General features: G+C 44.9%; 3 protein-coding genes and 1 non-coding gene across 4 annotated transcripts in view; 2 read left to right on the top strand and 2 right to left on the bottom strand.

Annotated features, from left to right (window-relative positions):
* Window positions 1-17,601, top strand: part of LOC144483982 (uncharacterized) — a 22,237-nt gene extending 4,636 nt beyond the window's left edge. Inside the window, exon 2 of the mRNA XM_078202558.1 lies at window positions 16,432-17,601. Within this exon, the coding sequence (XP_078058684.1) occupies window positions 16,432-17,601 (1,170 nt within the window). The remainder of the gene's footprint in view (window positions 1-16,431) is intronic.
* A 14,257-nt stretch (window positions 17,602-31,858) lies between these two features.
* LOC144483945 (uncharacterized) lies at window positions 31,859-35,539 on the bottom strand. The gene is made up of 2 exons (XM_078202503.1): window positions 35,513-35,539; window positions 31,859-33,448 (listed from the first exon to the last, which is right to left on the bottom strand). Exon 2 carries the CDS (start codon window positions 33,120-33,122, stop codon window positions 32,532-32,534), a length of 591 nt encoding a protein of 196 aa, XP_078058629.1. The 5' UTR covers window positions 33,123-33,448; window positions 35,513-35,539; the 3' UTR covers window positions 31,859-32,531.
* Window positions 35,540-38,692: 3,153 nt separating this feature from the next.
* On the bottom strand, window positions 38,693-45,671 carry LOC144483953 (uncharacterized). Its single transcript, XM_078202518.1, has 3 exons — window positions 45,560-45,671; window positions 45,201-45,353; window positions 38,693-40,121 (listed from the first exon to the last, which is right to left on the bottom strand). The coding sequence occupies exon 3, from the start codon at window positions 40,011-40,013 to the stop codon at window positions 38,817-38,819; it is 1,197 nt and encodes a 398-aa protein (XP_078058644.1). The 5' UTR covers window positions 40,014-40,121; window positions 45,201-45,353; window positions 45,560-45,671; the 3' UTR covers window positions 38,693-38,816.
* A 10,859-nt stretch (window positions 45,672-56,530) lies between these two features.
* Window positions 56,531-56,603, top strand: trnar-acg (transfer RNA arginine (anticodon ACG)). The gene has a single exon. It is a non-coding gene; the product is annotated as a tRNA-Arg (tRNA).
* The last annotated feature ends 12,092 nt before the right edge of the window (window positions 56,604-68,695 follow it).

The raw sequence follows: 68,695 nt of genomic DNA, 5'->3' as shown, positions 1-68,695 counted from the left end.
ACTTCTATCACCTGCCCTTCCTTATTTCCCAAGAGGAGGTCACGTTTTGCCCCTCTCTAATTGGGCCATCCACATACTGAATGAGAAATTCCTACTGAATACACTCAACAAATTTCTCTCCATCCAACCCTCTAATACTGCAGCTGTCCCAGTCAATGTTGGAAAGTTAAAATCTCCGACTATTACCACCCAATTTTTCTTGGAACTATCTGTAATCTCCTTACATATTTGCTCCTCAATTTCCCGCCGACTATTTGGGGGCCTATAGTACAACCCTATCAAAGTGATTTCCCCCTTCTTATATCGACTCAGTGGGCGAACCCTCGGATATATCCCCTCTCAGTACTGCCGTGATGTTTTCCTGAATCAAAAGTGCAACTCCCCCTCTTTTCTTTTCTCCTGTTCTGTCTTTCCTCTGGCATCTTGTTTTTAAATTGTTTTTAAATCGCCCGGAAACTCGTGTCTATTTTAGTTTCTAATTGTGGATTTATTGGAGCCAATTAAATGTGGAAATTTTAAGCGTAGCCTGGAAGAATTTGGAATAACTGAGAATTTTATTGTGTTGTCACCTCAACCCAAGATAAAGAACAAAGATTTTGCAAATGGTAACGTTTGGGATTTTAAATCAACAAAGACGAGATGTTGCCTGTAAAGTCAGGCTTTGGAAGTTGGCTTAAAAAAAGTTAAGTTATAATGAAGGAGAATGAAGGATCTTGTATCTTATTTTAATCAAGGAGTTGTGAGCTTGTAGTGCTCTGTCACTTTAAGAAGCTATCGCTGCGAGAGAGAATGCTGAGGATTCATTGTTTGAAATTTACTAGCTGTGAGAATCTGTGTGTTTCGTTTGTTTTATGTGGATGTTTGTAGATGTGTTTTATTATTGTTTTGGGCTACATTTGTTAAGTTTTATCTTTCTGGGGAATTAACCTTACCTTGAGTCTTTGATTAAAGGCATTTTTGGAAGTTTAAAAACAGGATCACAAGAACGCTTAAGTAATTAATTTTGGTTATTGTTGTTGTAAAGCACATGCTAAGTTTCTCTGTTTGTGTATGGATGATATTTGTGGGTTGAATGCTTCAGGCTTTGAGTTTTTCTGTCTGTGATTTAAATCAAACCTTTAAAAAAGGAAGTGTAATTAATAAAATGTTTTTTTTCAAAAGTTATGAACTTGGAGCCATATTTACTGGACAGAGACATGTTTCCAGGATATTTTACTAAACATGCAGAAATTTTAATCCGGATAAAACTCACATGTGAGAATGAGAGTTTTAATTTGTAATGGTTATTTAAAATTTGGTACATATGAAACGACTCTGACCAATCCTGTGTTGGATTGATCTTGGGTTAAACTTCCTGTCAGGTCCAAAGATTTATTCCTGACACAATTAACACAATGAAAAGGAAAATTCTGGAATTGGATACTGAAGAACAGAGTTTAAAAGGAGAGATTATTAAATAGAAATGTTCCCAGACCGTGTGGTCATTAGATTGAAACAAAGGAAGCGTGCTGACATCCATTTGAGAACTTTTAATCCACCCCTTTTCAAACTGAGTCTAGGTACAAAGAAAACGCCAAGGATGGTAGATAAGGGGGTCTGGAAAACATCATGATGGGGGCACCTATCTGTTCATGAGATGATCACAAAGCCCCATGATGCCCAGATACTAATTTGATTGCACCTATATGTAATGTATGTAATCTATCACCATAGAACATAGAACATAGAACATTACAGCGCAGAACAGGCCCTTCGGCCCACGATGTTGCACCGACCAGTTACAAAAAAAAAACCTAAACCAATTTCTTTTCGTCCAGGAATCTATCTACGGCTCTCTTAAACGCCCCCAAACTATGCGCATTTACAACTGATGCTGGTAGGGCATTCCAATCCCTCACCACTCTCTGGGTAAAGAACCTACCCCTGACATCGGTCCTATAACTACCCCCCCTCAATTTAAAGCCATGCCCCCTCGTGCTGGATTTCTCCATCAGAGGAAAAAGGCTATCACTATCCACCCTATCTAAACCTCTAATCATCTTATATGTTTCAATAAGATCCCCTCTTAGCCGCCGCCTTTCCAGCGAAAACAATCCCAAGTCCCTCAGCCTCTCCTCATAGGATCTCCCCTCCATACCAGGCAACATCCTGGTAAACCTCCTCTGCACCCTCTCCAAAGCCTCCACATCCTTCCTGTAATGTGGGGACCAGAACTGCACACAGTACTCCAAGTGCGGCCGCACCAGAGTTGTGTACAGTTGCAACATAACGCTACGACTCCTAAATTCAATCCCCCTACCAATAAACGCCAAGACACCATATGCCTTCTTAACAACCTTATCTACTTGATTCCCAACTTTCAGGGATCTATGTACACATACACCTAGATCCCTCTGCTCCTCCACACTATTCAAAGTCCTCCCGTTAGCCCTATACTCAACACATCTGTTATTCCTACCAAAGTGAATCACCTCACACTTCTCCGCATTAAACTCCATCCGCCACCTCTCGGCCCAACATTGCAACCTGTCTAAGTCTTCCTGCAAACTACGACACCCTTCCTCACTGTCTACCACACCACCGACTTTGGTGTCATCAGCAAATTTGCTAATCCACCCAACTATACCCTCATCCAGGTCATTAATAAATATTACAAACAGCAGTGGCCCCAAAACAGATCCCTGAGGTACACCACTTGTAACCGCACTCCATGATGAATATTTACTATCAACCACCACCCTCTGTTTCCTATCCGCTAGCCAATTCCTGATCCAATTTCCTAGATCACCCCCAATCCCATACATCTGCATTTTCTGCAGAAGCCTACCATGGTGAACCTTATCAAACGCCTTACTAAAATCCATATATACCACGTCCACTGCCTTGCCCCCATCCACCTCCTTGGTCACTTTCTCAAAAAACTCAATAAGGTTAGTAAGGCACGACCTACCTGCCACAAAACCATGCTGACTATCACCTATCAATTCATTACTCTCCAAATAACTATAAATCCTATCCCTTATAATTTTTTCCAACATCTTGCCGACAACAGAAGTGAGACTCACCGGTCTATAATTCCCGGGGAAGTCTCTGTTCCCCTTCTTAAACAATGGGACAACATTCGCTAACCTCCAATCTTCTGGTACTATACCGGAGGCCAACGACGACCTGAAGATCAGAGCCAGAGGCTCTGCAATCACTTCTCTTGCCTCCCAGAGAATCCTTGGATAAATCCCATCCGGACCAGGGGATTTATCTATTTTCAGACCCTCCAGAATATCCTGCACATCCTCCTTATCCACTGTAATACTGTCAATTCTACTCCCCTGCAACCCAGTGTCCTCCTCAGCTATATTCATGTCCCCTTGCGTGAACACCGAAGAGAAATATTGGTTCAATGCTTCACCAATCTCCTCCGGTTCCACACATAACTTCCCTCTACCATCTATAACTGGCCCTAAACTTGCCCTAACCAACCTTCTGTTTTTGACATACCTATAGAACGCCTTAGGATTCTCTTTAACCCTATCCGCCAAAGTCTTCTCATGTCCCCTTTTAGCCCTTCTAAGCTCGCTCTTCAACTCCCTCCTAGCCAATCTAAAGCTTTCTAGTGCACTACCCGAGTGCTCACGTCTCATCCGAACATAAGCCTCCTTTTTCTTTTTAACCAACAAAGAAACTTTTTTGGTGCACCACGGTTCCCTAGCCCTACCAATTCTTCCTTGTCTGACAGGGACATACCTATCACAGACTCGCAGTAGCTGCTCCTTGAAAAAACTCCACATGTCGGACGTTCCCAGTCCCTGTATTCTCCTAGTCCAACCTATGTTTCCTAATTCTCTCCTAATAGCCTCATAATTACCCTTCCCCCAGCTAAAACCACTGGCCCGAGGTTCATGCCTATCCCTTTCCATCACTAAGGTGAACGTAACCGAATTGTGGTCACTATCACCAAAATGCACACCAACTTCCAAGTCTAGCACCTGGTCTGGTTCATTTCCCAGCACCAGATCCAATATAGCCTCACCTCTAGTTGGCCTGTCTACATACTGAGTCAAAAAAACCTTCCTGCACGCTTTGAACAAAAACTGACCCCTCTAACGAGCTAGAGCTATAACAATTCCAGTCAATATTAGTAAAGTTAAAATCCCCCATAACAATTGCCCTATTACTTTCACTCCTAAGCAGGATTGACTCCGCAATCCTTTCCTCAACCTCTCTAGAACTTTTAGGAGGTCTATAAAAGACTCCCAACAGGGTGACCTCTCCTCTCCTATTTCTAATCTCCGCCCATACTACCTCAACAGATAAGTCCTCATCAAACCTCCTCTCTGACACTGTGATACAATCTCTGACCAATAATGCTACCCCTCCCCCTCTTCTACCTCCTTCCCTACTTCGACTAAAACATTTGAACCCCGGGACCTGCAGCATCCATTCCTGCCCCTGCTCTATCCATGTCTCTGAAATAGCCACAACATCGAAGTCCCAGGTACTGATCCACGCTGCAAGTTCACCCACTTTATTGCGAATACTCCATTCTGATTGGATTGTGTCCAGCCGGGATGGACTGAGTAACTGGATAAGAATTGATGATATTCTTTGTTGGGTGGAGTTGCACATGGTCAGCCCCTGTGGCTTCTCCCCGCTGGCCCAGCTCAATAAACTGTTTGTCGATTGAATCAGGTTTGAGTGTTGAATGATTCTTCTGAGTTCATTCCCCCCAAAACACTGGGGACATTACCACTTCATCCTCGGGAGTGGCCTAATAGGCCGTGGTCCAGACTACATGTGGCCCTTGGGGGGCCTTTCATGAATCACATGTGTTTGCTTATTGTAGATGCACATTCAAAATGCTTGGAAGCACAGATCATGAGTAATATTACAGGGCAATTAGGACTAGTTTAGTGGTAAAAACTGGGCGGCATGGACAAGTTGGGCCGAAAGGCCTGTTTCCATGCTGTAAACCTCTATGACTCTAACTACCTTTTTTGTGCCCTGAAGTTCCCACAATTGGAAAGCAGCCAGATTAGTTAAATAGACAGCCTTAATTGTGAGACAATTAAATAATAAATGATTCATTAATACATATGTTATAAAGGCTGGAAATGTAAATTTGAACACAAGTTTATAACTTAGAATTATAAACACATTAAGAATGGTTAAAATGCTGTGGGAATTATCAGATGCTCCCTTCCATGCTGACAGAATAAAGAAAGATGAAAGGACTTGTTAACCTTGACTGGAGGGAATAAATCGGCTCCTGTTCAAGATGTCTCAACATTGAATGACTGATGTGAACCAATTATCGGTTGACCCAATTATCAGGCTACCCCAAGCTAAGAGATATCGTTTGAGAGAAAGATATGTCTTCAAATTAAGACAATATGTGCAATTAGCTAAAAACCAAATCAATTTCATTATTGACAAGTTATAGACCAATTCACTAATTCCTAACAATTAGCTGAGGATGGCTTTCTACATTTTTAAAGTATAAAAAAGGGGATTCGAGAAACCAATTCAGTAAAAGTGTTTAAAAGTTAACTTTTTTTATAGTTTGTTTATTAGTGTCACACATAGACTTACATTAACATTGCAATGAAGTTACTCTGAAAATCCCCCAGTCACCACACTCTGGCGCCTGTTCGGGTAAACTGAGGGAGAATTTAGCATGGCCAATGTACCCAACCAGCACGTCTTTCGGACTGTGGGAGGAAACTGGAGCACCCGGAGGAAACCTGCACAGACACGGGGAGAATGGGCGAACTCCGCACAACCAGTGACCCAAGCCGGGACTCGAACCCTCTGCTGTGAGGCAGCAGTGCCTCACACTGTGCCCTACAGAGAGACGTTGAGAGCTGTTAGTTTTTCAAGTTATCCACGTTTTCAGAGCCATCACTTCATGTCCTGGTTTGAGAAGGATGGAGAAGTTAAAGTTCAGCTTTCCTCCTTTTGCTGTTGATCCATACTTTGCTTTTTTATCTTTCTGTCTTGTTACATTTTTAATGGTTAATAAACTTTCTGAATTCACCATTTAAAATATCCTTTCTTGCCATATGGTTAAGTCACTGGAACCTGGTGTGATTTACGATTAGGGAGGTTATTGTAAACAAGAGAACCCCCATAAATCTTAGTTCAAACAAATCAAAGTTTTTATAAATGGAATGTTATCCTTTATTCTGAGAGAAATTGAACATAGAAGTAAAGATGTTATGCTTCAGTTGTGCAGGGCGTTGCTGAGATTGCAGCTTGAACACAGGGTACAATTTTGTCTCCTATTAAACAAAGGACATAAATGCATTGGAAGCAGTTCAGAGGAGGTTCACAAGATTGATTCCCAATCCAGTCGTGTGAAACATTAACACTGTTTCTCTCTCCACAGATGCTGCAAGACGTGTTGTGTTTTTCCAGCTCTTTGTGTATTTATTTTAGATCAACCTGTCGTGGTAGGAAAAACACTATTTACTATCCAGGATAAAATAAATGTCCTTTCAGTGGAAATGTGCTCTCCCAGGCTCAAAGAGCATCAGCGAACTCGAAGTAAAGTCGTGAGAACAGCCAGTCCAACAGAAAGAAACCCTCCGACCCTCCCACTTCACCAACTGTCAGAATGAACATGGTTCAGTCCTGGATGAGATTAACAGCAGCAAGAACAGCAGAATCCAACCCCTGTCATCACTTGTGAGCTCGCTGGTGTCTCCGCAGGCTGGATGACTGAGTGAATCCTTTCCCACACGCACAGCAGGTGAACGGTCTCTCCCCAGTGTGAACTCGCTGGTGTTCCCGCAGGCTGGATGACTGAGTGAATCCTTTCCCACACACGGAGCAGGGGAATGGTCTCTCCCCAGTGTGAACTCGCTGGTGTCTCCGCAGGCTGGATGACTGAGTGAATCCTTTCCCACACACAGCAGGTGAACGGTCTCTCCCCAGTGTGAACTCGCTGGTGTTCCCGCAGGTGGGATGACGTTCTAAATCTCTTTGTGCAGTGAGAGCAGCTGAATGGTCTCTCCTCAGTGTGAATGCACTGGTGGATCATCACATCCCGAGAACTTTTGAAACCACTTCCACAATCCGAGCATTTAAAGGGGGTCTCATTGGTGTGAGTGAGATTATGGTTCTGCAGGCTGGATGAATGAGTGAATTCCTTCCCACACACATCAGGTGAACGGTTTCTCCCTGGTGTGAACTCACGGTGTGATCACACGGGTTGGATTCTGCTGTTATTGTTTCTGCTCTCAATTACATCCAGGATTGCATTTTGTTCATTCTCACAGTTGGTCAATGGGGAGGGTCGGAGGGTTTCTTTCTGCTGGACTGGCCGGTCTCACAAAGTTTGCCTCCAGTGGGCTGATGCTCTTTGAGACTTGTTGTGAATACCTGGTTTCAGATTTCTCAAGGATCACAGAGTGACAGGGAAGGTAAGAGATCTTTAGTCAGCATTTCTGTCTAAAACCCCTCAAATGCCCATCCACTTTCCTTTGTAATTGTTTATTGTCTCCACTTCCTCCGCCCTCGGAGGCAGCGAGTTCCAGGTCATTACCATTCGCTGCATCAAAATATTCTTCCCACATCACCCCCTGCATCTCTGACCCAAAACCTTAAATCAATGTCCCCCTCGTCCTTGTCCCATCAGCTAATGGGAACAGCTTTTCTTTGTCCACCTTATCTAAACCTGTCAGAATCTTGTCCACCTCTATCAAATCTCCCCTCAACCTCCTTTGCTCCAAGGGGAACAACCCCAGCCTGACATCGACAATAAAGAACAAACTAACAGAATATGTTAATACCTGAAATCAAATGGGAATGTTTAATTTCTGTTTTAAAGATATTGTGAATATATTGTCCTGGACAATAAAGGAATTGGAATAACTCACCTTGGGTGTGGTTGAATGGAATATATCAATCTGGTATCCACCTACAGTGAGTGAAAGGCTGGAATGTGTAGCTGGGATGAATAAATTGATCACTTTCTCTGGGAGATATTTACATTTTTGTCCATGAACTTTGTTTTTTAAAAATCCACATTTGAAAGCCCGGCCACTACATGAAATATCAGCACCATAACGGGGGAGATAAGAAAGACAGACACTCACTTTGATCTTTTCATCCGCGCCTCTGAGAGTTAAGAATGTGTGACATGATGTTGGGATACCGGAGTGTGTGTGCAGATGTGATTTGTTACATGTGAAAAATAACAAGCATAAATTCATGGTGAGATGGAGTGAAGAGCGGGTCCCAAACACACACAGCTACTTGAGACACAGCAGGAGATGAAATGGTTAATGTGGCCAGGGGATTGTGACAACATTGTGACATCATCAAGGCACTGACACACACTCCAGAGAGAAACTGAGTTCAAAACAATCAGGATCCAATTAAACACACTGCACATGCTCACAAAGTGAGGAAAATTACAGTAAAATGGATAATCTATTCATCGAGAAGGAAAGAAGCTGGTGCAGAATGTAGTGTTACAGTCAGAGCGAGGGTGCAGAAAAAGATCAACTGAATGCGAGGTAGGTCCATTCAAAAGTCTGATGGCAGCAGGGAGGAAGCTGCTCTTGAGTCAGTTGGTACGTGTCCTGATTTTTGTGTCTTTTTCCTGACAGAAGAAGGTGGAAGAGAGAATGTCTGGGGTGGGTGGGGTCCTTAATTATGCTGGCTGCTTTGTGGGGGCAGCGGGAAGTGTAGACATAGTCAATGGATGGGAGGCCAGTTTGCGTGATGGATTGGGTTTTGTTCATGACCTTTGTAGTTTATTGTGGTCTTGGACAGAGCAGGAGCCATACCAAGCTGTGATACAACCGGAGAGAATGCTTTCTCTGGTGAATCTGTAGAAGTTGGTGAGAGTCATAGCTGATGTGCCAAATTTCCTTAGTGTTCTGAGAAAGTAGAGGCGTTGGTGGGCTTAACTATAGTGTCAGCATGGCGGGGACCAGGACAGGTTGTTGGTGATTGGGACACCGAAAAACATGAAGCTCTCGACCCTTTCTGTATCGTCCCTATTGAAGTAGACAGTGGCATGTTCTCCTTTACGCTTCCGGAAACCGATGTCAGTCTCCTTCATTTTGTTGGCATTGAGGGAGAGATTATTGCCGCCGCACCAGTTCACCAGATTCTCTATCTCATTCCTGTACTCCGTCTCATCAGTTCCCGAGAGCTTTTGAAGCTGCACCCACATTCGGAGAATTTAAAGGATCTCTGCAGAGTGTGAGTGACGTTCTGTCTCTGCAGTCTGGATAACCGAGTAAATCCTTTCACACTCACACAGCAGGTGAATGGTCTCTCCCCAGTATGAACTCGCTGGTGTGTCTGCAGGTGGGATGACCGATTGAGTCCCTTCCCACACACAGAGCAGGTGAACAGTCCCTCTGCAGTGTGAAAGCGTTTGTGGGACATCAGTTCACCAGAGCTTTTGAAGCCTCTCCCACAGTCAGAGCATTTAAAGGGTCTCTCCTGGGTGTGAGTGACTTTGTGTTTCAGCAGACTGGATAATTGAGTGAATCCCTTTCCACACACACAGCAGGGGAATGGTTTCTCCCCGGTGTGAACTCGCTGGTGTATCCGCAGTGTGGATAACCTTTTAAATCTCTTTGTGCAGTGAGAGCAGGTGAACGGTCTCTCCTCAGTGTGAACTCGCTGGTGAATCAACAGTTCATGAGAGCTTTCAAAACCAGTCCCACAGTCAGTGCATTGAAAGGGTCTCTCCTGGGTGTGAGTGCTTTTGTGCTTCAGCAGGCTGGACAACTGAGTGAATCCTTTCCCACACACAGAGCAGGGGAATGGTTTCTCCCCAGTGTGAACTCGCTGGTGTTTCCGCAGATTGGATGAACTTTTAAATCTCTTTGTGCAGCGAGAGCAGCTGAAGGGTCTCTCCTCAGTATGAATGCGCTGGTGGATCATCAGATCCGCAGCACTTTTGAAGCCACGCCCACAGTCAGAGCATTTAAAAGGTCTCTCATTGCTGTGAGTGACTTTGTGTGTTGTCAGACCAGATGACTGAGTGAATCCCTTCCCACACACACAGCAAGTGAATGGCCTCTTCCCAGTGTGAACTCGCTGGTGTACCCGCAGATTGGATGAGATTTTGAACCTCTTTGAGCAGTGAGAGCAGCTGAACGGTCTCTCCTCGGTGTGAATGCGCTGGTGGATATTCAGATCCGCAGCACTTTTGAAGCCGCTCCCACAGTCAGAGCATTTAAAGGATCTCTCATTGCTGTGAGTGACTTTGTGATTCTGTAAGTGGGATGACTGAGTGAATCCCTTCCCACACACACAGCAGGTGAATGGTCTCTCCCCAGTGTGAACTCGCTGGTGTGTCTGCAGGTGGGATGACCGATTGAATCCCTTCCCACACACAGAGCAGGTGAACAGTCCCTCTGCAGTGTGAAAACGTTTGTGGGACATCAGTTCACCAGAGCTTTTGAAGCCTCTCCCACAGTCAGAGCATTTAAAGGGTCTCTCCTGGGAGTGAGTGACTTTGTGTTTCAGCAGGCTGGATAACTGACTGAATCCCTTCCCACACACACAGCAGGTGAATGGTCTCTCCCCGGTGTGAACTCGCTGGTGTTGCCGCAGGTTGGATGATGTTCTGAATGTCTTTGTGCAGTGAGAGCAGCTGAACGGTCTCTCCTCAGTGTGAATGCGCTCGTGGTCTCTCAGATCTGCAGCACGTTTGAAGTCGCTTCCACAGTCAGAGCATTTAAAGGGTCTCTCATTGCTGTGAGTGACTTTGTGTCTGAGCAGGTGGGATAACTGAATGTATCCCTTCCCACACACCGAGCAGGTGAATGGCCTCTCCCCGGTGTGACTGCGTCGATGGATTTCCAGGTCACAGGGGGCTCTGTATCTCTTCCCACAGTCCCCACATTTCCACCGTTTCTCCATGGTGCGGTTGTCCTTGTCACTCTCCAGGTTAAACAGTCAGTTAAATCTCACACAGAACACGGGTAGTCTCGCCGCGCTGTGAATGTCACCGGTTAAAGCTCTTTCCACACTCAGTGCACTGGAACACTCTCACTCAGGTGTGTGTGTGTCAGTGCTTTTCCAGTCACACTGATGTTTAAAGTCTTCTAAAGCAGGCAGAGCAGAGAAACATTTCTCCTTCGAGATTCAAAGGTCGATGATATTGAGGTCCCGATGAATTGAGTGACTCTGTCAGATGTTAACGTGACGTTTGTTTCAAAATTTCATTCTGTAAATCCTCACCTTCTGATAACCTGTAAATGAGTTTGAAAAAGTCATCAGTGTCAGTACAGGATAGAAATTCAGAACAGACAATTCAAGTTCCTATGGAACATTCTTTCCTCTCTCATTCCCCAAAAGCTGTAAATCTCCATCCCACACACTCTCCCTCCATTCTCACTCTGCTGTATCTAATATTCACCCTCCCAATTCTCCTGAAGGTGCTGATTGAGGCTGATTGACAGATTCATGCTCACTGCTTCCTTCCTGGACACAGTAAGAAGTCTCACAACACCAGGTTAAAGTCCAACAGGTTTATTTGGTAGCAAAAGCCACTAGCTTTCGGAGTGCTGCCCCTTCATCAGGTGACTGGGTGTTCAGTTCACAAACAGGGCATATAAAGACACAAACTCAATTTACAAAATAATGTTTGGAATGTGAGTCTTTACAGGTAATCAAGTCTTAAAGGTACAGACAAAGTGAGCAGAGAGAGGGTTAAGCACAGGTTGAAGAGATGTGTATTGTCTCCAGCCAGGACAGTTAGTGAGATTTTGCAAGCCCAGGCAAGTCGTGGGGTTACAGACAGTGTGACATGAATCCAAGATCCCGGTTGAGGCCGTCCTCATGTGTGCGGAACTTGGCTATCAGTCTCTGCTTAGCGACTCTGCGCTGTCGTGTGTCGTGAAGGCCTCCATGCAGAATGCCAGCCTAACAGAAATATCACTATATTCCTCAACTAAAAATGTTTTAAATGGATTGTTTCAGTGAGTGAAGATACAGGGGGTTGTGACTGATGATGATATTGAACTTGCTGCCAACGTGGGTGATCATAGAGTTCTACAGCATGGAAAGAGGCCCTTCGGCCCATCATGTTTGTGCCGGCCATCAAGCACCATTCTATTCTCATCCCTTTCCACACTTGGTGCGTAACCTTGTATGCTATGGAATTTCAAGAGCTTATCTAAATTCTTCTTAAATGTTGTGAAGGTTCCCACCTCTACCACCCTTTCAGGCAGTGAGTTCCAGATTCCCACCACCCTCTGGGTGAAAACATTTTCCCTCACATCTCCTGTAAACCTCCTGCCCCTGAGCTTTAATCCAGGCCCCTGGTTATTGACCCCTCGACTGAAGAGAAAAGTTCCTTCCTATCCCCCTATCTTTGCCCCTCAGAATTTTATACACCTCAATGAGGTCCCCTTCATCCTTCTCTGCTCCAAGAAAAACAATGCCAGCTTATCCAGTCTCTCTTGATAACTGAAACACTCCAGCCCAGCCAACACCCTGGGGAGGTTCCTCTGCACCCTCTCCAGTGCAATTACATCCTTCTTATAGTGTGGCGACCAGAACTGCACACAGTACTCCAGCTGTGGCCTCACAAGCATTTTATACAGCTCCATCATAACATCCCTGCTCTTATATTCAATGCCTCGGTAATAAAGGCAAGTATCCCATGTGCCTTCTGAACCACATTGTGTCCCTGTCCTGCTGTCTTCAGGGATCTATGACATGCACACCAAGGTCCCTCTGAACTTCTGTACTTCCTCGGATCTGACCATTTATTGTGCATTACATTACCTTGTTAGTCTTCCCAAAATGCATTACCTCAAACTTTTCAGGTCTGAATTCATTTTGCCACTGTTCTGCCCATCGAATTAAAGTTTTAAAGTTCATTTATTAGTGTCACAAGTAGGCTAACATGAACACTGCAATGAAGTCACTGTGAAAATTTGTTCGGATACACTGAGGGAGAATTTAGCATGGCCAATGCACCTAACCTAAAGCACGTCTTTTGGATTGTGGGAGGAAACCGGAGAATCCAGAGGAAACCAAGCAGACACGGGAAGAAAGAGAGAGAGTGACACAAACCGGGAATCAAACCCAGGTCTCTGGTTGTGTGATGCAGCAGTGCCACCGTGCCGCCTCGTCGATATCAAACACAGGTCTCTGGTTGTGTGATGCAGCAGTGCTGCCCCGCCGATATCATCCTGTAATCTAAGGCTTTGCTCTTTGATATTTACCACATCACCAATTTTGTCCCATCTGTAAACCTACTGATCATACCTCCTACATTCACATCCAGATCATTAACTTACACTAAAAACAAGGGACCCAGCGCTAATCGTGCGGAACACCACTGGACACAGACAGCTCATCAGAAAAACAGCATTCGACCATCCCCCTCTGACTCCTGCCACTTTTGGATCCAGTTTAGCAAATTACCCTGGATCCCATGGGACCTTCTTCATCAGCCTCCCATGCGGGACCTTGTCAAAAGCCTTACTGAAGTTCATGTAGACTACATCAACTGCACTCCCCTCATCTACACACCTCCTCGAAAAGTTCAACCAAATTTGTAAGACATGATCTTCCTTTGCCAAAATCATGCTGACTATCCTTGATTAATCCTTACTCCCCAAGTGGAAAGTAATCTCTCCCTCAGAATTTTTTGCAATACTTTCCCTCTTGCTGAAGTTGGACTCACTGGCCTGTAGTTTGCTGTTTTTTCCCCGACTTCCCTTCTTGACTAATGGTACCATATCAGCTGTCCTCCATTCCCCTGGCACCTCTCCTGTTGTGGAGATGCCGGCATTGGACTGGGGTAAACACAGTAAGGAGTCTAACAACACCAGGTTAAAGTCAGAGATCTCCCACTCACCCGACGAAGGAGGAGCGCTCCAAAAGCTAGTGGCGTTTGCTACCAAATAAACCTGCAGGACTTTAACCTGGTGTTAGACTCCTTACTGTACCTCTCCTGTGGCCAGAGAAGATTTGAAAATTATTGTCAGAGTCGCTGCAATCTCCTCCCTTGCCTCCCACAGCAGCCTAGGATATATCTCATCTGGAGCTGGGGATTTATACAATTTTAGGCCCCGTTGAAACTGTTAATACCTCCCTCTCAATGTTAAGTTGTTGAAGCCTCTCTCTGCTTTCTATATGACTCACCTGATGAAGGTGCAGCGCTCCAAAAGCTCATGATTCCAAATAAACCTGTTGGACTTTACCCTGGTGTTGTGAGACTTCTTACTGTGCTTTCTATACCAACATCACCCTCCCCCATAGTGAATACAGATGCAAAGTATTCATTTAAAACCTCACCAATGTCTCCCAGCTCCTCATACAAATTACCACATTGCTCCCTAATGGACCCTATTCTTTCCCTGGTCACCTCCTACCCTTCACATGATGAAAGAACACCTTTGGATTTCCTCCCAGATGTTGCACAGAGAAGGAGGTTTTGGTCTGAAGCTCATCGGCCAACTTCCGTATTCACACAATGCAGGACATGTGATTGGCTGGAGGACCAGAGTTCTTCCGGTCCTCCCCTCTTCCCATTGGTCAACACGTCAGCATGCCGGTAAGGGGATGGGCTTCACCGCACATGCGCAGCGTCCCCTCTCCCTTGGACATGCGCAATCCCGGGCCGGGGGGGGGAAGGGGGACGGGGAGATCACCGAGCGGCTTCTCGCTCTGGCCGGAGCCATCAGCCGGTTGCCTGGAAACCTTGGCTCGAGGAGGTGTAGGGGGAGGGGGAACAATGGGTGGGGGCGGGGCTCCCGTGTCCGCGCGGCGGAGATCCCACCCCCTGACCGTCACGCTAAGGTAATGGCCAATGGGAAGAGTTGGAGGACCGGAACGACGCTGGTCTTCCAGCCAATCAGAGCGCGGACTTTGTGTTAATAAAGATTGAGCTTCAGACAGACTGAAACTTCCTCCTGTCGGCACCATCTGTGAGTAAAACACTTTCTCTTCTCCCCCTTTCCATTTCTTTTCTCATTCTGGGGGAAATTGGGGACTTGCAGCAACTGAAGGGAAAGGAAGTGAATCCAGGGAGGCTGCAGACTCTAGACAGGTTGGCCCAGGTCTCTCTCTCTTAAAGACATTGACATCCTTTGCTCCCTCAGCTTGAGACATTTATTTGTCTGGCTAAAAGGATGGTCTCTTTCCTAATGTTCACAATTAAAGGGTTTGTTTCCCAGGAGATGGCTGACATTACGAAGGAGCAGCGCTCCGAAAGCTTGTGTGGCTTTTGCTGCCAAATAAACCTGTTGGACTTTAACCTGGTGTTGTGAGACTTCTTACTGACATTTAAGAGGACAGTAAATTAATATAGGAAAGAGACATGTCGAGTGTTGTTATATGATATAGATTAGATATATTATTTATGACTCTGAAATAATATACATTTATTATTATTTATAGTCTTGTACTATAGAAACGTAGCTACGTTATATATTTCCAGTCATCTCCTCAGGCAATTGTTATTCTTGAATTTCCTTTCCACAGGGATCATTGCAGGCTAAGAATCATTAAATATCTTCCAGGATGAGTTAGACTGATTTTTGACTGACAAGACTGTCAAGGCTTATGGGGAACATATGGGGAAATGGAGAGAAAGCTAAGATGACGAGGGATTTCCTCATTCAAGTATGTGGTGAAGCTTTGGAATTCTCTACCCTGGCGGCCTGTGGAGCCTCAGTCATCAAGAATTTTCAGGAGAGAGAGAGAGAGAGAGCGATTGGTTTCTAGATATTGAAGAAATCAAGGGAGATGGGTTTAGTGATGGGAGAATGATGCTGAGGTAGATGAGCCAATGATCTCACGGACTGGTTTAAAAGGCTCGATAGACCAATTGGCCAATCGCAGTTCCAATTTGTTATTATTTCTGTGCTGGACAGGAAGTAGTGAGCATGGATCTGCCAATCAACTTCAATCAGCACCTTCAGGAGAATTGGGAGGGTGAATATTAGATACAGCAGAGTGAGAATGGAGGGAGAGTGTGTGGGATGGAGATTTAGAGCTTTTGGGGAATGAGAGAGGAAAGAATGTTCCATAGAAACTAGAACTGTCTGTTCTGAATTTCTATCCTGTACTGACAGTGATGACGTTTGCAAACTTGTTTTACAGGATATTGAAAGAGGAATCACATGCAGAAATCTCAATCGTCACATCTAGATCTGACAGAGTCATATTCCTTGGGACCTGAATATCATCAGCTTTTGAATCCAGAAGGACAAATGATTGTCTGGTCTGTCGATTTGAAAGGATTTTAAATGTCAGTTTGACTGGAAAAGGACCAACACACTGCCACAATCAAATGAGAGTGTTCAAGTGCATTGACTAAAGAGCTGAATACAGATCGCACCATTAACAGTGGGGAGAGACTGCACTCGTGTTGTGTGTGTGTTAACGAGGCTTCAACTGATTGTCCACCAAAGAGAGAGGCAAGGACACTGCACCATGGAGAAACCATGGAAATGTGGGGACTGTGGGAAGAGATACAGATACCCATCAGAACTGGAAGTTCATTGGCGCAGTCACACTGGAGAGAGGCCATTCACCTGCTCTCAATGTGGCAAGGGATTCAGTGAAATATCCCACCTGCGGACACACCAGCGAGTTCACACTGGGGAGAGGCCGTTCGCCTGCTCTCAGTGTGGGAAGGGATTCAGTCAGTTATCCGAGCAGCGGACACACCAGCGAGTTCACACTGGGGACAGACCATTCACCTGCTCACAGTGTGGGAAGGGATTCACTAATTCATCCAACCTGTGGAAGCACCAGCGAGTTCACACTGGGGAGAGGCCGTTCACCTGCTCTCACTGTGGGAAGGGATTCAGTGATTCATCCAACCTGCGGGCACACCAGGGAGTTCACACTGGGGAGAGGCCGTTCACCTGCTCTCAGTGTGGGAAGGGATTCAGTGAATCTTCCCGCATGAGGAGACACCAGCGAGTTCACACTGGGGAGAGGCCGTTTACCTGCTCTCAGTGTGGCAAGGGATTCAATGAAACATCCCACCTGCGGAGACACCAGCGAGTTCACACTGGGGAGAGGCCGTTCACTTGCTCTCAGTGTGGGAAGGGATTCACTCAATTATCCCACCTGCAGACACACCAGCGAGTTCACACTGGGGAGAAGCCGTTCACCTGCTCTCAGTGTGGGAAGGGATTCAGTCAGTTGTCCAGCCTGCAGACACACCAGCGAGTTCACACTGGGGATAGGCCATTCACCTGCTCCCAGTGTGGGAAGGAATTCACTAATTTATCCAGCCTGCAGATACACCAGCGAGTTCACACTGGGGAGAGACCATTCACCTGCTCTCAGTGTGCGAAGGGATTCAGTCAGTTATCCAACCTGCGGAAACACCAGCGGGTTCACACTGGAGAGAGACCATTCACTTGCTCTCAGTGTGGGAAGGGATTCAGTCAGTTATCCACCCTGCAGACACACCAGCGAGTTCACACTGGGGAGAGACCATTCACCTGCTCTCAGTGTGGGAAGGGATTCACTCATTCATCCAACCTGCGGAAGCACCAGCGAGTTCACACTGGGGAGAAACCATTCACCTGCTCTCAGTGTGCGAAGGGATTCAGAGTTTCATCCCAGCTGCTGAGACACCAACAAGTTCATGAGTGATTCCAGGGTTGGATTCCGCTGTTATTGTTTCTGCTCTCAATTACATCCAGGACTGCATTTTGTTCATTCTCACAGTTGGTCAATGGGGAGGGTCGGAGGGTTTCTTTCTGCTGGACTGGCCGGTCTCACGACTTTGCCTCCAGTGGGCTGATGCTCTTTGAGTCTTGTTGCAAATACATGGTTTCAAATTTCACAAGGATCACAGAGTGACAGGGTGTTAGGAAGTTCAGAGATAATTGGTAAGGATTTCTGTTTGGAACCTCCCCAAATGCCCATCCAATTTCCTTTGTAATTGTTTATTGTCTCCACTTCCTCTACCCTCGTAGGCAGCAAGTTCCAGGTCATTACCATTCACTGCATCAAAATATTCTTCCTTACATCCCCCCCTGTATCTCTGATTCAAAACTTTAAATCTGTGCCCTCTTGTCCTTGTCCCATCAGCTAATGGGAACAGCTTTTCTTTGTCCACTTTATCTAAACCTATCAGAATCTTGTCAGGAATGTGTAGCTGGAAATCCCTCCCTAACAGCACTGTGGGTGTACTTACACCTCAGGCATTGTAGCAGTTCAGGAAGGCAGTGTTGGGGTTGACCATGGCCGAGGCAGCTACAGACAGCCACATATTCTGTTATAATTGAAGGACTGCAGATTGAATGTGAGGCATTATGGGACTGGACTATCTTGACCACATTCCTGTGACTGCTCAGTTTCTGCAATCACGGACCATTAAAGCTGCTTAGCAGGGCCCCAACAGAGGACCTGGTGAGAATATTTACTCAGAATGAGTTAGAATTAAACTGGGGAATTAAACTGGGGCGGCACGGTGGTACAGTGGTTAGCACTGCTGGCTCACAGCGCCAGGGACCCGGGTTCGATTCCTGGCTTGGGTCACTGTCTGTGTGGAGTCTGCACATTCTCCCCGTGTCCCAGTTTCCTCCGGGTGCCCCGGTTTCCTCCCAAAGTCCAAAGATGTGCGGGTTAGGTGGATTGGCCATGCTAAATTGCTCCTTAGTCTCAGGGGGACTAGCTAGGGTAAATGCATGGGGGATAGGGCCTGGGCGTGATTGTAGTCGGTGCAGTCTCGATGGGCCAAATGGCCTCATTCTGCACTGTAGGATTCTATGAATCTATGAATAACCAGCTGATATTCCGCGGCTGAGATATCCGAATCTGTAAAAAGGGGGTCTGATCAATCAACAAACGGTGGTAAGTAGATTAAGAAACGTTCTCAGGCATTGCTTAAATTATTTTATCATAGATTTGTGATAAGAACTGTGAGGAACTTGTGACCCGGTAGTCGGTGAAGTGACGGTACACTCCAAGTAGCACTGGACTGAAAAGTGGACCTCTAAGAGTGGATTCTAATCGTTATAATCTTACCCAAGCATGGCCAGTGAAAAATTCAGAGCTCGAGTAGGGACCGGACAGATTTCTTACCTGTCTTTTGGAAACTAAGAACAAGAAACCTATCGATAAAATGATTTGAGAATAGAGCCAACATTTTTAGTCTGGATGACACTTCATAGGAGCTCTCATGAAGGGTCATCCAGACTTGAAACGTTGGCTCTATTCTCTCCCTACAGATACTGTCAGATCTGCTGGGATTTTCCAGCATTTTCTGTTTTTGTTTTACTTTTATAATAAATGATTTGGTCTGATTGGAATCCCCACGATCCTCCCGCAAAACAGAGAGAAAGTGGTGGCAAAAGGAGAATAAGGATATGGATGATAGAGTCTGGGTTCTCATTCTCCGAGCCCATGTAGAATTAACAAAATGAGTGAACCAGTTTATAAAGAACAGAAATTACCCATCCCTAACAAAAAACGGATCAAATTAAAATAGGTTGAGGAATATAACAAAAAAATTAATAGATGAAATTTAAAATCAAGTTTCTTTTGTTGTTCGAGAGGGGATTTTTCACAGTAACTTCATTGCAGTGTTAATGTAAGCTTACTTGAGACTAATTATAAACTTTAAGTTTTTTAAAGTTATTTTGTTAGAAGGGTTCAGGATACCTTGAGATTAAAAACTAATAAAGGCTATTGAAACAGGGTGGACTGACTTAGACTAATGTAGAATAAGGACCACAACGTGCCTTATTTATATTATACAAAGGTACTGTCTGCATAGAGACACATATAACCACTGGTATCGAATTTAAACATGTATTTCAGATTTAAATATGGACTTTTTGTACTAAAATGTATACCTTGGCCAAACTGCAGACTGACCTAAAGCATAATGGGATAAAAGCTGAGTGAGACAGGCCACATTCTGTCAGAACAGTGAAGCCACAGAGCACAGTTTTTATCAGTATGAGTTATAAGGGATGGCTCAGCAGACAGTGGAAAGGAACTTTTGAACCCTATAAGCTATGTAATAGAAGTTGCTGAGAGTCAGTTAGGAAGCAACCTTTGAACCCTATGGACCTACGTAAGTGAAAGTTGCAAAGTAACAGTGGGCAGGAACTTTCAGATTCTACAGACCACTGAATTCCCATTCTTCCAGAAGATAGGATGTTATTGGCCAAGGTAAATATTGTGCACGAACATGATTGGAGCATCCAGTTAGGATGACAGAGTGGGCGGGTGAAATGAACTTTCAAAATAGTATAACTACACGGCCAATGTATTGTAACTTTAGAAAGGAGTTGGACTGCCCAGCTGCCTTTCTCCCAGCGCGTGTTGGTCAATAAAGAATGTCTTTAACCAGTATACTGTCTTTTGCAAATCTTTGTATTAACTGGGTTCAGCTCAATACTTCGCCCCCATCATATGTAAAGTGAAGTAATTGTGGGCCAAGTTTTTTCTGCTCACTCCCGACCCCTTTAGGTTCTGTAGAAAAGTTAACCCTTTCAGCAGACAGTCCATTTGTTTGTAAATCACCTGGAAACTCATGTGTCTATTTTAGTTTTTGATTGAGGATTTAAGGGAACCAGTTAAATGTGGAAATTTTATGTGGAGCCTGGAGGAATTTGGAAGAACTGTGAGGATTTTATCATGTTGTCACCACAACCCCAGATAAAGAACAAAGATTTTGCAGCTGGCAACATGTTTGGGATTTTAAATCAACAAAGACTAGATGTTTCCTATAAAATCAGGCTTTGGAAGTTGGCTAAAAAAAGTTTAAGTTATAATGAAGGGGAATTAAGGATCTTGTATCTTATTTTAATCAAGGAGTTGTGAGCTTAGACCATAAGACATAGGAGCAAAATTAGGCCACTCGGCCCATCGAGTCTTCTCCGCGATTCAATCATGGCTGATATTTTTCTCATCCCCATTCTCCTGCCTTTTCCCCATAACCCCTGATCCCCTTATTAATCAAGAACCTATCTATCTCTGTCTTACAGACACTCAATGAACTGACCTTCACAGCCTTCTGCGGCAAAGAGTTCCACAGATTCACCACTCTCTGGCTGAAGAAATTCCTCCTCATCTCTGTTTTAAAGGATCATCCCTTTAGCCTGAGGTTGTGCCCTCGAGTTCAAGTTTTTCCTACTAAGTTTCAATAAGATCCCCACTCATCCTTCTAAACTCCAATGAGTACAGACCCAGAGTCCTCAACCATTCTTCATACGACAAGCTCTTCATTCCAGAAATCATTCTTGTGAACCTCCTCCAGGCCCTTTCCAAGACCAGCATATCCTTCCTTAGATGTGGGGCTCAAAACTGCTCACAATACAATGGGGTCTGACCAGAGCCTTATACAGTCTCAGAAGTACATCGCTGCTGTTGTATTCTAGCCCTCTTGACATGAATGCTAACATTGCATTTGCCTTCCTAACTGCCAACTAAACCTGCCTTAAGAGAATCTTGAACAATGACTCCCAAGTCCCTTTGTGCTTCTGATTTCTGAAGCATTTCCCCATTTAGGAAATAGTCGATGCCTCCATTCCTCCTACCCAAGTGCATAATCTCACACTTTTCCACATTGTATTCCATCTGCCACTTCTTTGCCCACTCTCCTAGCCCATCAAAGTCCTTCTGCAGCCCCCCTGCTCCCTCAATACTACCTGTCCTTCCACATATCTTTGTATCATCTGCAAACTTAGCAACAGTGCCTTCAGTTCCATCTTCCAAATCATTAATGTATATTGTGAAACTTTTGTGATGTTCTGTCACTTTAAGAAGCTATAGCTGCGAGAGAGAATGCTGAGGATTCATTGTTTGAAATTTACGAGCTGTGAGAACCTGTGTGTTTCATTTGTTTTATGTGGATGTTTGTAGATGTGTTTTATTATTGTTTTGGGCTACATTTGTTAAGGTTTATCTTTCTGGGGAATTAACCTTACCTTGAGTCTTTAATTAAAGGCATTTCTCGAAGTTTAGAAACAGAACCACAAGAACGCTTCAGGAATTAATTTCAGTTATTGTTGTAAAGCACATGCTAAGTTTCTCTGCTTGTGTATGGATGATATTTGTGGGTTGAATGCTTCAAGCTTTCAGGTTTTCTGTCTGTGATTTAAATCAAACAGATTTAAATAAAGGACGTGTAATTAATAAAGCTTTTTTTCACAAAAGTTGTGAACCTGGAGCCACATTTACTGGCCAGAGACATGATTCCAGGATACTTTGCTAAACTTGTGGGAATTTTAATTCGGATTCAAACTCACACATGTGAGTATGAGAGAGTTTTAATTGTAATGGTGATTTAAAATTTGGGACATGTGAAATGATTCTGACCATTCCTGTGTTCATTGAATCATAGAGTCCCTCCAGTACAGAAGGGACCATTCGGACCATCGAGTCTGCAGCATCTCTCTAACAGAGCACCTTACCCAGGCCCTCTCCCCTGCCCTATCCCTGTAATCTCACACAGTTACCATGGCTAACCTATCTAACCCACACAGCTTGGGATACTAAGAGGGAATTCAATATTGCAAATCCACTGAACCTGGGCATCTTTGGTCTGTGGGTGGAAACTGGAGCACCCGGAGGAAGCCCACGCAGACACAGGGAAAACATGCAAATTCCAAACAGACACTCACCCAAGGCTGGAATTAAATGCCTGACGCTGTGAGGTAGCAGTGCTAACCACTGTGCCACCATGTCACCCGATAGTTGAGGCCAAAACATTGTCTGATTTCAAGAAGATATGAGATATACTCTTGGGGCTAAAGGGATCAAGGGATATGGAAGGAAGGGGCGAATCAGGAAATTGAATTCAATGATCAGCCATGATCAAGATGAATGGTGGAGCAGGCTCAAGGGGCCGAATGGCCTACTCCTGCTTCTAGTTTCTATGTTTCTCTCCACTGGGCCAGCATTCCATCCAGTGACACAGTGGTTCGCACTGCTGCCTCAAAAAAGCAAATACAACAATGGCTTTGGCATCTGCTACAATGTGACTGACAGTTTGACAATGGAGTCAAGGGCATCAGGAGCAAAAGATACCCTGGGAGGTGGAGAAGAATGTGACGGAGATTACGAGCGGGTCCTTGATAGGTTTTCTAAAGAGATTCAGAAAGGAAATAGTGAGTTGGAAAAAGTCCAGAATAAATTAATTTAGTTACATTGGAAACCTGTTGCCTCACAGCTGAGTACAAAATATAAAGAGTTGAGGGAATTGGTGGATAAGCTGCAGAATGGAGCTGATTGCTGGCAGGAGAGCACGTCTGACCTGGACAATCAGTTACATTGGGAACAGGGGGCAGATGATAGGGTGAGTGGAGCTCAGAAAAATCTCAGAGTTTGGCCAAACTTTGGAACAAGATATTGATTTACAGTCAGAAAATATCAGATCAAGTGAAGAGTTAGAAGATGCCATGGGGACTTTGAGGAAGTGAATTCAGCCACAAAGTGACACCTCCCTGAAGCAGACCACTCCCCGTGTTTAGCTAAAATCAAACAACCTGAGACACAAATCAGTCACCAGTGAGAAGATGTAGTTGTTTTCTCCAAAACCAAGGCCACTGAAAGCACTCCTCCCTCTCCTCTGCCTCTCCTGTGTGATAAGGGAATGCAGGTGTGTGAGGTTAGCCATGACTTCTGCACCATCATGATCCACAACCCTTACTCCAAGTTGGTTTGCCCAGTTGAAGGAATTCTTAAAGCAGCGTGTTTTTTGCAAGTATCATAGATTCGAAGACTTAGTTTGGAAAGGGAGTAGCAATTAATATAATTTGAAATGCCGTGTGTTTCTGTTTGAAATAAACTCAGACTGTACTAAAATGTGAAAGGAATGTATTTGGGTTTGAAATTAAGTTGTTCAAGGTTAGAATTGTGAAGGCCAATTTGCTCCCAAAACACAAAGATAAGGCTGCAGTTTGGCAGCAAACCAGTTCCAACTTTCCAAAACATTTGAGTTAAAATTGTTGAGATTCGGTTAACAACATATTTCACAAAGTATTTCTTTCAACTTCGATTAAGTAGCAAATATTGGAAATTGGCATTTACAAAAAAGACAGACAAAAGAGATGAAATTTGAGCAAAATTGAAGAAAATGACATGAGAGAAGTTTTTTAAACTATGTAAGTTGATGCAATTGCCAAGTTTCCTCTGCCCACTCCCCGCCTCTCTCGGTTCCACAGAGAAGTTAACCCTTTCAGCAGACAGTTGATTTTTATAAATCTCCAAACAGCCTTTGTTTTTTAATGTAACCTATGATTGGACATATTAACTCACTGGGATCTTGGCCAGAGCCAGATGGATTGTTTTTTTAAACAGGTGATGACGGTTTCACTCACAAACAATCCGAGTGGAGGCCGCAGTTTTGAGAATTAAAGCAGAGAATAAAAGACTTTACCTTTCAGAAAGCCAACAAGCCTGCTTTTGATATTGGAATTGATAAATATCTGACATGAGTTGCTATTTCAAGCATTTAAAATGGAAATTACCTGGTGTTTAAGGGAAAGAACAAAATTGATAATGCCTGGAATCAAACAGAAATGTTCGGTTTCTGTTAAAAGATATTATGAGAATACTTAATGATTTATTTGACTCCAAAGATTCTCCAGAACTCCTGAAAGTGTAGTTTAAAGCAATCCATACATTTGGGTGTTTATGAAGATTTGAGTGAAAGGGAAATCTAGATGAGATGAATGAGGTGACAGTTTTCTCTTGGAGATATTTGTTTCTTTGTCTATGAACTATTTGAGAGAACTGAATTTGATAATCTGGCCACCATCTGACACATTGGGACTGTACAGGGGGAAATAAGCAAAGACATTGAGATGAAGAACCCCTTTGACTCTGACTTTTGACTTTCTTCTGAAGATTCTGACAGAATTATTTAATGGTGCTTCTTTTGTAAGAAAGTGGAATCTAGGATGATGAAACTGATTGGTAAAAAACACAGCACAATCCCAAAAGACCTGATAAACCTTCCACAAAGGGGCGGCACGGTAGCACAGTGGTTGGGGCGGCACGGTAGCACAGTGGTTGGGGCGGCACGGTAGCACAGTGGTTGGGGCGGCACGGTAGCACAGTGGTTAGCACTGCTGCTTCACAGCTCCAGGGTCCTGGGTTCGATTCCCGGCTCGGGTCACTGTCTGTGTGGAGTTTGCATGTTCTCCTCGTGTCTGCGTGGGTTTCCTCCGGGTGCTCCTGTTTCCTCCCACAGTCCAAAGATGTGCGGGTTAGGTTGATTGGCCAGGTTAAAAATTGCCCCTTAGAGTCCTGAGATGCATAGGTTAGAGGGATTAGCGGGTAAATATGTGGGGGTAGGGCCTGGGTGGGAATGTGGTCGGTGCAGACTCGATGGGCCGAATGGCCTCCTTCTGCACTGTAGGGTTTCTATGACTTCTATGACTTCTATGACAAATGTAAAACAATGATTTGTTGGAGAGGGAAAAGAGATGCCAACAAGCATGACAAAAGTACACTGTCTGGTTAAAAATAAAATGAGAGGCAACGTTTAACAGGAAGGGACATGTGTGAAGATGGCTTATGAGCGTGAGACTCCAACAGAGGGTTAAAGAAGGAGTTGGAACACCGATGTGAGATTGCAGAGGTGGTTTGTAAATTGTGAAGGAACTGACATCCGACAGTACACAGTGGAACTGCACTGAAGAATATAAAGGTTGGCATGGTGGCACAGTTGTTAGCACTGCTGCCTCACAGCGCCAAGGACTCGGGTTCAATTCTGGCCTTGGGTGACTGTCTGTGTGGAGTTTGCACATTTTCCCCATGTCTATGTGGGTTTCATCCGGGTGCTCCAGTTTCTTCCCTCAGTCCAAGATTGGCAGGTTAGGTTGATTGGCCATAGTAAATTGTCCCTTCATGTCAGCGGAACGAGCAGGGTAAATAAGTGGTGTTATGGGGATAGGGCCTGATGGGATTGTGGTCTGGGGAAATGCTTAGGAAATCAGAAGCACAAAGGGACTTGTAAGTTCTGGTTCAGGACTCTCTGAAGGTTAACATGCAGGTTCAGTTGACAGTTTGGAAGGCAAATGCAATGTTAGCATTCATGTCGAGAGGGCGAGAATACAAGAGCAGGGATGTACTTCTGAGGCTGTCTAAGGCTCTGGTCAGACCCCATTTGGAGTATTGTGAGCAGTTTTGGGCCCCTTATCTAAGGAAGGATGTGCTGGCCTTGGAAGGGGTCCAGAGGAGGTTCACAAGAATGATCCCTGGAATGAAGAGCTTGTCGTATGAGGAACGGTTGAGGACTCTGGGTCTGTACTCATTGGAGTTTGGAAGGATGAGGGGGGGGGGGGGGATCTAATTGAAACTTACAGAATACTGAGAGGCCTGGAGAGAGTGGATGTGGAGAGGATGTTTCCACTAGTGGGAGAGTGTAGAACTCGAGGGCACAACTTCAGAGTGAAGGGATGATCCTTTAAAACAGATGAGGAGGAATTTCTTCAGCCAGAGTGGTGAATCTTTGGAAGGAGAGCTGTGGAGACCATGTCATTGAGTGTCTTTAAGAGAGAGATAGGCAGGTTCTTGATTAATAGCTGGATCAAGGGTTACGGGGAGAAGACAGGAGAATGGGGACAAGAATCAGATCAGCCATGATTGAATGGCAGAGCAGATTTGACGGGCCAAATGGCCTAATTCTGCTCCTATATCTTATGGTCTTATGATTACATTAGAACGGTCTGGGTATTCTGTATCTGAGACCATCAATATAATTTCTCCCATTGATCACTGGTTTTTAATGAAGTTTTACCTTTATACTGTGACATTGGTTTCCGGAGTATAATTGCCACCTTGTCGGAGAAACCACTAACAAATGGTGTGGAAGGGGTTCTGGGTTAATTAGCAGAACGACAGGCAGTCTGAGGTTTAGCAACAGCTGGGGAGGAAAGAGTTACAGGGATTCCCTGTACTGCCAGGGGTGGTGGTGGAGGCAGATACAATAGGGGCTTTTAGATAAGCACAGGAATTTGTAAGGAATAGAGGAATATGGACCAAGGGCAGGCAGAAGGGATTAGTTTAATTTGGCATCATGTTTAACGCAACATGGTGGGCTGAAGGGTCTGTTCCTGTGCTGTACTGTTCTACGTTCTATTTGTGATCTCCATTTAGAAAAAGGAAATAGAGGCACTGGAGAAGGGGCAAGAAAGATTCTCAAGAATAATCCCAGAACTGTAATCACTTGTGAACTCACTGGTGTTTCACCAAGTTTGCTGACTGAGTGAATCACAGTCAGAGCAGGTGACCAGCCTCTGCCCAGTGTGAACTCACTGAAGTCCCCATGGGTTGGATGACTCAGTGAATCCCTTCCCACACTGAGAGCAGCTCCCCAGTGTGAACTCGCTGGTGTTTCAGCAGTGCTGAAGATATTCTAAATCTCTTTGAGCAGTGAGAGCAGCTGAACGGTCTCTCCTCAGTGTGAATGCGCTGTTGGGACATCAGCTCGTCAGAGCTTTTGAAGCCACTTCCACAGTCAGAGCATTTGAAAGGTCTCAGATTGGTGTGAGTGACTTTGTGTCTGAGCAGGCTGGATGACTGAGTGAATCCCTTCCCACACAAAGAGCAGGTGAATGGTCTCTCCCCCTGTGTGAACTCGCTGGTGGGACACCAGTTCTCCAGAGCTTTTGAATCTGCTCCCACAGTCAGAGCATTTAAAGCAAATGGAATTTAACGCAGACAAGTGTGAGATATTGCACTTTGGAAGGACAAACCAAAGAAGAACGTACTCGGTAAATGGTAGGACTCTGAAGAGTGCAGTTGAACAGAGGGATCTGGGAATACAGGTACAGAATTCCCTAAAAGTGACGTCACAGGTGGATAGGGTCGTAAAGAGTGCCTTTGGTACATTGGCCTTTATAAATCGGAGTATCGAGTATAAAAGTTGGAGTGTTATGGTAAGGTTATATAAGGCATTGGTGAGGCCGAATTTGGAGTATTGTGTACAGTTTTGGTCACCTAGTTACAGGAAGGATGTAAATAAGTTTGAAAAAGTGCAGAGAAGGTTCACAAGGATGTTGCCGGGACTTGAGAAGCAGAGTTACAGACAGAGATTGAATAGGTTGGGACTTTATTCCCTGGAGCGTAGAAGATTGAGGGGAGATTTGATAGAGGTGTATAAGATTTTGACGGGTATAGATAGAGTGAATGCAAGCAGGCTTTTTCCGCTGAGGCTAGGGGAGAAAAAAACCAGAGGGCATGGGTTAAGGGTGAAATGAGAAAAGTTTAAAGGGAATATTAGGGGGGGCTTCTTCACGCAGAGAGTGGTGGGAGTGTGGAATGAGCTGCCGGATAAAGTGGTAAATGCTTTTAACATTTAAGAAAAACTTGGACGGGTTCATGGATGAGAGGGGTGTGGAGGGATATGGTCCAAGTGCAGGTCAGTGGGACTCGGCATAAAATGGTTCGGCACAGACAAGAAGGGCCAAAAGGCCTGTTGCTGAGCTGTAATTTTCTATGGTTCTATCTCTCATTGGTGTGAGATTATGACTCAGCAGGTGGGATAACTGAGTGAATCCCTTCCCACAGTCAGAACAGGTGAATGGTCTCTCCCCAGTGTGAACTCGCTGGTGTCTCTGCAGATTGGGTGAGCTTTTAAACCTCTTTCTGCAGTGAGAGCAGCTGAACGGTCTCTCCTCAGTGTGACACCTGGTGGGACACTGGTTCTCCAGAGGTTTTGAAGCCAATGCTACAGTCAGAGCATTTAAAGGATCCCTCATTGGTGTGGGTGAGATTGTGTTTCTGCAGGCTGGAGAACTGAGTGAATCCCTTCCCGCACACAGAGCAGGTGAATGGCCGCTCCTCAGTGTGAATGTGTCGATGAGATTCCAGCCGTGATGGGACCCTGAATCGCCTCCCACAGTCCCCACATTTCCACGGTTTCCCCCTGGTGCGGGTGTTCTTGTGACTCTCCAGGTTAAACAATCAGTTAAATCTCACACAGAACACGGGTACAGTCTCTCCCCTCTGTGAATGCTGCGGTGTATTTTCAGGCTGTGTAACTGGTTAAATCTCTTCCCACACAGTACACTGGAACACACTCACTCGGGTGTATCTGTGTCTCAGTGATTTTTCAGTTACATTTATGTTAAAAAAAATTCTGAAGCAGACAGAACAGAAAAAGATTTCTCCTTTTAGATTCAAAGGCCAATGATATTCAGGTCCTGATCAAATGAATAACTCTGTCAGGTCTTGATGTGTTGTTTGATTTGAGATTTCTGCCTGTAAATCCTCACCTTCTGCAAATCTATCCTGCAAAAGGAGTTTAAAAGATTCATCAGTGTTAGTACAGGATAGAAATTCAGAACAGACAATTCTAGTTTCTATGGAACATTCTTTCCTCTCTCATTCCCCAAAAGCTGTAAATCTCCATCCCACACACTCTCCCTCCATTCTCACTCTGCTGTATCTAATATTCACCCTACCAATTCTTCAAAAGGTGCTGATTCAGGCTGATTGACAGATCCATGCTCACTGCTTCCTGTCCTGGGTGTGGAGATGTCGGCGTTGGACTGGGGTAGACACAGTAAGAAGTTTCACAACACCAGGTTAAAGTCCAACAGGTTTATTAGTAGCAGGAGCTTTCGGAGCACTGCTCCTTCATCAGCTGTGTGCAGGATTTGGTTCGCAAACAGGGCATATATAGACACAAACTCCATTATACGATAATGGTTGGAATGCAAGTCTTAACAGGTAATCAAGTCTTTCCAGGTACAATGTGAGTGGAGAGAGGGTTAAGCACAGGTTAAAGAGGTGTGAATTGTCTCAATGTTGTCTCAATTGTCTCACGTTGTTTGTATCTTAAAGACTTGATTAGCTGTAAGTATTTGCATTCCAACCATTATTCATGTAAATTGAGTCTGTGTCTTTATATGCCCTGTTTGTGAACAGAATTCCCACTCACCTGAAGAAGGGGCTTGGAGCTCCGAAAGCTTGTGTGGCTTTTGCGACCAAATAAACCTGTTGGACTTTAACCTGGTGTTGTTAAACTTCTTACTGAATTGTCTCAAGCCAGGAGAGTTAGTGAGATTTTGCAAGCCCAGCAAGTTGTGGTGGTTACAGATAGTGTGACATGAACCCAAGATCCTGGTTGAGACCGTCCTCGTGTGTGCGGAACTTGGCTATCAGTTTCTGCTCAGCGATTCTGCACTGTCGTGAGTCTTGAAGGCCGCCTTGGAGAACATTTACCCGAAGATCAAGGGCATTCAGCCTCTGATCTTCGGGTAAGTGTTCGCCAAGGCGGTTTATAGTTTAGTTTTGATTGTTTATTAATTAGTGTCACAAGGAGGCTTACATTAACACTGCAATGAAGTCACTTGAAAATCATGAAAAAAGTGCAAAAAAACTATGAAGTTACTGTGAGAGTCGGCATGGACTCGAGTTGTCCAATGGACTCCTTCTGTGCTGTAATGACTCTATAACTGGAAATATATAATGCAGCTACAGTACAATATGACAAGATTGGAATGATAAATGCATTTATTGCAGGACCAGGAATAAACCTGTCTGATACAACAACACTGGACATATCTCTGTCCTATATTAATTTACTGTCCCCTTAAATGTCAGCCATCTCCTGGGGAAAGCAGCCCTTCAATTGTGAACATTAGGAAAGAGACCATCCTTTTAGCCAGACAAATAGATGTGTCAAGCTGAGGGAGCAAAGGATGTCAATGTCTTTAAGAGAGAGAGACCTGGGCCAACCTTTCCGGAGTCTGCACCCTCCCTGGATTCACTTCCTTCCTTCAGTTGCTGCAAGTCCCCAATTTCCCCCAGAATGAGAAAAGAAATGGAAAGGGGGAGAAAAGAAAGTGTTTTACTCTCAGATGTTGGAGACAGGAGGAAGTTTCAGTCTGTCTGAAGCGCAATCTTCATTCACGCAAAGCCGGCGCTCTGATGAGCTGGAGAACCAGAGTCCTTTCGGTCCTCCAACTCTTCCTATTAGTGAACACCTCAGAAGGGCAGGGGATGGACTCTCCCCTGGACATGCGCTTCTCCCTTGGACAGCCGCCGTCCTTGGCCGGGGGGAGGGGGAGATCACTGAGCGGCTTCTCGCTCTGGCCGGAGCCGCCAGCCGGTTACCTGGAAACCTTGGCTCGATGTGGTGTAGGGGGAGGGGAACAATGGGTGGGGGCGGGGCTCCCGGGTCCGCGCGGCCGGGCCTGCGCACTGGAACCCGGAGACGTCACCGCGGAGCAGAGTGATTCCTATTGGCTAATTCAAGGATGGCTCCACTGTGATGTCACAAAGGGGAAATTGGCCAATGATGATGTAATTTAAACAATGCCTGAGATCACTTCACTTCTTGGTCAGACCCCCTTTTCAGTCCAGTGCTACTTGGTGTTTACCGTCAATTCAACAACTATTGGGTTACAAGTCCCTCACAGTTCTAATCACAAATTTATGATAAAATAATTTAAACAATGCATGAGAACGCTTCTGAACTACCTACCACTGTTTGTTGATTGGTCAGACCCCCTTTTTACAGATTCAGGAATCTCAGCCACTGAACACCAGCCGGTCCTGGAATAAGTTTAATTCTAACTCATTCTGAGTAAATATTCTCACCAGGTCCTCTGTCGGGGCCCTGCTAAGCAGCTTTAATGGTCCGTGATTGCAGAAACTGAGCAGTCACAGGAATGTGGTCAAGATAGTCCAGTCCCATAATGCCTCACATTCAATCTGCTGTCCTTCAATTATAACAGAATATGTGGCTGTATGTAGCTGCCTCGGCCACGATCAGCGCCAACACTGCCTTCCTGAACTGCTATAATGCCTGAGGTGTAAGTACACCCACAGTGCTGTTAGGGAGGGATTTCCAGCTACACATTCCACACTTCCTCTAGACTGTGGGTGGATACGAGATTGATACAATTCATTCAACTGCACCCAAGCTGAGTTATTCAAATCCTTTTATTGTACGTGACAATATATTCATTATTTCTTTAAAACAGAAATTAAACATTCCCATTTGATTTCAGGTATTAACATATTCTGTTAGTTTGATCTTTATTGTCGATGTCAGGCTAGGGTTGTTCCTCTTGGAGCAAAGGAGGTTGAGGGGAGATTTGATAGAGGTGAACGAGATTCTGACAGGTTTAGATAAGGTGGACAAAGAAAAGCTGTTCCCATTAGCTGATGGGACAAGGATGAGGGGGACACAGATTTATGGTTTTGGGTCAGAGAGGAAGGGGGGATGTGAGGAAGAATATTTTGATGGAGTGAATGGTAATGACCTGGAACTCGCTGCCGAGGAGGATGGAGGAAATGGAGACAATAAACAATTACAAAGGAAATTGGATGGGCATTGGGAGGTTTCAAACAGAAATGCTGACTAAATATCTCTGAACTTCCTAACACCCTGTCACTCTGTGATCCTTGCGAAATCTGATACCAGATATTCACAACAAGACTCAAAGAGCATCAGCCCACTGGAGGCAAAGTCATGAGACCGGCCAGTCCAGCAGAAAGAAACCCTCCGACCCTCCCCATTGACCAACTGTGAGAATGAACAAAATGCAGTCCTGGATGTAATTGAGAGCAGAAACAATAACAGCAGAATCCAACCTCTGGAATCACTCGTGAGCGTTTTGGTGTCTCAGCAGGTGGGATGAAGCTCTGAACCCCTTCCCACACTGAGAGCAGGTGAACGGCCTCTCCCCAGTGTGAAGTCGCTGGTGCGTCTGCAGGCTGGATAACTGAGTGAATCCCTTCCCACACTGAGAGCAGGTGAATGGTCTCTCCCCAGTGTGAATTCGCTGGTGTTTCTGCAGGTGAGCTAATTGACTGAACCCCTTCTCACACTGAGAGCAGGTGAATGGCCTCTCCCCAGTGTGAAGTCGCTGGTGCGTCTGCAGGCTGCATAACTGAGTGAATCCCTTCCCACACTGAGAGCAGGTGAATGGTCTCTCCCCAGTGTGAACTCGCTGGTGTTTCTGCAGGTTAGCTAATTGACTGAACCCCTTCTCACACTGAGAGCAGGTGAATGGTCTCTCCCCAGTGTGAACTCGCTGGTGTGTCCGCAGGGTGGATAAATCAGTGAATCCCTTCTCACACTGAGAGCAGGTGAATGGTCTCTCCCCAGTGTGGCTGCGCCGATGAACTTCCAGCTGAGATGGGGCTCTGCATCCCTTCCCACAGTCCCCACATTTCCATGGTTTCTCCATGGTGCAGGTGTCTTTTCCTCTCTCTTCAGTTGAAGACTCGTCCACACACAGAACAGTCCCCCCACCCCCGCTGTGAATGGTGTGATATTTATTCAGGCTGTGTAACTGGTTCAAGCTCAGTGCACTGGAACACACTCACTCCAGTGTGGCAGCGTGTTGGCGCTTTTCCAGTCACATTAATGTTTGAAATCTTTTCAAGTCATCAGACCGGACAACCATTTCTCCTCGATTCAAAGGCCGATGATATTCAGGTCCTAAGGAATATGACTCTGTCAGATCTAGACACAACGTCTGAGATTTCGGTCTGTGATTCCTCTTTCAGTATCCTGTAAAACAAGTTTACAGAGGTCATCAGTGTCAGTGCAGGATAGAAATTCAGAACAGACAATTCTAGTTTCTATGGAACATTCTTTCCTCTCTCCAGACTCGAAACATTGGCTCTATTCTCTCTCTATCTGGGGGATAACGTGGGAAATGATGCTGCGGTAGATCAGCCAATTCTCAATGAATGGTTGAGGCAGTTCGATGGGCTGAATGGCCAACTGCAGCTCCTGTTTCTTATGATTTGTGTGTGGTGGACAGGAAGCAGTGAGCATGGATCTGTCAATCAGCCTCAATCAGCACCTTCAGGAGAATTGGGAGGGTGAATATTAGATACAGCAGAGTGAGAATGGAGGGAGAGTGAGTGGGATGGAGATTTACAGCTTTTGGGGAATGAGAGAGGAAAGAATGTTCATTAGAATCATAGAATTCCTACATCCTATCAACCATCCCTGAGCTTTCACAATGAATCGCTCTTCTCAGGACACTCTTATCTCTGACTTGTCTGTGCTGCTCGCAGTCTCACAAAGCAGCTGCCTGTGTGCTGATACAAGGGGCCCTGCGCGGCAAGTTTAATGCTCCATGACTGTGTCTTTAATGACTGAATAACTATAGGAATATGGTCAAGTCAGCTAAATCACATGATGCTTTATATTTCGGTTAGTAACTGTCCATTTTGTTAACATAGCACATTTGGATATATAAATACATATAAAGGCAAAATATTGCGGATGCTGGAAAAAACAGAAACAGAAAATGCTGGAAAATGTCAGCAGGTCTGACAGCATCTGTGGAGAGAGAGTAGAGCCAACATTTAAAGTCTGGATGACCCTTGTTCTGACAAAGGGTCATCCAGACTCAAAATGTTAGTCTATTCTCTCTCTATAAATATACATACGACAGCTGCCTCAGGCTTGGCCCACTCTAACTCCCTGCAAAAGGAGATTACAAGAGTCATGTGTCAATTGTGGCTTGAAATTAAGAAATACACATTTTTTGGGGGGTTTGAGATTGCTGTCAAAATCCTCTTCTTCTAACCATCTGTAAAAGGAAATTCCAAAATCACAGAATCTCTGCAGTGCAGAAGGAGGCCTTTTAGCCCATCGAGTCTGCACCAAGTTTCTAACAGAGCACCTTTACTCAGGCCCTATCCCTGTAACCTGATGTACGTACATCACTAATCCTTTCCTTCCCCCTCATCTTGGGACACAAAGGGACACTTTAGCACGGTCGATCAACCCACTCTTTGGAGTGTGGGAGGAAACCAGAGCAACCAGAGGAAACCCACACAGAGGGAGAATGGGCAAACTCCATACAGACAATCACCCGAGGCTGGAATTGAACCGGGTCTCTGGCGCTTTGAGACAGAAGTGCTAACCACTGTGTCACCCCCAACAGTCATTTGTCAGACCTGAATATAAATCCATAACATTCTCCCCTCCTGTTTTCTAGCATAAGATTACTTAAGATGGAATATACTTACATTGGAAGCAATTCAGACAAGGTTCACTCGCTGATTTTGGGCATGAAGGGGTCTGTTTTTTGAGGAAAGGTTAGGCAGGGTGCATCTATGCTCATTGGATTTTAGATAAATGAGATGAGTGTTGGAGTGAAACTAAGACTGCGACCTTTGAAAGTTAATGCGTACGGGACTGGCTGTGCCCAGCACTTATCCTGTGGTTAACAAAGATCATTCTGTTGCTGACTAAATAACGAACTAACCTTTGAGCTACATCCTGTTATTGTATAAAAAGTACGGAACAGACAAAAAAACCAGATCGCGAGGTCCAGATGGTCGGCTGAGCTTAAGATAAAGGGGAACTGAAACAATAAGTTGTGGGTTTTTGTTCACGGTTGTTTTTGAAGGAATGTGATTGGAGGTCAATTGTTGCTAGGGGAGCCCAATTGGCTAAGTACATGTCACCACCCAAAGCTAATGACGAAGTAACCGCTAATGTCTGTATGATTAAAGTGTATAAAAGACGGCGAGCCGCCGCTCCAAATTGAGAAGGTGAAAGGCAGCATCCATTAACCCGGCCTGTCAGTCAATGACTCAAACATTGTCTCACCTGGTCACCCAAATCCTGAAGCTCCGCCCACCGGCCGCGCATGCGCTCTGCTCCCCGCTAAACAAAGATGGCGGCCGCGGCACTGGGCCTGATCCCGGATAAAATCCACGGAGCTGCAAACCCGGGACCGGAAGGCTCTTATTCAGACCTTGCGGCCTACAGCAGATGTTTATGAAGCCTCTGTTCCCTCCCCACCCCGACACCCGGCTCCATTCCTCCCTCCGCCGCACCGATTCTCACCCCTTGAAACAAGTGTCTCCCGGACTCGCGGGCTCCGAGCAAAGTGACACTGCGCATGCCCCAGATACAGCGCTGCGCCTGCGTACTGGGCTCCTGTGGAGTGAATAGGGCACTTTCACACCCGCAGCGAATGCTGGGCAATGACCGCCATTGAAACTTCATATAGTTAGTTCAAAATAACATTGTTAGCATTTAGAACATAGAACAGTACAGCACAGAACAGGCCCTTCGGCCCACGATGTTGTGCCGAGCTTTATCTGAAACCAAGATCAAGCTATCCCACTCCCTATCATCCTGGTGTGCTCCATGTGCCTATCCAATAACCGCTTAAATGTTCCTAAAGTGTCTGACTCCACTATCACTGCAGGCAGTCCATTCCACACCCCAACCACTCTCTGCATAAAGAACCTACCTCTGATATCCTTCCTATATCTCCCACCATGAACCCTATAGTTATGCCCCCTTGTAATAGCTCCATCCACCCGAGGAAATAGTCTTTGAACATTCACTCTATCTATCCCCTTCATCATTTTATAAACCTCTATTAAGTCTCCCCTCAGCTTCCTCCGCTCCAGAGAGAACAGGCCTAGCTCCCTCAACCTTTCCTCATAAGACCTACCCTCCAAACCAGGCAGCATCCTGGTAAATCTCCTCTGCACTCTTTCCAGTGCTTCCACATCCTTCTTATGGTGAGGTGACCAGAACTGCACACAATATTCCAAATGTGGTCTCACCAAGATCCTGTACAGTTGCAGCATAAAGGTAAATGACTGAAATATTGAGAATTGGTGATATGCTGTGCTCTATTTTTCAAAGTTCTACTGCAGGACCATGCAATGGTTTCAAAGCTTTTATACCGTTTCCCCCTCACTCCTCCCTTTATGGTGCTGATTCTGGCTGGGTTCAATTGCACAGTCACTGGTTCTTCTCTCTGTCACTGGTACTGAATATTCACTCTTTTAGAGAATGATACAGCATAAATAGAAACCATTTGGCCCATTATGTCTCTGCTGGCTCTCTGGAAGATCTATCCAATTAATTCCACAGCCCGGCTGGTCGAGTCAGAACAATGCATAGCTGCTGTAGTAATCTGAGACCTTAATGGAAAAGGGTTTCCACAGTTAAGCATACCAGGTGGCTGGTAGAATTTAATTGAATGTTTCTGCAGATCCCATATACTGCAGTGACATTATCCTAAAGGGCTAAGGGAGTATTCCAGTGTGTTAACCGGAATACTCCAGGGCACAACCTCAGACTAAAGGGATGATCCTTTAAAACAGAGATTAGGAGGAATTTCTTCAGCCAGAGAGTGGTGAATCTGTTGGAACTCTTCGCCACAGAAGGCTGTGGAGGCCAGGTCATTGAGTGGCTTCCACAGAGATAGATAGGTTCTTGATTAATAAGGGGATCAGGGGTTATGGGGAAAAGGCAGGAGACTGGGGATGAGGAAAATATCAGCCATGATTGAATGGCAGATCAGACTCGATGGGCCGAGTGGCCTAATTCTGCTCCTATGTCTTATGGTCAAGAGTGGATGAATGTTGGAATTACAAAAAGGCATTCATATTCTGAATCTTCATAGTTATCACTTGTCTGCGATGTTTCAATATGAAAGAATCCCATGTACTTGTCAGGTGAGAGGTCGTGTCCAATAGACCTGTGAAAGACCTGTTAGATTACACTGGGGTTTATGTGATCAGGTCTTGGTTAAATGAACAAGGTCCGTATCAGACTGGAGCTGTGTCTTTGATTCTCCACAACAGTTGTAGGTAGTATCCTTACTAAATATCCACCACAAACAAAATAGTCCGGAGGTCTGAGGTTATTGTGATCACAGCCCTTCAAATTGGATGCATAAATTCTTTCCCACACGGAGCAGGTGAATGGCCTTTTCCTATGTGTGTACATTGAGGAGGCAGTGGCAGAGTGATATTGTCACTAGCACAGTAATCCAGAGACCCCAGGGCAATGCTCTGACCATGAAACCAGAGAATCATAGAAACCCTACAGTACAGAAAGAGGCCATTCGGCCCATCGAGTCTGCACCGACCACAATCCCACCCAGGCCCTACCCCCATATCCCTACATATTTTACCCACGAATCCCTCTAATCTACACATCCCAGGACACTAAGGGGCAATTTTAGCACGGCCAATTGCTGATTGCTCACTAACGTCCTCTGGGGAAGGAAATCTGCTGTCCCTCTCCCCACCCTATACCCATAACCCATACATTTAGCATGGCCATTCCACCGAGCACATCTTTGGAGTGTGGAAGAAACCGGAGCACACGGAGGAAATCCACACAGACACAGAAAGAATGTGCAAACTCCACACAGGTTGAAATTGAACTCAGGTGTCTGGATCTGAGAGGCAGCAGTGCGAACCACCATGCCACCTTGCTGCCCAAATAGGAGACCAAAAGTCTCCTTGGGAGACACCAAGTTCAAAGACTTTGGAGAGGAAAGGGAGGCTGGAGATGGGGCCATAATTTGCAAGCAAAGTGGGATCAAAGGGTTTTTTTTCAGAAAGGGTGATATTTGTGTATTTAAAAATGAGAGGAACAAAACGAGAAGAGAGGGAGAGAATCATTAACAATGTCAGCCAATATGGAGAAGTTGGATGGTCGGCAATTTAGTGGAAATGGAGTCAGGGCAAAACAGGAAAGAAACTGTTGAAAGATGTGGGTTCGGGGCTCAGACAGGGAGAGGCTTTAGACACATTAGTTTGGCTCAGTGGGAGGGTGGAAGAGAGGGAAGCAGCAGGGGCAGCTGAATGGGTTGGCTCAATCCGAGTGACAAAGAAGCTCCATGACTTCATCACACTTTTTGTTGGGGGTCAGGATGGAGGAGACAGGGGAGAGGGAGAGCCATTCGAAAGGAATGGACTTGAGTCAGAGATAAAAAAAGTTTCAACAGATTGTTTAACATAAAAGCAGATTTATTTGACTTTCATCCAGGACATTAGTATTTATATGTGGGCTCAAATTTATTTACATCAGAGGCGAATGACCACAATCAACATGTTTGTGATTTGTGATAAACAGCAGAATCAAACTCCAGCAGTCACTTGTCAACTCGCTGATGGCTCAACAGGTTGTATTTCTGAGTGAATCCCTTTCCACATTTGGAGCAGGTGAACGGCCTCTCCCCAGTGTGAATTCGCTGGTGGACAGTGAGTTGGGATGGTCGCCTGAACCCAGTCCCGCAGTGAGTGCACTTGAACGGTCTCTCATCAGTGTGACCACGTTGATGAGACATCAGATCGCTGCAGCTTTTATAGCATTTCCCGCAGTCTGGACATTTAAAAGGTCTCTCCTCACTGTGAACACGTTGATGGGACACTAGATTGCTGGAACTTTTACAGCACTTCCCGCAATCTGGACATTTAAACGGTCTCTCATCGGTGTGAACTTGCTGATGTGCCATGAGGTGTGATGTCCGAGTGAATCCCTTCCCACAGTCGGTGCAGGTGAACGGCCGCTCCCCAGTGTGAATTCGCTGGTGTTCAGTGAGTTGAGATGACCACCTGAACCCAGTCCCGCAGTGAGAGCACCTGAACGGTCTCTCATCAGTGTGAACACGTTGATGGAACATTAGTTCTCTGGAACCTCTATAACACTTCTCGCAGTCTGGGCATTTAAATGGTCTCTCCTCAGTGTGAACACGTTGATGGAACATCACTTCCTTTAAACTTTTATAGCACTTGCCACATTCTGGACATTTAAATGGTCTCTCCTCTGTGTGAACTCGCTGGTGTGTCTGCAGTGTAGATGACTGAGTGAATCCCTTCCCACACTCGGAGCAGGTGAATGGTCTCTCTCCCTTGTGAACCCGCTGGTGTCTCAGCAGGTTGAATGACTGCGTGAATCGCATCCCACATTCAGAGCAGGTGAATGGCTTCTCCCCAGTGTGAGTGCGCTGGTGTGTCAGCAGGTTAGATGATTGAGTGAATCCCTTTCCACACTCGGAGCAGATAAATGGCCTCTCTCCAGTGTGAACTCGCTGGTGTGTCAGCAGGGTGGATGACTGAGTGAATCCTCTCCCACACTCAGAGCAGGTGAACAGCCTCTCCCCAGTGTTACTGTATTGGTGAATTTCCAGCTCAGACAGGTCTCTGAATCCTTCCCCACATTTCCACGGTTTCTCCTCAGTGTGACTGCACTTGTGTCTTGACAGGCCAGATGATTGTCTGAATCCTTGTCCACACACAGAACACGTGTACAGTTTTGCCCCATTGTGAATGGTGGTTTTCCCTTCCATGCTCAAGGTTCAGTTATATTCAGGTTACAATAAATTGGGCGACTCAGTCAGATCCTGATGTGATGTTTGGTCTGAGTTTCCTGACGCAAATCCTCCCCTTCTAAAACTCTGTGAAATTGATTTAAAACAGTGAAAAGGGAGTGAGAGAGATCCCACAAAAACACAAAGGCAGGTTGTGAAATTGAGCTGAATGAATCTGGTCATTTGTGGGGCCGGCACTAGAAAAAGTTACCATGGAAACTGCTGGATTGTCATAAAACCTCAACTGGTTCACTAATGCCTTTCAGGGAAGATAATCTGCCATCCAGTCTGGGACTACACAAGGCTCTGGCCTCAATGGATGGAGAGAGAGGTGGGGGCAAAGGAGGGACTTAATGTATCTACAACTCAACCAGTGGTTTGAACCTTAAAACCGTTAACCTGCACACCGAGAAGGATCAGGGTAAGAGGTGTATGTGAACACCATCATCTCCAAATTCCCTCCAACTTTACACACCATCCTCCCTTGTCTGACACCCAGGATTGGATGAGCAGTAATTGCCTTCGTTAAATATTGGAAGATGAAGGCTATCATCTTCAGCCCTGCAACAAATTCCACTTCCGAACCACTGACTCCATCTGTCCCCATTGCGACTGTCTGAGGCTGAACCGGAGTATTCACAGTCTCAGTAACATGTTTCACTTCAAACTGAGCTTCCAAACATATCCTCATAGAATCTACAGCACGGAGACAGGCCCTTCGGCCCAAACTGGTCCATGCCCACCAGAAATGCCCATGTAAGCTAACTCCATTTGGCCCATATCCTTCTAAACCTTTCCTATCCATGTATCTGTCCAAATGCCTTTTAAATGTTGACAATGTCCCTGCCTCAACCACTTCCTCCGGCAGCTCATTCCACATACGTACCACCCTCTGTGTAAAAAAGCTGCTCCTCAGGTTCCCATTAATTCTTTCTCCTCTTAACTTAAACTTATGCCCTCTAATTCTTAATTCCCCAACCCTGGGAAAAAGACTGAGTGCATTCAACCTATCCATGCCTCTCATGATCTTACACACCTCTATAAGATCACCCCTCAGTCTCCTACGCTCCAAAGAAAAAAGTCCTAACTCATCCAATCTCTCCCTATAACTTGAGTCCTGGCAACATCCTTGTAAATCTCTTCTGCACTCTCTCCAGTTTAATAACATCTTTCCAAATCAAGGTGACCAAAACTGAACACAATATTCCAGGTGCAGCCTCACCAAAGTCCTGTACAACTGCAACATAACTTCCCAACTCCTATACTCAATGCCCTGACTGATAAAGGCCAGCATGTCAAAAGCCTTCTTCACTGCCCTATCTATGTGTGACTCCACCTTAAGAGAACCGTGCACCTGGACTCCAAGGTCCCTCTGTTCCACGATACTCCCTGAGGTCCGACCATTCACTGTGAAAGTTCTACCTTGGTTTGACTTTCCATGATGCAACACCTCACACTGATCTGTATTTAACTCTATTTGCCACATCACCACCTACACTACCTATTTCCACCTCAGTGACATCGCCCCACTTTGTCCTGGCCTCAGCTCACCTGCTGCTGAAACCAGGTGGAGGAAGAAATTGCTAAGCAGATTATGGATAGGTGTGGGGGGCACAGGGTAGTTGTCATGGGGGACTTTAACTTTCCAAATATTGATTGGTACCTTTGTAGGTCGAATAGTTCGGATGGGGCAGTTTTTGTGCAGTGTGTGCAGGAGGGTTTCCTGACACAATATGTGGATAGGCCGACAAGAGATGGGGTCACAGTGGATTTGGTACTGGGAAATGAACCGGGCCAAGTGTTAGATTTGGTTGTGGGAGAGCACTTTGGAGATAGTGACCACAATTCGGTGTCTTTTGTTATTGCAATGGAGAAGGATAGGGCCGTACGGCAGGGCAAGGTTTATAATTGGGGGAAGAGGTAATTATGATGCGATTAGGCAAGAATTAGGGGGCATAAGATGGGAACAGAAACTGTCAGGGAAAGGCACTAATGAAAAGTGGAATTTTTTCAAGGAACAAATACTGTGTGTCCTTGATAGGTATGTCCCTGTCAGGCAGGGAGGAAATGGCCGAGTGAGGGAACCATGGTTCACAAAAGAGGTGGGAAGCTTATGAGGAAACAAGGTTCAGATGGCTCGATTGAGGGTTACAAGTTAGCAAGGAATGAGCTGAAAAAGGGGCTTAGGAGAGCTAGGAGGGGACATGAGAAGTCCTTGGCGGGTCGGATCAAGGAAAACCCCAAGGCTTTTTACTCTTATGTGAGGAATAAACGAATGACCAGGGTGAGGTTAGGGCCGGTCAAGGACAGTAGTGGGAACTTGTGTATGGAGTCAGTAGAGATAGGAGAGGTGATGAATGAATACTTTTCTTCAGTGTTCACCAAGGAGAGGGGTCATGTTTTTGAGGAAGAGAAGGCGTTACAGGCTAATAGGCTGGAGGAAGTAGATGTTCGGCGGGAGGATGTACTAGCAGTTTTGAATAAACTGAAGGTCGATAAGTCTCCTGGGCCTGATGAAATATATCCTAGGATTCTTTGGGAGGCAAGGGATGAGATTGCAGAGCCTTTGGCTTTGATCTTTGGGTCCTCACGGTCCACGGGGATGGTGCCAGAGGACTGGAGAGTGGCGAGTGTTGTTCCTCTGTTTAAGAAAGGGAATAGAAATGACCCTGGTAATTATAGGCCGGTTAGTCTTACTTCGGTGGTTGGTAAGTTGATGGAAAAGGTCCTTAGGGATGGGATTTATGACCATTTAGAAAGATGTGGATTAATCAGCGGATAGTCAGCACGGATTCGTGAAGGGCAAGTCGTGCCTCACAAATTTGATAGAATTTTTTGAGGAGGTAACTAAGTGTGTTGATGAAGGTAGGGCAGTTGATGTCATATACATGGATTTTAGTAAGGCGTTTGATAAGGTCCCCCATGGTCAGCTTATGATGAAAGTAAGGAGGTTGGGATAGAGGGAAAGTTGGCCGATTGGATAGGTAACTGGCTATCTGATCGAAGACAGAGGGTGGTGGTGAATGGAAAATTTTAGGACTGGAGGCAGGTTGCTAGCGGAGTGCCACAAGGATCAGTGCTTGGTCCTCTGCTATTTGTGATTTTTATTAATGACCTAGAGGAGGGGGCTGAAGGGTGGATCAGTAAATTTGCTGATGACACCAAGATTGGTGGAGTAGTGGATGAGGTGGAGGGCTGTTGTAGACTGCAAAGAGACATAGATAGGATGCAAAGCTGGGCTGAAAAATGGCAGATGGAGTTTAACCCTGATAAATGTGAGGTGATTCATTTTGGTAGGACAGATTTAAATGTGGATTCCAGGGTCAAAGGTAGGGTTCTGAAGACTGTGGAGGAACAGAGAGATCTTGGGGTCCATATCCACAGATCTCTGAAGGTTGCCACTCAAATGGATAGAGCTGTGAAGAAGGCCTATAGTGTGTTAGCTTTTATTAACAGGGGGTTGGAGTTTAAGAGCCGTGGGGTTATGCTGCAACTGTACAGGACCTTGGTGAGACCACATTTGGAATATTGTGTGCAGTTCTGATCACCTCACTATAAGAAGGATGTGGAAGCGCTGGAAAGAGTGCAGAGGAGATTTACCAGGATGCTGCCTGGTTTGAAGGGTAAGTCTTCTGAGGAAAGGTCGAGGGAGCTTGGGCTGTTCTCTCTGGAGCGGAGGAGGTTGAGGGGAGACTAAATAGAGGTTTATAAAATGATGAAGGGGACAGATAGAGTGAACGTTCAAAGACTATTTCCTCGGGTGGATGGAGGTATGACAAGGGGGCATAATTATAGGGTTCATGGTGGGAGATATAGGAAGGATATCAGAGGTAGGTTCTTTACGCAGAGAGTGGTTGGGGTGTGGAATGGACTGCCTGCAGTGATAGTGGAGTCAGACACTTTAGGAACATTTAAGCGGTTATTGGATAGGCACATGGAGCACACCAGGATGATAGGGAGTGGGATAGCTTGATCTTGGTTTCAGATAAAGCTCGGCACAACATCGTGGGCCGAAGGGCCTGTTCTATTTTCTATGTATGACTTACTCAGTTAATGGTAGGTGTTGGGGAGAGTTATAGCACAAAAAGATCTAAGGGTACATGTTCATAGCTCCTTGAAAGTGGAGTCACAGGTGGACAGAGTGGAGAATAAGGCATTCGGCATGCTTGGTTTCATTGGTCAGAACATTGAATACAGGAGTTCGGACATCTTGTTGAAGTTGCGCAAGACATTGGTAAGGCCACACTTGGAATACTATGTACAGTTCTGGTCACCCTATTATAGAAAGGATATTATGAAACTAGAAAGAGTGCAGTAGAGATTTACTCGGATGCTACCGGACTTGATGGTTTGAGTTATAAGGAGAGGCTGGATAGACTGGGACTTTTTTCTCTTGGTCTGAGGAGGCTGAGGGTGATGTTATGAAGGCCTATAAAATAATGAGGGGCATAGATCAGCTAGATAGTCAATATCTTTTCCCAAAGGTAGGGGAGTCTAAAACTGGAGGGCATAGGTTTAAGGTGAGAGGGGAGAGATAGAAAAATGTCCAAAGGGGCAATTGTTTCGCACAGAGGGTGGTGAGTGTCTGGAACAAGCTGCCAGAGGTCGTAGTAGAGGGGGTACAATTTTGTATTTTAAAAAGCATTTAGACATGGGTACAGAGGAATATGGGCGAAATGCGGACAATTGGGACAAGCTCAGGGGTTTTAAAAAAAGGGTGGCATGGACAAGTTGGGCCGAAGGGTATGTTTCCATGCTGTAAACCTCTATGCCCTGTTTGCCCTGGATCAAACTGACACCCAGGAACTCCCAAATGCTGCAGCTTGAATGTGTACTGATAAACTATTTCTTTTATCCAATGATAATTTATTTTGGTTTTTAAGTATTTTATTAACCTTAACACCTGTTGCTATACTATTTTGATCCTTAGGAACAGAATAAATCTTCGTTACTTAGCAGATACTCACCAAAAATCTGGCTTCTTCTCCTGTCGAAGAGTAAGATCACTTCCCAAAGGCTGAGAAAGTTAGAAAGCAAAAGGGCACCTCTTTCCCTTCCTTCCCTAACTCCCTTAATTACCCAACTCCCAGAATTATATTCTAAGCTGCACTCAAGTGATGCCGGTTCAGAGCTGTTTCTGAGCTGTAGATTCAATACAATACTCACTTGCAGACATGGACATCAAGGCCTGTATGGGTCTCCAGGCCATCATGCACACATCATGATAGGGAGGATGGAGATGGTGTTGCCAGCCATGTACATGATGAACAGATTCATGGGCAGCTGTTTCAATGGGCCCAAGGCGGTGTCCCAGCAGGACTGAAAACAGAAAGTGAGCAGGGTATCAGTAAAGGGGGCCGGTTTGGGGAGGCCATATGCTGATCTTATACCCAGGCCTGGAAGTAAGGATGACGATTAACCCTTTAACACACAGGCTGCTGTGGTTCACCAAGGTACTTCACCACCGTGGACAAACCAGGGGCGTTGTCAGCCACACACTAAAGACACATTCAAATCCAACTTACTTTCTCAACCAGGATCCGGTCTGTTTCTTGGACGCAGATGTCCGGTAGCTGTTTGTCCGAATATACGACTGGGTACATGGAGTCTCTCTGGCCACACTGTTGATCACGGCTCCTATGAGAAACAGAAAACACAAGTGGGTCACCCTTTCAAGACCTTCTTTAAAGAGGGAGTCTCTCTGTTGACGACCCCAACATGGTGGCAATAGTGCCAGCACGAACTAAAGCTTGGGCAAACCTCAGACACACACTGCCGTTGTGTCCACTGAACTGCCACGGGAATGGAGGGCTGCAGAAGTGGATTTAGTGTGAATTGATAATCAGGGTGCCAATCCGCTTGCCCTCCATTTAGGGACAAAGTGACAAATCACCACATGTACCAAATTATCTCGGGGACCTGGGGTGGAGGGTGCTGCACGCAGCAGTGCCGTGCAACCGTAGGTTTTTCCGGTACACGGGCTCCCAAGACTGCCCTTTCTGTGGCCTCGTGGAGTCCGTGGACCATGTCTACGTTCTGTGTTTTAGGCTGCACACCCTTTTTGGTTTCCTCAAACACCTTTTACTGATGTTTTGTTTGCACTTCAGTCCCACGCTCCTGATCTACGGGCACCTGGTGCGGAGAGGGGCGGGTCGGGATGCCGACCTCCTCGTGAACCTGCTCCTGGGCCTGGCGAGACGCGCCATCAATAGGTCCAGGCAGCGGGCGATCAACGGGGCCGTCCATCCCGACTGTCTGCCCCTCTACCGCGGCTACATTCGCGGCCAGGTGTCTCTGGAGAGGGAGCATGTGGTGTCCACGGGCGCGGTTGACGCCTTCCGCGACCGCTGGGCGCCGCAGGGGCTGGGGTGTATTATCGACCCCGATAATCACCTTTTGGTTTGACGTTTTAAGTTTCCTTTCGACTTTGATTTTGGTTCGGGCTGTTCCCCCCTTCCTTTTGGGGAGCCGCCCCTTTTACTTTGTCCCTAAGTTAATTTGAGTTCGTTTACTTGATTGGTGCCGAAAGAGCTACCAAATTGTATCTTGAAAACAAACACTGCGGGACATTGAGAGAGATCCAGTTCAGCACCCGGCCCTGGAAACGAGCAATCGGTCCTCCAACCACCACCGCAGTTGGCACCTGATCAGGTGGAGGGGCTGAAACCAAAAGGGCATCTCAGGGTCATGACCTGGGGAAAAGATGCCAAGTGGGGTCTGAGTGGTTTCTGGGGGATTTGAGGGGCTGCTTTGTGCTGAGGAGCTCGGTGAGGGGTAAAAGAGGCGCGAAAAACCCGGGGTTGGGAAGTTTTGGGTTGGTGCCACGTCCCCGGGTCAGTGTGCGGTGGCGTCCCCTCGGGAGAGGCGGGCTGACCCGGCTTGTCGCTTACTCGAGACCCCGGCTCCCCGCGCGGCCTCCGCACCTGCTGGTGCCGCTCAGGGTCCGCTTGTGCCAGCACGCGCGGTTGTCAAGCCCCGCCCCTGCAGCCATGACAACGCCGCCGACAGTTAATCGTCCCCCCTTTCAAATCTGATTCCGATCAAGAGAAGAAGCCGCGTATTTCCGTCAACAAAACACTCCCGCTCCAATGCGCATGTGCAAGCCCAACCGCCTTAGCGTTCTGCGGGCACCGCCCAAAGCCCCGCCCCCACATCGTCGTCATCTTTTTTAGGGGCGCATCTATTCCGACACTTCACCTTCTGTCCAAATGGAGCACGTTTGCCCCGCACAAAGATGGACATCACTTAATGTCAGAGATATTTGCAATATTGAGTCCAGATGACCCTTTATCAAAGCAAAAAGAAATAGCAAGTGGGAGGTATTTATACTGCAGGGTGAGGGAATGAAAGATGAGCCATAGCCACAGAAACCAGGGGAAAAGACTGCTAATGGCTGTCCACATTCTCTCTGTGGACAACCATTATAGCACCAGGGACTCATGTTCGTTTCTCGGCTTGGGTGACTGTCTGTGCGGAGTCTGCACGTTCTCCAGGTGCTCCTGGAGAACATGCTCCTCTTTTTCTTCTCATGAAAATCCAGTATTTCCGAATGCCCTGAATGAATTTTGAGGCCCAGGTCAGAGCGAATAAATAAAAGCAAAAAACTGTGGATGCTGGAATCTGAAACAAAAACTGAAAATGAACCACTGTGGTAAATGCATCATTGTCAATCTATTTTACTCGGTATTTGTTTCATTATTCAACACTTAACATCAATACATTTATTTATTATGCATCTCCTCATTCTGAATTGAATATTCAGAGAGTTCATAAAAGAGAGCTAGGCGATGATAGGGATCTAGATGAGTACACAGCTTGTAGGAAGGGACTTAAGAAAGAAATTAGGAGAGCAAGAAGCGGTCACGAGAAGGCCTTGGCAGGTAAGATTAAGGAGAACCCTGAGGCGTTCTATAAATATGTGAAGAGTAAAAGGATGAGATGTGAAGGAATAGGACCTATAAAATATGAAGGTGAGAAAGTCTGTACAGAACTGGAAGAAATAGCAGAGGTGCTTAATGAATATTTTACCTCGGTATTCACGGTGGAAAAAGACATGGGTGGTTGTACTACAGGACTGAGGTGGACTGAAAAGATTGAGTATGAGGACATTAAGAAAGAGGATGTGTTGGAAATTTTGAATAGCATCAAGATAGATAAGTTGCTGGGACCGGGTGGGATGTACCCCAGGTTACTGTGGGAGGCGAGGGAAGAGACTGCAGAGCCTCTGGCGATGATCTTTGCATCATCGATGGAGACGGGAGAGGTTCTGGAGGATTGGAGGATTGCGGATGTGGTTCCTATATTGAAGAAAGGGAATAGGGATAGCCCAGGAAATTACCGACTGGTGAGTCTAACCTCAGTGGTTGGTAAGTTGATGGAGAAAATCCTGAGGGACAGGATTTATGAACATTTAGAGAAGTTTAGGATGCTCAAACATAGTCAGCACGGCTTTGTCAAAGGCAAATCGTGCCTTACGAGCCTGGTGGAGTTCTTTGAAAATGTGACTGAACACATTGACGAAGGAAAGGCGGTAGGTGTGGTTTACATGGACTTCAGCAAGGCATTCGATAAGGTCCCCCATGCAAGACTTCTCGAGAAAGTGAGAGGGCATGGGATCCAAGGGGCTGTTGCCTTGTGGATTCAGATCTGGCTTGCCTGCAGAAGGCAGAGAGTGGTTGTAGATGGGACTTTTTCCGAATGGAGGTCGGTCACCAGTGGATTGCCCCAAGGATCTGTTCTGGGACCCTTGATGTTTGTCATTTTCATAAATGACTGGATGAGGAAGTGGAGGGATGGGTTGGTAAGTTTGCCGACGACACGAAAGTTGATGGTGTTGTGGATAGTTTGGAGGGATGTCTGCCTGGGTATTGACAATACCAGAATAAATAATAAGCATCGTCGGTATAGGTGCAGATTAAAGTGACATCTTCTCCCTCTGTCTGTGTGAGTGAGGATTCCCGCTGAGTAACAGAATCTCCATCGTTCAGATCGAGAACACAAGGTTAACAAACAAAAGTCATTGATTAAAAGTTCACTTGAAGCAAGGGTGAAAAATCAGTGTAACATAAAAGAAGGTATTAAATTCTAACACATTCACTCCAACTGATCTATCTCCCCTTTCACAATCCCTCAGAGAATCCTCCCTCCTGCCTCATCTCAAATACCTCTATCCCTTTCTACCTCAGCGGGTTCTCTAGTTTGCCCTCAAATGCATCGTTACTCCTCTCCTCAACAGTTCATTGTGTCAGTGTGAGTCACTTCTACAGAACTCTTTCAAAAAAAGTTTCTCTGTAATTCCCAGTTGATCTTTTTGTTTCACTTAGATTTATGGGACACAGATATGTAATTCTCCCCAGATGGAATCATCCTCTCCCCGTCCAGCACACTAAATCTCTTTGATTTGCTTTATTATTATTTAAATTGATTTGATCATCATTGTCCAGAAATCAGTCAGATTACCTGATTGTCTTCTCGTCCAGAGAGAGAGTAATCATAATTTTTATAATGCTTTCTGATAGCTCTCATCTTCCAACCCTGGTACCATCTCTTTAAATCGCCTTTGCTGTGCGCTTTTAGAACCTGTTCTCCAAAAGACCAAAGCCACAAAGATTCATTTGTGCTCTAAGGCAGGTCTAATACTTGTTTAACACGAAAGTCCTGCTTTTCAAACTTATTCCTCCATAAATTAAACTCCCTTTTACTCTTTTTCAAGTTTCAAACTTCTTACCGACAATGAATGTCACCCAGAAAACAGCGAGAAGGGAGCTCCGCATCGCTGCTGCTGCTCCTGGATTCCCGAGACTTGTGTCTCCGAAAGTTGCAGAATATCGAACGAGATAAAGCTGAGAGCAGTGGATGTCACATCCTACAGAATCAATGGGAGGAAGAGCTGAGATCACTGGATCGAGAATTAAGAGAATATTAGATAACACCTGTGGTGAACCATCGTTGGTTCCCACTAGGTAGTACTGAGCCAGGGTCTTGCCAGTACTACGAGTCTGTATATATGTTGCTGTTGGGGTTAGGGATGGGTTGTTCTACTTGTTCCATACTCTCTGTATCGTTTTCCTTTTTTTTAACGACGAGAGTTTAATTAATAGTAAATAAAATTGATGCGCGATATTACTCACGAGGCTTGAGATGCTCAAGGAAATAAAGGCTTTTATTTACTATTACAACGAAGCTACCATATATAGTACACGATCCCAGACTGAGGGGTCCCAAGCAGAGCAGTGACCTTTATACCTCTCCCAGGAGGTGGAGCCCGACTGGGATGTACCATAATAACTATAATACAGGTGTAACAGCCCAACCCTAACCCCAACAGTAACAAATAGAACAACCCATCCCTAATCCCAACAGCAACATATATACAGACTCGTCGTACTGGCCAGACCCTGGCTCAGTACTACCTAGTGGGAACCAACGATGGTTCACCACAACACCATCTGCTTATTGGCTTATTGCTGACAGAGTCTTCAGGTGATATCCAATCATCCCGTCGGCTCTACCCTAAATAGAAATGACTGTCTTCTTGAAGCCGGGTCAAACCATTCGCGCAGGAGGAAACTTAATGGAGCTGTAAATACTCGCTGAGGTTTTTGTACGGGGTTTTACCTTTAATCTAACGCTGTGCCTCACTGCACAGTAATAGACCGCCCCGTACTCCACACTGAGGGTGCTTATATTGAGGTAACCGTTCTGTTTAGACGCGTCAGAAGCCGCCAGATATCGACCCGAAACTTCATCTTCCTTCACTGTTAATGCTTTGGTAATAATCCATGTCGCTGGTTGTGTCGGTTCCTGCTGATACCATTGCATGCTGTACATACCCTTGTCTGTATATTCACAACCCAACTGCACTGAATCCCCTTCTGATGCGGTTATTGGCAGCGATGACTGCTACTGGATCTGCGCACAGTCCGCCTGTGAAGGTAGAGGAATGAAATATCAAGAGTTAATGTTTGTGTCTGCGATCGTTTCTGCAGCACCCGCCCCTCCCCCCCCCCACCCCCCACCCCCACCTCCCCCACTCCCACCCCCACCTCCCCCACCCCCATTCACCCCTCACATCGATAATTGTGATGGTTAATTATATTACCATCTAATGTGTTTATCTGGCTTGATGTACGTTACCCAGTGCTTACCGTGCAAGAGCGCCGCCAGGAAGATCAGAAACATGTCTGAGTGAATCTATCTCACTGAATGGGAACGGAGTGAGTCAGAGATTGAGAAGGAGAGAGGGAACCCGGGCTCTGTTCAGCTCATTGCAGTGAGTGTGTTTGTGAGAGTGTCAGTGTGCGTGGCTCAGTGTGAGTTTATGTGTCTGTGTTTGTGGGTGTTGGGGGGGGGGGGGGGGGGGGGCTGTGTCTATTGTGACCTCACAAGCCTACCATCCATGCAGGTGTCAGTGATAATATCACGTGAGTTTCTGGCACCCAGGCTAGAATGTGGCGCTCTCTGGTGGCGGGTTCTGCGCGCTGGAATTAGGCTGTTGACTGGGTTCCTCACCACAATACAGAACAAGACACACATGCTGCCGAAAAATCTAAATTGCGGCTCTTTAGACACGGTCTTTGTGACTGTTGATATTTATTTGGGAAAATGATGCTAAATCTGTGAAAATCATGGCTGGAGTTCGCTGTTCAAATCCTGGGACGACAAAATCGGGAGAACACCCATAGTTTGGACAAATTGGTTACAAATCAGAATAGTGTCAGGGATTAACAGACTAATTTGGTTTCTTTGGCTTATAACAAGGGAGGTACGAAAAGTAACTTTATTGACCTGTTCAGAATGTTGCCCTTTTCAGAGGGTAAAATGTGGTATTATAACTCCATTTTAAAGTCACCTGTTCTTCTGTTTTAACTGCTGCGGACCGCGGCTGAGTGACAGAGTCTCCATGAGCCACATCTGGAAAAGTTTGCCTTTTCCAGAAGAGGTAGATTCATGAAAAATGATTCTACACCCGAGGTGCAGTCTCAGATTTGAAAAAGGGAATAAATAAAAACGCGGAAGAATTTATCGTCGGAAATTGTCGAACACAAACATGAGTCTTGAAGATTCATAGGTGGGAGAAAGCTGCATTTTGTAGTTCCATATCTCTGCCACCAGAGGGCAGGACGATACCATGTTGCGTTCAGGCTCGGGGCTATTTGCAGTCTCCAGTCGTGGCCAGTAACATTATTGAGAAAATGTAATTAAAAGAGCAAATGTCGGAACAGAAATATTTTAGCATTGATAGCAAACTTATATTGTTTCACGAGATATATTATGAGTTTTCAAAGTTGCTATTACTGTTGGTATACTGCAAATATTCTCGTTCGTTCAGCTTGGCATTCGGCATTCTTTGTGTAGCCTGGCGGGTAATATGTGTACTTCATACACAAAAGCGCCCAGTCGAGTTCGCAATATTGGGCGGATATTTTGCTGGAGCTTTAAGTCCACAAATGCTGATGTGGTGGATTATTTCAACAATGTCGGCTTTCATCAGAGATGGCTAAACTGCTTTGGCGAAAGAGAAATGAGCTATATTTTGCTTACGCTTGCTTTTGGGTAGGTTGGTTGGTCGAAGAGCATGATTATTAGAACATAGAACATAGAACATAGAACATTACAGCGCAGAACAGGCCCTTCGGCCCACGATGTTGCACCGACCAGTTAAAAAAAAACTGTGACCCTCCAACCTAAACCAATTTCTTTTCGTCCATGAACCTATCTACGGATCTCTTAAACGCCCCCAAACTAGGCGCATTTACTACTGATGCTGGCAGGGCATTCCAATCCCTCACCACCCTCTGGGTAAAGAACCTACCCCTGACATCGGTTCTATAACTACCCCCCCTCAATTTAAAGCCATGCCCCCTCGTGCTGGATTTCTCCATCAGAGGAAAAAGGCTATCACTATCCACCCTATCTAAACCTCTAATCATCTTATATGTTTCAATAAGATCCCCTCTTAGCCGCCGCCTTTCCAGCGAAAACAATCCCAAATCCCTCAGCCTCTCCTCATAGGATCTCCCCTCCATACCAGGCAACATCCTGGTAAACCTCCTCTGCACCCTCTCCAAAGCCTCCACATCCTTCCTGTAATGTGGGGACCAGAACTGCACACAGTACTCCAAGTGCGGCCGCACCAGAGTTGTGTACAGTTGCAACATAACGCTACGACTCCTAAATTCAATCCCCCTACCAATAAACGCCAAGACACCATATGCCTTCTTAACAACCTTATCTACTTGATTCCCAACTTTCAGGGATCTATGCACACATACACCTAGATCCCTCTGCTCCTCCACACTATTCAAAGTCCTCCCGTTAGCCCTATACTCAACACATCTGTTATTCCTACCAAAGTGAATTACCTCACACTTCTCCGCATTAAACTCCATCCGCCACCTCTCGGCCCAACTTTGCAACCTGTCTAAGTCTTCCTGCAAACTACGACACCCTTCCTCACTGTCTACCACACCACCGACTTTGGTGTCATCAGCAAATTTGCTAATCCACCCAACTATACCCTCATCCAGATCATTAATAAATATTACAAACAGCAGTGGCCCCAAAACAGATCCCTGAGGTACACCACTTGTAACCGCACTCCATGATGAATATTTACTATCAACCACCACCCTCTGTTTCCTATCCGCTAGCCAATTCCTGATCCAATTTCCTAGATCACCCCCAATCCCATACATCTGCATTTTCTGCAGAAGCCTACCATGGTGAACCTTATCAAACGCCTTACTAAAATCCATATATACCACGTCCACTGCCTTGCCCCCATCCACCTCCTTGGTCACTTTCTCAAAAAACTCAATAAGGTTAGTAAGGCACGACCTACCTGCCACAAAACCATGCTGACTATCACCTATCAATTCATTACTCTCCAAATAACTATAAATCCTATCCCTTATAATTTTTTCCAACATCTTGCCGACAACAGAAGTGAGACTCACCGGTCTATAATTCCCGGGGAAGTCTCTGTTCCCCTTCTTAAACAATGGGACAACATTCGCTAACCTCCAATCTTCTGGTACTATACCAGAGGCCAACGACGACCTGAAGATCAGAGCCAGAGGCTCTGCAATCACTTCTCTTGCCTCCCAGAGAATCCTTGGATAAATCCCATCCGGACCAGGGGATTTATCTATTTTCAGACCCTCCAGAATATCCTGCACATCCTCCTTATCAACTGTAATACTGTCTATTCTACTCCCTTGCAACCCAGTGTCCTCCTCAGCTATATTCATGTCCCCTTGCGTGAACACCGAAGAGAAATATTGGTTCAATGCTTCACCAATCTCCTCCGGTTCCACACATAACTTCCCTCTGCCATCTATAACTGGCCCTAAACTTGCCCTAACCAACCTTCTGTTCTTGACATACCTATAGAACGCCTTAGGATTCTCTTTAACCCTATCCGCCAAAGTCTTCTCATGTCCCCTTTTAGCCCTTCTAAGCTCGCTCTTCAACTCCCTCTTAGCCAATCTAAAGCTTTCTAGTGCACTACCCGAGTGCTCACGTCTCATCCGAACATAAGCCTCGGGTATTTTAGTCGATGAGACATGCGGGAGGTTCCGGGTTCAAATCCTAGACGAGCCCTTTAATTGCCTCCTTTTGACCAAGTCAGGTATTGTGATTTGTTTCGGGTGCAAACGGCGGGATTGCTTTCCGCTGGCCAACTCCGAAAAAGGATCATAGAGGCACAAAGTTTTACAGAACGGAAAGGGGCCCTTCGGCCCATCGTGTCCGGGTTGGCCATCTGACATCTGGACTGGAAACGTTAACTCTGTTTCTCGCTCCGCAGATACTGCCAGAACTACTGAAATAACCCAGCATTTTCTGTTTTTATTTCAGATTTACAGAATCTGCAGTATACTGCATTATATACAAGCACATATATAAAGCCTAACAGAAGGCAGCATACTATATAACTATCTATCTAGATAGATCACTATGGGAGGAAACCGGAGCACCCGGAGGAAATGACAGGGAGAAAGTGCAAACTCCACACATACTGTGACCCGAGGTCAAGAATTGAACCTGGGACCCTGGCGCTGTGAGGCAGCAGTGCTAACCCAAAATGCATCTTCCCAGAAACAGCCAGGGTCTATAAGAAATGCATTTGCCAGCGTTGGACACCTAACCGTTTGATATCTGCACTCCAGATGGGACTCGAGTACACAACCCGTGGTTTATAAAGCCAGTATCTTACCCATTACGGCAATGGGGTTGCATTCGTGCTATTGCTGCAGCTTGTAAAAGCTGCAAATCTTCATCATCACAGATAGTGACTAAGCCAGGAATCGAAACAACGTACTTGGCATGCTGAGGCAGCAGATCTAACCATTGTGGCGTCCTCTCCCACAAAATTCTATGAGATTCTATAAATTGCAGATTTTGTTTATTTCTTTGCGGTGCAGATGAAGGGATTGGTTCTCATGGGGTTTAGTTTGAGAACCTGAGCACAAACTGCGGGGAATCTATCAGCACAACACACTCGATAGACAATCAAGATACGTTCAACAGGGTTGGCTATGCAACTGGGCATTCATTTTATCCCCATTCACCTCTTCAGCTGACCCCATGACTGAGGGTTCGGGGAACTGGCTGGATGTTTCTTTTTGTTCATGTGGGTGTCGCTTGGTTAGATCAGCATGGACTGCCCATCAGTAATTACCCTTGAGAATGTGGTGGTGACCTGTCTTCTTGAAACGTTGCAGTGTATTTGTGTAGGTACACCCACAGTGCTGTTAGGGAGAGAATTCCAGGAATTTATCCCAATGACAGTGAAGGAACGGTGATATATTTCCAAATCAGAATGCTGAGTGACTTGAGTTGGGGGGGGGGGGGGGGGGAAGGGGGTATGCAGTGGATCGGGGGAATGGGGGCAAACCTGCCAGTGGTAGTGGTCTTGGGTTTTGAAGGTGCTGTCTAATGTGCGTTTGGTGAATTCCTGCATCCTCCAGACAAGTGGAAAGTATTCTGTCACACTCCTGATTTGTGCCTTGTAGATCGTGGTCTGTTTTTTGGGAGTCAGGAGGTGAGTTATTCGCCGCAGGTTTCTCAGCCTCTGACCTGCTCTTGTAGCCACCTCGAACTGATAAAATGTCTCCTGAGTCACAATAAGCGCATCTTCTTTCCTGTTCATTTTGTTGTGAATTTTCAGCACTTCTCTTTTTCCCTGAATGTATTTTTAGGCATAAGTAAGAGCCAATGTCTTTGATTGTAAGATATTCTACTCGGGTAATGTTCGGCAGTGGATTCACAGAGGGAGTAGTTAGGGGTTGAGTCGTGTTACTGTCGCTGGAAATTAAACGCAGAGAAGCAGGCTGAATTCCAACACAGCAGATTGACTGAATTCAAGGGCCATTAGGGATGGCAGTAAATAAAATATGAATTAAGCAACCTTTCCTCACTTAAACGTATTGGTTTCTGCCCGGCTTTGAACCGTCTGGCCAATATGTAGCAAATGTTGCAAATTCCCCATATGTGGGCCAGTGGCGCAATGGATAACGCGTCTGACTACGGATTAGAAGATTCCAGGTTCGACTCCTGGCTGGCTCGGTGTAAACTTTTAAAATAGTTCGTAAACTCCATTTCAGTTTCGATGAAAAAATGTATTTTCAGTAACTTTAAACCAATTCAGACAAATGTTTACTCAATCCAGTCACCTTCGATGAAGAAATTTATCTTAGGTCATTAATTTTCAAAAGAAAGTTGGCCATTTTAAGTAAGATTCCACTGATAAACTTTCATTGAGTATGTTTAAATTATTTTCTTTAAATTACGAATTTTCGTGAAATTATTTGGAACAAGTATTTTAAGCTATCTTTTAAAAAGTTGGGAATTTCTAGATAAATAACGTGGAAATCTTACATTTTTGAAAATGGTGAAAATAGTTTCTAATAAGTTGATGAAAATTTGTAAAACTCTGCGAAGGAATTTAATTTAAATATCTTTCATAGAAAGAAGTTCACAAAATACTCAAGTTCCATCGAAATGTTTTTTCAAAAGTTGAGAAATTCTAGTTAAATTCCATTGAGGAATTTCTTTGAAGTAAGTTTCGTTTAGAAAAGTTAAAATTAGCGAGGTTTATGACCCTGCGATTATTCTCCATTTGAGCGAAGAAGATTGAGGAGTGATTTAATCGAGGTGGACTAAATTAGGATAAGTTTTGAGGGGGAAGAGGCAAATTTAAAGATTTTTGGCAAGGCGGGCGCAGAGAAGATTTGGAAGGAACATTTTTCCGCAGCGAGCACTAAGAACCAGAAACTCATTGCCTACGAGTGTTAGATGCAGTTAATTTAGATAAATATAAATTCTGAGGCCGGAGATGGATTTCCTGAGAAAAGAGATGTTTCCAGGAACATTCTGAGGCAAGTATAAAGTTTATTTATTAGTCACAAGTAGGCTTACATTCACACTGAAATTAAGTTACTGTGAAAATCCCCGAGTCTCCACACTCCAACGCCTGTTCAGAATCTCCTCGATGATATTGAATCTGGAAAATCAATCTATGGAACCATACCCCTTCCCCCTCCACCGCCCCCACCCGCTGCTGTGATGTTTGATAAGAACCCTGCTGATGTTAAATGCGAGGCATCCCAAAATCAAAAAAAGGTATTTTGGGACATTGGTTCTTAGTTGTGTATGTTTTCAATTTGATATAATATGAAAAGAGATATGCAAAATATTGAAACTATCGAATTGGAACTTCCGACATTGTTACAACAACATTAACTGTTTCCCCTCACGGCCATCACCTCCCACGCTGTGTAAGGGGCCAATATTGTAGCGAATTCTCGTCTCTCTAAAAATCAACTTGACTGATTCGCTGAAGCTGCTCTGACGTAATGAATTGGAGATCAAAGGGTCTGTGAGCTGATTGGATGAATTGGCCATGATGTGGAGTTGCCTGCGTTGGACTGGGGTAGGCACAATGAGTAGTCTCACAACACCAGGTTAAAATTGGTAGCACGAGCTTTCGGAGCGCTGCGCCTTCATCAGGTGACGGATGAATTGGAGAACAGGAGGCCGTGGAGCTGATGAGACGTCACCAGTTGATTCTTTCAGGAATGAACCAATCGCTGGAGAGACCGGATATATATGAATATCTTCACAGAAACAATTACAGGTTCACCCATTCTGTTTAATTCCGCAATAAACTTGCTGCAAACATGTAGGGTCTCGTTTGTATTAAGTTCTCACTGTTTCAGCTCTCTTACTTGCTCAGTCAGCAATTTACACAATCTTCCTCTTGCAAGCAACTTCGACATTAATTTAATTTCGCTTTGTTGCAAATTACAATGTGATCCGTTCCCTAATGCTATTATTTACAATCAAATGATAATGACATCTTAACGCTTGATGTTTCTAAATTTCTGCAGGTGTCATTGCTGCAGACTCGATCTCACAGGAGCCGGTGAGAGCGATGTTTTCTGTAAAATAAGAAATGCTGATTTTTTTTGACGCACTGAAAGGAAAGAAACGTTTCGATTTTGACACCGTGCGCATATTCGCATCTCGTTCAGTCTGCAGCAGAATTGAATGGGTTTATAGGTGCAGACTAACATCGTTAATCACCACCTGAAGCATGTCTCATAGTAGTGTGTGCTCAAAAAGACAGACACAAGTGATACTGCAAGTGGACGAGAGGAAATGGCGCATATTTCCCAGAATATTTTTTACAAATCGTTCGTCATAAAAAAGAAATAGGAAAAAATCACTCAGCCAGATGAGGAAATCGAGACTCAGCGCGGAAATACTGGACTTTCCTGTAGATGGCCGGAATTTATACACCTGAATGTTTCAGGCCCAAAATAAAAAAGGCCAAGTGTAACTAACAGATATGTTTTCAACCTCTTCCATTTAAATGTTGTTGACTTTGTTTAAACGCTGACTATAGTCAATCGCAAAATTGCGATCTCTATTATCCGGTGACTCGATTGCTTCTGTTGGGCAGTTTTGTTTGCAATTCAGTGATATTCAATTTCAGAGATATTCAATTCATAATGAAGACATATGTGTTAAATAATGCATTGATATTAAATATTGAAACAAATACTGAGTACAATTGTACAATGAGCTTTGATAAAGTGCCATCTGGATTTGAAACGTCAGCTCCTTTCTCTCCTCACAGATGCTGCCAGACCACGTGAGATTTTCCAGCATTTTCTCTTTTGTTTTCTGATTCCAGCATCCTCAGTAATTTGCTTTTATTAATGAGCACAATCGGTTGAGAATTTTCAATGGACGATGAGAATGGATGCATTAATGAATGAGCAGAAATCATTGGTCCCGTAGATATTTGCCAAACGAACGCTTTTAAATTTTGAAGTTCAAGATAATGCGAGCAATCAGATTGAAAGTAACGGTTTTCTTCCTGAAACAAGTGACATGGGCTCTCAGTCAAACCATTGGAACCTGCAGAAACACAGCGCAGTTAACATTGCAGATAGATAGATTTGCTGGAGTTTGCTGCCAGCTGTTTCTATAGTGGTTATCACGTTCGCCTCACACGCAAAAGGTCCCCGGGGGGAAACGTTCATTAAGTTTTCTCATGTCGGGTGAAGAAATCTGCATGATTTCAGTTCGTTGCTCAACATTATCCGAACTTTGATGTGACAGCCAAATTATTTTTGCTCTGACCTGAGCCTCAAATGCTTTCTGTAAAATAAGAAATGCTGATATCTCTTGACGCACTGACAGGAAAGAAACCTTTCGACTTTGACAACGTGTACATATTCGCATGTCTTTCAGTCTACAACCGAATTTAATGGGTCTATCAGTGCAGAATGACATAATCACCATCTGGAACATGACAAATAGTAGTGTGTGCTCAAAAAGACAGACACAAGTGATACTGTAAGTAAACCAGAGGAAATGGCGCACATTTCCCAGAAGAGTTTTTATATCGTTCTTCATAGCAAAAAATTGGAAAAGCCACTGAGACAGATGAGGAAATCGAGACTCAGTGCGGATCTACTGGACTTTCCCATAGATGGCCGGAATTCATGCGTCTGAATGTTTCGCGCCCATGACAAAAAAAGGCTCAAGTGTAACTAAGAGATAATTCTTCAATCCCTTCCATTTAAATGTAATTGACTTTGTTTAAAAGCTGACTATGGTCATTCTCAAAATTGCGATCTGTATTACCCGGTGACTCGATTCATTTGGTGGTCAGTTATGTTTGCAATTGAGTGATATTCAATTTCAGAGATATTCAATTCATCATGAAGACGTGTGTTAAATAATGTGTTGATACTAAATATTGAAACAAATACTGAGTACAATTGTACAATGAGCGTTGATGAAGTGTCATCTGGACACGAAACGTCAGCTCCTTTCTCTCCTCACAGATGCTTGTGAGGTTTTCCAGCATTTCCTCTTTTGGTTTCAGATTCCAGCATCCTCAGTAATTTGCTTTTATTACTGAGTACAATTGGTTGAGATTATTCGAAGAAAGATGAAAATTAATGAATGAGCCGAAATCTTTGCTCCCTTAGAAAAATGATGGACGAACGCTTTTAAACTTTGACGTTAAAGTTAAGTTGAGCAATCAGGTTGTAAGTAACGGTTGTCTTCCGATTTAAGTGACATTGGCACTCAGTCGAACCATTGGAATCTGCAGCAACACAGCGCAGTTGAACATTGCAGACAGGCCGATTTGTTTTAAGCTGTTGCCAGCTGTTTCTGTATTGTAGTGGTTATCACGTTCGCCTCACATGCGAAAGGGCCGCGGTTCGAAACATTCCTTAAACTTTTTCATGTCGAGTGGGCAAAATCCGTATGATTGCAGTTCGTTGCTCAAAATTACCCGAATCTCGATGTTAGAACCATATTATCTTTGCTCTGACCTCGGCAAATATTAACCGTAAAATAATTAATGCTGATAGTTTTTTGACAGACTCATTGTACAACAGAATTTAATGGGATTATAGGTGCAGACTAACATCGTGAATCACCATCTGAAACTTTTCTAATAGAAGACTGACACAAGTGATATTGTAAGTGATCTATGGGAAATGGCGCATATTTGCCAGAAGATTCTTTTTTTAAAATCGTTCTTCACAACAAAGAAATAGGGGGGAAAAACACTCAGGCATATGAGGGAATCGAGACTCATTGCGGATCTACTGAACTTTCCTATAAAAGTGCATCACCCACCCTCCACCTCAACAGTGGAACTAAATGAGCCAAAACCTGAAATGAGAACTTGAATGTATATCTGTGCGACCGATGAGCGGAAATGGCAACTTAGATGACAGAATGACAGGTTTTCTGACAGATGTCACTTTCCATCAGCCCTCCAATCTATATCACTAAAATCGATGACCTGATTATCACTTTGTTCTTTGTGGATTTTGAAGCGCGCCGATTAACTGCCACGTCTCCTATATTAAGACAGTGATGAAAATTCGAAGACTTCTTTGGGCGTAAAGCTCTTTGTGAAGTCCTGATGTCATGGACGGCGGTATATAAATTGAAGTCTTTCTTTATTGCCTTTGAGAGACAGCGTGCGAATCAGAATCAGAAGATGGGATGCAAACGTTTACACTGAGTGCATTTTAACCGTTACACCAAACTCAATATCAGGAGTTTCTTTCTCAGTATCTTTTTGACTCTGTATATCTTCGTGTCACTCTATAGGTCTTCACCTCGACAACCCTGTATCTGAACTTATTGTGTCCCTCACCATGTCTCTGCACCGGGAAGGAAGATAGTGGAAGAAATATGCAGACAAATTATGCAACAATAGTAATGGAGATATATATTGTCTCGTATTAATTCTATGCAAGAAGTCGGTAAAGGAGGTAACCGAATAGCTTCTACGATTGGTTTTAGATGCTTATATAATCCGAAATGTTGGAAAAAACACCAACAAGGGAAGGTTTGCTATTGTATCTTGTAGTCGGGAAGAAAGCAGATCAGATCCGAGAAATAACTGGAGGGGAACGTTCAGCAATACAGATCATACTTCCTCATTAAGAGGTTCGAGATGAGTAAGTGTTTGACGGAAATCAGCTAACCGCTTGATTCAGTGACAGGTATCCTGAATGGTACGCAGTGAACCAGAATGTTTGAGTGATTCAGGTAGATGACTGAAAATTCAATAAAGAAACTCTCACGTATGTTTGAGCTAGATTGCTGGAAGTAAGCTTACCAGCGCTGCTCCAATTACGTTTGCATAAGGAATATGGAGTTTAGGGAATGCAGTTGATGAAAAGATCAATAATTGTCTTCGAATCCATACAGTGCAAAAGGAGGCCATCAGAACCTTCGAGTCTGCAGCGACTCTCCGACAGAGTATATTTTCCTGGTCTTCTCCCCTGCTCCATCACCGTAACACCACAGATTTTTCGTGGCTATTTATTCTAACCCACAAACTTTTGACAAGTTAGCATGCTAAATGCATCTAACCTGCACATCATTGAACTGTCGGAGGAAAAGGGGCACCCCACACAGACACTGGGAACATCTGCAAACTCCACGTTGCCTGGAACTGAAACCGGATACCTGGAACTATGAGGCAGCAGTGCTAACCACCTTGACACCACTGTACCACTTAATGACAGCCAAGCACGCACGATGGGGTGAATGACCCATCGCACGATCTGCAAATGTTCTGAATTTACAGAATTTCTTTGGTGGTTTACACACTTCGCTGCGCGGATGTGAGCAGTGAGGATAAGGTGGTGCTGCTCCACTGGATGACTGTCAATGAAACGCCAAATGCAGCCATGATCTGCTCCGCTACTTTTGCCTTCACCATCTTTGACGGGGTACAGACAGCAGCGGAATCAATCGCTTCAGCAATTGCTGATGGCGAGAAGTGGGGCTGATCAGCAAGGCAGGATCACTGCTTAAATGTGGTGAACATTATCCATTTCCAACCAATCCAAGTGCAGAGAACACACGTGATCTTAAATGTATGTCGTTAACTTTAGCTACATATTTCTTATTTACACCGCCATTCTCATGGTCTCTAGTAATGACGGTTTCATTAAATGAGACAAATAGAAAGGGCACATTGATCGTCAGGTAGCGATGTGAAAACTCCGCAATGACGGTCGCGCCACCTGCTGGTTATTTCGGGTAACTTTGCTTGTCGAGTTTGTCAAACTCAGGCGTCACCCTTTGAATTATTCGAATTAATTTCCTGTCATTTTAAGGAGGTTTACAAAAAGGAGCGGTTGGTATAAATGAGAGACAGAGGCAATAAGACAGAGTTATGAGGAAAGTCACATGAGACACAAAACTAATCAGAAAACGTGATTTTTACAGCTCATTTATTGGCGGGGAATATCCATCAGTTCTGGCAGAGTAGCCAATCCTGTCCCTGGGAAACGCCCCTCAGTTTCTCTAAAATTAAACCAGATTATAATCGGGGCTACCCTTCACACTAGTTTGGAATCATCGGCAGAATTAGATCATTCTGTTACTTTCTATCGAGGTCAATATACGGAAACCATCTGTTCCCCAAGCTCCTTACTGATAATAATGATCTTGCTGCCTGGCGAGTCCATTATTAAATGGTAACCATGTCATCCAGTGGTCATTTTTAAACCCTGACTTTTGAGCCATTCTGTATTTGTGTGACAGGAATGAGTGGCGAAAATTCAGTGTTCCAGGCTCATTCCCAATTAGCAATTCGGGAAGGGCAGTGTGGTCTGGACTGCCGTTACTTGACAACCTACACTACCCCAACTCTACTCTGGTAGATGCAGTATTCCGCGGAAGCTCCGAGATATTGCTGAAGAGATATATATAGCTTAGAGGGTGAAGACAGGTTCCCAAACTTACCAGAGAGGTTCTCTGCAGATTTACCGAAGAGAAACAAAACAGTTCCTTTAAATATCGGCCGGGCTCTTCTGTCGGATACTGCCGTGTACTTCTGTGCAATGGAGCACACACAGCTGCAGAGATGGAGCGGGAAAAATCCTCACAATGGGAGTTTCAGTTAGCAGATGGCGCTGTCACACAGATAAATAGGAGCAATAATTAAACCTAATGAGAGTCATAGGGACCTCCCAAAAAACAAAATATAACCATCCATAAGAAGGAGCGAGGAACACTTGCGGAATTTAATTAGTTGATTTTAACTCACGTTCATAATAAAGCTCGCCTTTATAAATGTATTTGATTTGTTTAGTTCACTTGGTGTTTTGAAGCTGTTTCCATACCTGTCTGTAACACCGAACAACCCTTCTCCATCTTCCCTGTCAGATTTCTGGAACCTTTGACCCGAGGTCAGTTCTGCGCTTTTATTTGATCAGAATTTGGGTCAGAGGCAGTTTATGAAAACTGAACAGATTTCACAACGTTTTAATTTTGATCATTCAAACAAGCCCCTTGTACAGATTTACACCAATGGCCAGTGAATTTCACAATGTTTCCTTAACAGGATTGAAATATTAATCTGATTTGCAGAAATAAGGAGTAGCGAGAAACAGATGAATAAGGCGGATATGATATGAAGTGTAATGCTACCCTAGTACTCGGTGGAGACAGTCAGGGAGATGTGGAAATTGGCTGCTGTGTACTTCAGGCTTGTTTGAGAAATCAATGTCACAGCCTTATGAAATGTGTCCAAGATGTGCAAAATGTCTCGAATGTAGCAATAATGATCAAATAAACGCTATGAACTCCCCGCCCTCAAAGGCTCCCAGAAACTGAAAAGGGAGATGGAACGATGGATGTTCAATATGATAGGCAGGCACAGAAAATGCAGGAAAGGACCAATAGGGACTTCGGGATCAGAGGACATCACTCAAACGTGGCGAACTGTACGTCTGCTTTTTGTGTGACGCTTGACGGCCAGGTTTGACGGATATTTGGAGATCAAATTTTAGAGGAATACAGAGCTGATTAGTAGTAGAAGGGACGAATTAAGTGACACATTCATTATGTGGTGGGCCTGTTGGCCTAAAACGATACTGCAGTTTGTTTTCTCGGCCTCTCCTGGAGACAGTTGAGTGACAGTTTGATCCGAGGTTCATGTGGTTTCCTCTCAGTGTTTGTTTGAGCGGCTGACAGTGCCGCTGCTGATTGTGGCTGCATCTGCGAGAGGTTTTACACAGTAGAGAGGAGCTCTCACTTGCCTTGCTGAGACAGTTTTTGTACAGGAGTCAAACTGCTTTCCATCACTGTGAGGCTGAAAGCGCAGTAATACACGGCCGCGTCAGACAACTGCAGACCCGAGATAGTCAAACTGATGGATTTCTTCGAGGTTTGGAGGTCAGCCGAGAAACGGATTTTAGCAAAATCTGCTTTATATTCATCATCCCCCGAATCCTTCCACAGTATGCAGTCGGGCTGGGAGTCTGGATGCTGTCGATACCAGTATAAATAATAGTCGGCTTCTGCAGTATCATAGTTGCAGTTTAATGTCACCACGTCTCCTTCTCTCTTAACATCTGAGGACAGCGGCTGAGTGACAGAATCTCCATGGGTCAGACCTGGAAAATATGTTCAAATAGATAAAGAATAGAGTGACGTGACTCAACAGTAAGATTCAACCCAAGTTTTGGAAATGAGTAAACAAACGTGATGTCCAGAAATACCTGTTAGAAATGCCCCCCACACAATCCAGATGCCGAGTACCCGCATTGTCTCTGTCCGCTCTGTAAAGAGGGAATCCGATATTTGAAGACACCCATTCTAATCCCCACCCTTAATAATCTGATGACGTGTCTCAGAATGCTCACGCGTCAGTTTCGTGTCTCGCCAGTGTCACCGTGAGATTGGTAACTGCTCTGGTGACTGTCAGTGAATAGAAGCTCCCCAACCATTCGGTGTCCCTGTTGGGCGAATTGTTCCGCTTTGGAAACGGGATGTCAAGAAAAAAACCTTAATTTTGTTATTGGAACGGAGGAGCAAGGAGTGTTGATGGATTTGGTGGATTTCCAATCAATGTTCTGTGCACATTCTCTTAGCTTTACCATCCGAGCATTGGTGCCTGAGACTCAGTGAGAGTCCAGAGAACGGTGGAGGCCATGGGACAGAAGATTTTTAAAGCTGAGTGAAACCAACATTTTAACTAAAATTAATGTCACGGTTCACGAAGATCAAGGCAGAAAAGTGGATTTAAACGGAAGATCAGATGAACTGTAATCTGACTGAATGGTAGAGCAAATTTGCAGGCAGCCTAATTTTTATGTTCGAATGTTCAGTTATCGGTGGACAGGCTGTGAGATACCTTGCAATCTTCGTTGTTTTACTAAAGGTACAGAGAAACCAAGCAATGAAGTCCAGTTGCCTGTATATTATTCCTGAGATAATGTAAAGCGTGTACTGTGGGTGCTGTCCTGAAAGCTGACCATGTCTGAAATCAGCAGGGTTAGGATATGAAATTGTCATGGTGCAGCTAATTGTGACATTGCCGTTTCTTCAAAGGTCCACTCAGAGACAACCCGATGCACTGTGTGGTTGTGGTCCCATTCTGATATAATGTACTAGGAAGTGTCAACTTTAAGAACTTGCGCTTTTTCTTCTTAATCATTATCAACATGGGGGTCACTGGACAAGTAGTTCACGAGCCCAGAGTAATGCTTTGGGAAAATTAGTTCAAATTCCACCGTATCAACTCGTTATATTTCAATTCGATTTTGGAGAAAAGTAGTCAAAATTTAAATTTAGAAAAGTAAAGGTTAAATTTAAATGTGATTAATTGATATTGAAAGCTAGTCGCATCGATGGTGCCTGAACGCACCACAAATTTCACTACAAATTCACCTAGTTCACTAATGCACTTTGTGGAAGGAAATATGCCAGCCTAGCATGGCCTGGACTGTGTGTGATTACAGAACAACAACAATACAACGAACTCTCAAATATCCCAGCCTGGTTCGAGGGTAATTGGTGATGGACAGAAATATTGTCCTGTCACCGACGCCCAATGAATAATTTTTAAAAAAGAGTTCATCTCATTTGAATAATGGCAATGCCTGAGTTATAGCGTTCAGGAGAATAGCATATTCTTTACTTTCAATTGGGAAGGAAACGCGAAGTGAAAAGTGATACATTGATGAGGAGAGGTCCGTTGTGGTTCTGCTTCCTTCTCCCCGAGTCTATAACTCTACAGTTCGGGAAATATCCCCGTAACACTAAGAGACAATTTAGCATGACCAATGCACCTAACCTGCACATCTTTGGACTGTGAGAGGAAACCGTAGCATCTGGAGAAAACCCAGGCAGACACGGAGAGAACGTGCAAACTCCGCACAGTCACCCAAGGCTGGAATTGAATCTGGATTCCTTGCGTTGTAAGGCAGCAATGCTAACACTGTGCCACCGTACCGCCCATTCAGTAATGCAGGATACGTGAGGTGGGCCAGAGAGAGGGGGAGAGAGAGAGACTGTGGGTTTTGTTGCCAATAGCAACGGTATGCCAATGGTACCAAAGACATTGCCCGCGTCATTTCAAGCTTGGAGAAACATGTGACGACTGCGCCCTCTGACGGTGACTCAGAGTACGTGACACTGTCGGCAAGTGCAAGGTTGTCGATGGGCAGATTCCAGCGGCCTTTTATTGAGAGACGTGTTTTCAAACAATTGAACTATATAAACAGACGCGAGGGAAATATAAATGAATTGAAAGAACAGTGCATTCTGTGTCATTTCTGAATCTCTTCCTTTCTGTCCTCCCCCCATCAGTTGGCTTTGTATTTCGCACTCGTAATGACACACCTTCTTTCATTTCTCCTTCCATACTTTTCTAATTGGTTGTCCTCTGCCTGTAATCCAAAGCACAAAACGATTTCCAGAATTTTGACGCAAGGGAACGGCGATATGGTTCAAAATGAGGATGGTGTGTGGCTTGAAGTGGTGCCACAGAATGTGGTGTTCCCGTGCATCTGTTCCTCTTATCCTTAGAGATGAAAGAGATTCCGGATTCGGAAGGTGCTGTCGAAGCAGGCCTGACGGGTTAATTTAATCAAAATTTCAAGTACCGACATTAATTTATAATGGAAGACTGTGGTTTTGTTGGTTAACAAATACGGATCAGTGGACACCGTTATTTTTAAGAAGATTTGTTTATTGATGTGCAACGTTGTGCAAACCTTGTTACCCAGATTGCTTAGTGACATTGGAATGCAGTTATTTGTAGAGCCCACTCTCTAAGCCTCCTGTGTCATCCACCTCCTCCTCTCCCAGTTACCATGCCCCAATGGGGCATTGGTCGCCATGGACTTCAATTTGATCACTTTGTGGTTTCAAAGCACTCCAGCGGTTTGCCATTGACTTCCGCAGTATTATTGACCAGGAATCTGTTCCGTCCCCATCACCTGCCATCAGCAATACTGAAAGGATTTACAGGCTGATAATCAACATGTTCGACCACGTTATGAACGTGACCATCACGATTGGTAGTTTGTGTTATGTGGAACGAATGGAACTTTGTGTTTGTCCACATATGTCTGAAAGTGGAAGAGTATGTTAGTAGGGTGGTGAAAAAGGCATACAGGACACTTGACTTTGTCAATCGTGACGTAGGTTGCAAAAGCAGGGAACTCATGTTGGACTTGTGTAGAACTTTGGTGAGGTCACAGCTAGAGTACCGTTGCAGTTCTGGCCGCCACATTCTCGGAAGGATGTGATTGCACTGGAGGAAGTGCAGAAAATGTTTACCAGCATACTACGTGGGATAGAATATT

Source organism: Mustelus asterias, unplaced genomic scaffold (assembly GCF_964213995.1).
Source record: "Mustelus asterias unplaced genomic scaffold, sMusAst1.hap1.1 HAP1_SCAFFOLD_85, whole genome shotgun sequence".
NCBI classification, from domain to species: Eukaryota; Metazoa; Chordata; class Chondrichthyes; order Carcharhiniformes; family Triakidae; genus Mustelus; species Mustelus asterias.
Note: the sequence above shows the minus strand (reverse complement) of the source record. Positions and strands in the feature narration are given on the sequence as shown.

Bases quoted from the DNA above. Each gene is read 5' to 3' on its own strand.
- LOC144483945 (XM_078202503.1), bottom strand. From the start codon at position 33,122: ATGGAGAAACCATGGAAATGTGGGGACTGTGGGAAGGGATGCAGAGCC.
- LOC144483953 (XM_078202518.1), bottom strand. From the start codon at position 40,013: ATGGAAGGGAAAACCACCATTCACAATGGGGCAAAACTGTACACGTGT.